Source organism: Solanum verrucosum, unplaced genomic scaffold (assembly GCF_900185275.1).
Source record: "Solanum verrucosum unplaced genomic scaffold, falcon-dt-bn FXZP01000009.1, whole genome shotgun sequence".
In the NCBI taxonomy this organism is placed as follows: Eukaryota; Viridiplantae; Streptophyta; class Magnoliopsida; order Solanales; family Solanaceae; genus Solanum; species Solanum verrucosum.
The window spans coordinates 3,393,927-3,460,360 of NW_026020231.1; the positions used below are offsets into that span (position 1 = coordinate 3,393,927).

General features: G+C 33.4%; 8 protein-coding genes across 14 annotated transcripts; 3 read left to right on the forward strand and 5 right to left on the reverse strand.

Moving 5' to 3' along the window:
• Positions 1-1,128: 1,128 nt before the first annotated feature.
• Positions 1,129-5,246, forward strand: LOC125832362 (AP2-like ethylene-responsive transcription factor At1g16060). Its single transcript, XM_049511504.1, has 8 exons — positions 1,129-1,527; positions 1,607-1,689; positions 1,844-1,852; positions 2,011-2,099; positions 2,190-2,263; positions 2,348-2,398; positions 3,241-3,317; positions 4,722-5,246. The coding sequence occupies exons 1-8, from the start codon at positions 1,343-1,345 to the stop codon at positions 5,234-5,236; spliced, it is 1,083 nt and encodes a 360-aa protein (XP_049367461.1). The 5' UTR covers positions 1,129-1,342; the 3' UTR covers positions 5,237-5,246.
• Positions 5,247-7,000: 1,754 nt separating this feature from the next.
• On the reverse strand, positions 7,001-11,719 carry LOC125832374 (tubby-like protein 8). The gene is made up of 9 exons (XM_049511517.1): positions 11,175-11,719; positions 10,977-11,091; positions 8,171-8,347; positions 8,007-8,056; positions 7,836-7,932; positions 7,661-7,744; positions 7,484-7,576; positions 7,281-7,348; positions 7,001-7,137 (listed from the first exon to the last, which is right to left on the reverse strand). The coding sequence occupies exons 1-9, from the start codon at positions 11,663-11,665 to the stop codon at positions 7,062-7,064; spliced, it is 1,251 nt and encodes a 416-aa protein (XP_049367474.1). The 5' UTR covers positions 11,666-11,719; the 3' UTR covers positions 7,001-7,061.
• A 1,262-nt stretch (positions 11,720-12,981) lies between these two features.
• On the forward strand, positions 12,982-16,069 carry LOC125832570 (uncharacterized). The gene is made up of 5 exons (XM_049511751.1): positions 12,982-13,362; positions 14,008-14,225; positions 14,804-14,932; positions 15,612-15,743; positions 15,826-16,069. Exons 1-5 carry the CDS (start codon positions 13,041-13,043, stop codon positions 15,937-15,939), a joined length of 915 nt encoding a protein of 304 aa, XP_049367708.1. The 5' UTR covers positions 12,982-13,040; the 3' UTR covers positions 15,940-16,069.
• A 730-nt stretch (positions 16,070-16,799) lies between these two features.
• On the reverse strand, positions 16,800-20,972 carry LOC125832616 (probable polygalacturonase). The gene is made up of 5 exons (XM_049511808.1): positions 20,403-20,972; positions 19,360-19,480; positions 18,555-18,803; positions 17,616-17,769; positions 16,800-17,348 (listed from the first exon to the last, which is right to left on the reverse strand). Exons 1-5 carry the CDS (start codon positions 20,814-20,816, stop codon positions 16,823-16,825), a joined length of 1,464 nt encoding a protein of 487 aa, XP_049367765.1. The 5' UTR covers positions 20,817-20,972; the 3' UTR covers positions 16,800-16,822.
• A 1,039-nt stretch (positions 20,973-22,011) lies between these two features.
• Positions 22,012-24,299, reverse strand: LOC125832567 (uncharacterized). Its single transcript, XM_049511747.1, has 2 exons — positions 24,117-24,299; positions 22,012-22,611 (listed from the first exon to the last, which is right to left on the reverse strand). Exon 2 carries the CDS (start codon positions 22,564-22,566, stop codon positions 22,252-22,254), a length of 315 nt encoding a protein of 104 aa, XP_049367704.1. The 5' UTR covers positions 22,567-22,611; positions 24,117-24,299; the 3' UTR covers positions 22,012-22,251.
• Positions 24,300-26,498: 2,199 nt separating this feature from the next.
• On the forward strand, positions 26,499-31,711 carry LOC125832121 (uncharacterized). Of its 2 annotated transcripts, none has more exons than XM_049511258.1 (7): positions 26,499-26,648; positions 26,892-27,122; positions 28,313-28,552; positions 28,677-28,788; positions 28,891-29,065; positions 30,553-30,793; positions 31,206-31,711. In XM_049511258.1, exons 2-7 carry the CDS (start codon positions 26,939-26,941, stop codon positions 31,493-31,495), a joined length of 1,242 nt encoding a protein of 413 aa, XP_049367215.1. In that variant the 5' UTR covers positions 26,499-26,648; positions 26,892-26,938; the 3' UTR covers positions 31,496-31,711. The 2 variants fall into 2 exon arrangements, with proteins under 2 accessions (XP_049367215.1, XP_049367216.1); XM_049511259.1 differs by having other exon boundaries at positions 31,212-31,711.
• A 687-nt stretch (positions 31,712-32,398) lies between these two features.
• Positions 32,399-37,004, reverse strand: LOC125832437 (ubiquitin receptor RAD23b). 2 transcript variants are annotated; one of them, XM_049511590.1, is made up of 12 exons: positions 36,811-37,004; positions 34,781-34,942; positions 34,577-34,615; positions 34,355-34,407; positions 34,239-34,283; positions 33,948-34,125; positions 33,722-33,856; positions 33,578-33,643; positions 33,332-33,379; positions 33,138-33,247; positions 32,769-32,847; positions 32,399-32,671 (listed from the first exon to the last, which is right to left on the reverse strand). In XM_049511590.1, exons 1-12 carry the CDS (start codon positions 36,874-36,876, stop codon positions 32,555-32,557), a joined length of 1,098 nt encoding a protein of 365 aa, XP_049367547.1. In that variant the 5' UTR covers positions 36,877-37,004; the 3' UTR covers positions 32,399-32,554. The 2 variants fall into 2 exon arrangements, with proteins under 2 accessions (XP_049367547.1, XP_049367546.1); XM_049511589.1 differs by having other exon boundaries at positions 34,355-34,410.
• An 8,820-nt stretch (positions 37,005-45,824) lies between these two features.
• Positions 45,825-52,754, reverse strand: LOC125832555 (uncharacterized). Of its 5 annotated transcripts, XM_049511732.1 has the most exons (21): positions 52,710-52,754; positions 52,320-52,610; positions 51,715-51,969; positions 51,177-51,301; positions 50,891-50,935; positions 50,713-50,794; positions 50,567-50,635; positions 50,322-50,492; positions 50,135-50,200; positions 49,200-49,268; positions 48,779-48,922; positions 48,641-48,699; positions 48,318-48,497; positions 47,563-47,669; positions 47,314-47,411; positions 46,970-47,011; positions 46,612-46,734; positions 46,484-46,532; positions 46,348-46,397; positions 46,171-46,232; positions 45,825-46,085 (listed from the first exon to the last, which is right to left on the reverse strand). In XM_049511732.1, exons 2-21 carry the CDS (start codon positions 52,476-52,478, stop codon positions 46,022-46,024), a joined length of 2,019 nt encoding a protein of 672 aa, XP_049367689.1. In that variant the 5' UTR covers positions 52,479-52,610; positions 52,710-52,754; the 3' UTR covers positions 45,825-46,021. The 5 variants fall into 5 exon arrangements, with proteins under 5 accessions (XP_049367689.1, XP_049367690.1, XP_049367688.1 ...); XM_049511733.1 differs by lacking the exon at positions 52,710-52,754 and having other exon boundaries at positions 47,314-47,408; positions 52,320-52,633; XM_049511731.1 differs by lacking the exon at positions 52,710-52,754 and having other exon boundaries at positions 52,320-52,633.
• Positions 52,755-66,434: the final 13,680 nt, after the last annotated feature.

The following is a 66,434-nucleotide window of genomic DNA, read 5'->3' on the forward strand; positions in this document are numbered from 1 at the left end:
TATAATTAATTCTTTAATATCCATTCAACTTCAAAAATCATGATAAGATTTTTTAACGTCTATTCATCTTCAAAAAATAATTCATAACTTAAAAATGAAAAGTGAAATGGATTTAAAATGATGCAAAGAGATAAAAAATGACAACACCCTTGCAAATCCATGATTGAGTGTATACATCATGGGCAATTTTAAAATAAAAAATAAATAATAAAAATGAGCATGGACAATTATCAATTTTTTAATCAAAAAAGAAACAATGTCCAATATTTTAATTATTGGAGTTGCAGTATTACAGATTTGAATCTAATCGCTAGAGTTGTGTATTTTATTTTTTTTTGGATTAAATCAAGAAATCAAACTGAATCAAATCATTTGTTGTTATTTGACTTGGTTTCGTATTTAAGATTCATAATTTTTTTTATTTGATTCAAATTTCAAAACATAAAAATAGAAAACAATAACAAATCATTTATTATACATTACGTTTTTATAACACATTCATTCTTCGATAAAGAAATCAATTAACATTAAATAATACCCACATTTTATTTTAGTTATAACATTAGGCATGTAAATGCAATCTTATTGACTTATTCTATCCTGCTTCAACATAGATTAAGAGTATTTGACTATTTCATCAAATATATATTGCTATCTTTTTAGTGGTGTGCACTATTTCAATAATATGATTTCAATTTCTTAAAAAATATTTAAGAGATTTGATGTAATCACTGCTCTTTTTTTATATAGTTATCCTTTTTCAACATTCAAATATAACTATTCTAAGATAACAAATCAAAGCAAAAAAAGAGAAAAATCAAATCAAACTAAAATAGATAAATAAATTCTTTTCAAAATCGAATAATATAAAACTAAATCGAGAAATCATACACACCCTTGAAAACGGTATAAATTTGGTAGAACTAAAAATACTGCACCTAATTTTAAACCTAAAATTAAAGAGGGGTATGAAAAAAAGAAAAAAAAAAGAATTAAATCTGATTGAGTAAAAGCATATTATATAAATCAAGGCAGAAAAAACGGAAAGGCCAAATCTAATCTAAAGAATATATATACATACACACAAAAATAGATTAGAGCGAAACAACAAATAAAACAGAGAGAGAGAAAAAAAAAGTGAAGACAAGCACAAAGTAGCTAACACACAAAAGAGGGCCAGCGCCAGGGCCTGCTGCCACTGCTTATAAACAGAAACGGCCATCACCATTTCCTCCGCCGGCTTTTCGTCATCTTCCTTATTTCGTATATATATCTCCTTTCTTATTGGAGAAAGGAAAATTTCTAATTTACACTACTATTATTTTCTTCCCATTTTAATTTGATGGCGAAAACATCAAAATCAAATACTACTGCAACTTCATCTTCTTCTAGCAACAAATGTGATAGTAAAGCGAAACGTAGCAACAAAATTGATAGCAATGCTATTGGTAAAGTGAAACGAACGCGAAAGAGCGTTCCTAGAGACTCTCCTCCTCAACGTAGCTCAATTTACAGAGGAGTTACTCGGTATTTTTTCTTTCACTACAATTATTTTTTCCTTCTTCTTTAATGGAGAGTTAGTTAATTTCAGAGTAATAATTGATAGGCACCGATGGACTGGCCGATACGAAGCTCATCTATGGGATAAAAATTGCTGGAATGAAACACAGAACAAAAAAGGAAGACAAGGTTCATAATTTTTTTAAAAAAATTAATTTTTTGTTTAGTGATGTATTTCAGTTAATATTAGATATGATGTTGTTGAACTACATTACTAATTGAAATTTTCTATTGGTTTCGCCGGCGCAAATCATGCTTATAACAAAATCCGATTAAAATGCAGTTTATTTGGGTAAGTTTCTATCTTTATCATTCTAATTTTTTATTTTTTTCAATATTATTATAAACTTTTCATTTTCAATTATTTGGCCCACCAATTTATTAACAAACATAATGTTGCCATTTGTAAAATGAAATTTTATCCATAGAACTGAGATTTTTTTTTTTCAGGAGCCTATGATGATGAAGAAGCAGCTGCACATGCATATGACTTAGCGGCGTTAAAGTATTGGGGTCAAGACACCGTCCTTAATTTCCCTGTAATTTTGACGAACTTATTTATCATTATATATTAATTTGAGATCATTTTAAATATTTATAAATTTTAAATTTTGAATTCGCTAATATAGGTAGCTACGTATGAAAATGAGCTAAAGGAAATGGAAGGTCAATCAAAAGAAGAGTATATTGGTTCTTTGAGAAGGTACATGTATGGTTTATTTTCATTTTCATTTTTTTACTTAGTTAATTAATGTATTTTAATATTATTTTTGTGATATGTTTGCAGAAAAAGTAGTGGGTTTTCAAGGGGAGTATCAAAATATAGAGGCGTAGCAAGGTAATTATTTAACTCTTCATTTTCATAGCACACCATTAAAAAATGAGCTAAGAGTATCCTTGAGAAATGTTTGACCTTAAGACTTGCCGCAAAAATGTTGGTGATCTAAAAGTGTTGCTCTTCATTAAAGCGACAACTAGCCCAAATAAACCCTTGGTTCCCTCCCCCCCCTCAAAAAAAGGTTATATTTGGCATGCATTGAATAGCAATTTGTACATTTTTACTTATTCTTTTTAAATTTTGCACGATTAAAAAATATTTTAAAAGTAATAAACAAGTACAAGAGAACCGAAAAAAGTATTTATAAATGAAGCTTGTAAATGTTATAAGTTGTAGTAAGATGCCCATCATTGCTGCTCAACTGTGAAGTGTTTATGAGTCTTCATCTATTCCCATCCTTCATGCTACTATGCCATCTAACTATGTCGTATATTCTTGATATTGACATTGAACTCCTCTTATTAAATGCTTCACGTTTCTTCCATTCATGCACTTGTACGGCTCTTCAAGATTTATATCTAACGTAACGGTGGTGTCTAAATTAACTTGTTTTGCATTTATACGTACAATTTTATCTAGTATTTGTTTATTAATTTTATCAACATGTTTTTACGTAACTTTGCACAACATAGAGGTAGAGTTAGGATTTGAAGTATATGATTCTTAAATTTTAATCTTTTTAAGTCATTGAGTTCTAAACTAATAATATGTACATTAATCAAAGTTACTAACATGAACACTTTCACTCCACCCTACACTCAGGCAGATCAGAAGAAATCACCTACTAATATTTTTGTTTCGGCTAGAATCTAAACTTGTCATTATTTACTTTGGATTTGTAGACACCATCACAATGGAAGATGGGAGGCTCGAATTGGAAGGGTATTTGGCAATAAATATCTCTACCTTGGAACATATGGTACGTATGAGATTACTCTTACTAGTTACTAACACGTCTTTTTAGTTGAAAATTTGTAGTATACAATATTCATCCAACCCCTTCTTCATAATTAATTTGGTGGGAAAATTAAAAAAGTAACAAAATTAGAAAATTAATTAATTAGTCTTTCATCCTAAATTTGATGTTTTGGATAGGAAAGGTAGACAAAGTTTAATTAAGTTTGACAAGTTGAGATTAATTCTCCACAATTAGTGTAGTATATTTTGGTCGCTTACCTAAAAGAACCTCACAAAAAAACATCATTTTCAAAAGCATTGCCCCTAAATCAATCCAAGTGTCGTCATATTTATTCTTAAATGCACTTAAGAAATACTCCCTTCCCGTCTCAATAAGAATGACCGTTTTCCCTTTTTAACAAATCTTTAGTTCCAATTATCCACGTGACGTATTTTTAAAATTGTGTGTCAAATTAAAATAAGTCAAATAAATTAAAACGGAGAGAGTGAGGATGATTGTTTGACATGTAGTTGATTGTTGCCACATGTCACTATGTGTAGTGTAGAGCAAGCACTTCTTTGTCGATATTAATATTGTTGAGTTTAGTTGCACATTGAGTGCCTATTTAGCATTACTATAGCCATGAAAATCATGGAAGCAGAAAAACAAGTCAAATAAGTGAGGCAAAAAGCCAAAAGTTAGATTAGGAAGGAGGGAAAATTAAATATTAGTTGGTGGTTGGGTATATATAGATCACCAACTTTCAACTGCTAGGTCTGCTATTTAAGATTTCACAACCCTGCCCCATCTCTTCATTTTTCAACTGCTCACCCAATTTGTCATGCAAATTAGTTTCTTCAATTTATTACATATATTATAATCCACTCATTTCCCACAATACCCCTCAACATCTCTTAATTTTTTCCATTTTACCTATCCTAATTAAGGTAACATTCTTCTGTTTTTAGTTCGTCTAAAAATGAATGTCGTCTTTTCTTATTTGGTAACTATTTAATGACACCATCCAAAAGTTTATTCTTATTAGATACCGTCTTACATTTTATGTGAAACAAAGTCAACTAAAAATAAGCATTAAAGTGACTTTAATAAAAATAATTTGATAAACATAACAAATACTTAATTACCTAATTTCTTTAACTCTGTGTCCAGTCAAACAATGTCACATATATTGGAATAGAGAAAGTATTCAAGATAAAATCACATGTTGGGTCACAGCTATGCGTAAAGAGGTTCATCTAAATCCTGTTCATCGAAAATATACGATTTAAAATTAAAATTTTATTTTTTTACGCATAAGTAAAAAACTAGATTATCGTACATATAAGCTTGACTATCTTACAAAATTAGATATATAGCGGTGTTTTTATTTATATATATATAATTTTTTGTACCAATCACATGCAGCTACTCAAGAGGAAGCAGCAACAGCATATGATATGGCAGCTATTGAATACCGTGGACTAAACGCCGTTACAAATTTTGACCTTAGCCGTTACATTAAATGGCTACGTCCCTCTGACCAAACAAATGAAAATACCATTAATAACCCTGAACCAAACCCTAACCCTATTGACATTCATCTCATGCCAACAAATTTAAACCAACAACAAAGCTCAGGCTGCGATGTAACTGTCGCGGCTCTGCCACATCCAGGTGGCGGAGCCGCGACTTCATCAGCAGCACTAGAACTTTTGATGCAGTCTACAAAGTTCAAGGAAATGCTCGAAAGAACATCGGAGGTAATTGAATGCCCGGAAACTCCACCGGAGCCAGACCGACCACGGAGGAGCTTCCCTGATGATATACAAACCTATTTTGATTGCCAAGAATCAAGTAGCTTCATTGAGGAGCATGATATTATTTTTGGTGACTTGGATTCTTTAACATTGCCAATGTTTCAGTGTGAGTTTATTAATTAATTAATAACTATGGAGGTGAGATATAAAAATTATTTGTGTATATTACTATTTTTAAGTTAAGGAGAGAGTATAATTTGGGGAGGCAACAAAAACAAAAAAGGAAAATGGAAACAGATAATTTCCTTTAAAATGATTTTATCTTTCTAGAGAATGAGGGTTATATTATATTTTTTAAGTATTTATTTAATGACTATTAATATTATTATTATTTTTTTCTCAATATTGTATTTGTTTATGTAGATAGAGAAATTGATAAACATTCTTTGGTATGTTATGAGTTCTACAATAATAGAGTAATACAAAGACTGTTACTTACCTTTATCAATATATTGCTGTATGTTATGTCGCAGGGGTTTATCTTGCTTTTAATTATTAGTTTTTGTATCATTCGAAATGTGGAGTTAATATTTTAAAAGGTCACTCAACTTTGAAAATTTATCTAATAAAGTCATTAAACTTTATTTTGTATCAATAAAATCACTCAACTTCAACATTTGTATCAATAAAATCATTTAACTAAATTTAGCCTTAATTATTAATTTAATAGGATTAACACACTAAACCAATATTTTACCCGTGATGTATCCCACCCAGGAGCCCTTATTTATTGGTTATAATTTAAAGTTTTAAACCTAACCTAGCAGTGAATGTTGAGAAGTTTGATAAACAAATTAGTTAGCGCTTTACACAGGATTTTTTTTTCCTTTTCGTAGTTATTTTTTATGCTATGTATACATTTATTAATGAAGTTTAATTACAAAATTTCCACTGCAAATGAGACGTGACAGCCATAATTATTAATGTATTCGCTTAATTTAATAGGATTACCACACTAAATCAACACTTTACCCGTGATATATATCCAACCCAGGAGACCTTTATTTGTTGCTTAATTAAATGCATAAGAATTAAACTCCATTAATGTATACTTGGCATAAAAAAAACTATTTTGTGATATCAAAAAAAAATTCAATGATAAATTTAGTTAAGTGATTTTATTTATACAAAAGTTTAAGTTGAATGATTTTTTTGATACAAAAGTGTAAGTTGAGTGATTTTATTGATACAAAACAAAGTTCAATGACTTTGCTAGATAAATTCTCAAAATTGAGTGACCTTTTGAGATATTAACTCCGAAATGTGGGATTCAGTTAGACATTGTTATTTGAATAGTTTTTTCATGTGCGCAAGTTGACTCTGAGTTATATATATAAAAGACTACTCTATGGTAAAAATAGATAATTTCTCTGCAGTTGGCAGAATCATTGAATTCATTTTACTAGTCGAATGGTGAAACCACATGTTTATGAAACACAAACAATTTTGAAATAGTCATAGTTTAAGGTCATACCTGTTACAAATACACGATCTAAGATCGTACGAGATAATCGTTTCAAATATTCATAGAAAATAAGAAGTTTATTCTGTTTTTCTTTTTGACAGATCCTAATAGGTCGAGTTGATCCACGTGGGTGGGTGACACGGTCCAATTTCCCTCGTTTGCTAAAACACACTATTTTAAAAGTCAAACACAAGGCTCACATGCCCACGTTTTCCAAATTTTTTTTTGTGTGTGGGGTTTTTCTGGTTTCTTTCATTTCAAGACAAACAATCATAGTGCACAATGCTGTATTTTCATTAACCAGAACATGTCTAAATTGCTTGTACAAAATCTTCCACCAAGTTGCATGAATAAATTACAACAACAAGGACAAAATACGCGTGATGCCTTGGCGAAAAAACTGCAAAATTGCACTTAAGTCAGATAAGTGACTTTGCTGTTCAGAGGTTGAACAACAAAATTAAGGCGCTGGAGATTCCCCGTTTACAGTGTGCAACACAACTTTGAATCAATAGAAGCCAAACATATGCAAAACGCTTGATAACCTGTCAACGGGTACCTGTTTTCAACACGAAAATTCAAGTTATTAATGTTACTTGATCGAATTGCTCTGCTCATTGGGATAAATATATTTCTAGCTGTCAAATTATCTAAACAATTCTGCTTGAATTAGTACTAAAAACCAGGATATATATGTTATACCTGTAGTCCATCACATACTTAGCTTTCCCCACTCTACCAAGTTGTAGAATTGTTTGCCTTCCATTTTTCTATTAACAAATAATAACAAGCATGAATACAGGACGATCGAATAGGATCAAGCCTAATAGGTTCATTTGTCTGGATAAATTTTGGTTGTTGTAGTAGTGAAAATGTTGTTACAGGATGACGGTTAATGTACATACCTCCATAGTCAGCTGAAAATTCTTAACTGAGCTCTGGATTCGGAGTCCTGCCCTTCCTCTATCTCTAAAATCTAACTCATACTGTCTTGAGACCTACATGTACCAAATAATTGCATATTAGATGTGAGGAATATTCAAAAACAAACTCAAACGGTTATTCAAAACAAATATTTATACCTTATTGTAATGAGGAATTTTCGAAAACAACTGATTTACTTTGTCCATATGCTCCTCCCAGTCCGCGGGTAGTCCATTGATGTGCTGCTATATCCAGAGCAGAAAACTTAGTTCACTGTGAACATACTAACGAATTTTTTAAGTGCACTGTTATAGTTTTGGCAACAGTGCTCACCTGAGCTGTACATTTTAACTGCATGGACTGGTGTTTTGGTATGCATGCTTTTATCCTTCTGTAGCTTCCAGTCCAGGTCGCGATGGTAGGCATGAACCTGTAGACAATATACTTTTATTACAATGGTCTAAGAGCCATCTTTCGGATGAGAATCAGAGAGACAAAGCTTACGTTACAGCGCCCAACAATTTTGATTGTTTGGTTGTGGAATTAGGACGGGCCTGAAATAAATCGGTTATGCAGAAGCAGGAGTTAGTTAGACTAGCACACCTCACAGGAAGGATGGCATTTAACCATATGTGTGTCTTATCTCATAGTGTCAAAAGAAAATTTACCTGATCCCATATCTGGTATTTTGATCCCAGAAGATTAGCTGTTACATGTCCAATCAAACTGTCATCAGATTTTCCCCATATTCCCTTTGTATTTTGAGCAACTACAAACTCAGATTTCCCATTACGCCTTCTGTGATGGGCTATGGCAAGTTTCCGATTCTGACGCCCCTGCCCCTCCTTCAGTTTAAATAAGACACAAAAATAGATATCAGTACATGTGTCAGTCAATGTTTCTGCCATAGCATAGCTCTCAACCATGAATCCTATCAAATGATAAAATTCCTCGTGAAATTTGGAGATAAGAGTACTAATGGCGGGTGAAATGAACACCTTAGCTCCTCTTTGATCAAAACAAGGATAAGATTAACTGAATATTGTTGGAGTTGGTTCCTTAGGTGTATACTGTATTGTCCATGAGAGTTAACAAACAATTGTTTGATGACTCCATAAAGAAGCAGTACAAATCACAAATGTTGGAACAAATGAATTACAACCAGCTTTTGGCATTATAAGAATTTTCAAGAAGATGATAAGAAAAAACATTGTCAAATAAGTAGTACCTAAAAAGATGTAAGTTCGCACATAGTCACATACCAAGATCATCTCATCATAATAGAACTATCACATAAGCAACCTTAAGCTCTACTTGTGCAATGCATAGCTAGGATCCCATAATCCTATCTACACTAAGTATCACTTCTAGGCCACCATGATCATGCATAACATACCTTGACCTAATCCATAGTCAACACTCATAGACAAGGAGACCTTACATGTTCATATCTTGTAATAAGTAAAGTCACTCATAGCCACAATCCATATCATGCATACATAAGTTCATATATCTTCATAGCATAAGGAAACCACACTATATCCCCTTCATGAGTCTACTTGTGCAATGTATAAGTGAAGTCCCATATCCCCACTCACACTAAGTAAAGCTCATTAAGAAGTCACAAGTATAGTCCATGTTCATATTCATGTTCATGTTCATAATTCATAATAAAGCATACATTAACTCATAATCATCATGTCATGAGGGAAACCTACTATGCCCACTCTCAAAGCCTACTTGTGCAATGTATGAATGAAGTCCCATTCCCCATTCACACTAAGTAGAACCTCTTAAGGAACCATAGTAAATACCCCATGTTCTTGTTCTTGTTCATGTCATGGTTCATGTTACTTGTCATGTAGGGAAGTAGCCTTAACCGACATAGACCATGCGAGCTACATGGAATCTGGTGTCATAAACCCACACCGAAAAGAGGTGTTCTACTTGCCTAAGGTAGAACTAACATGTTTAGCTTATAGATGGATCCACTAGCTAAGAACCTATGTGGGCACATAGTTATGGGATAAGGAGATTGCTACTAGAAACTCGGACTCACTGACATAGAAGGTTTCCATCTCATGAGATAACATGTTTTGGGAACCTGGACTAACTGGCGTAAAAGCTTCCCCATCTTATTTTCATATCCGCTCGGTGCTAAGCATAATTCCCTTTAAGTTCATGTTAAGTCTTTACTTAAGTTCATGTTTATGGAAGGGTGACTCAACACTCAATCCAATACAACATCATGATATAGCTCATAGATTCATTAGGTGAGAATAGCCTTTCAACCTTAGAATCCTTAATATATGAGTAAACCTTACACATCATGTTCATAGTGTTAATGAGAATAGCCTTTCAATCAACACAACAACCTTATCATAGTCCTAGACAATTCATGCATAGTCATGTGTAAGGGTAAGGGGAGAATGACCTTTCAACAACTATCACAATTACACAATAGTCATAGGATCTTCACTTTCTAAGTGAATCATGAGTTCATACACAATTTGCCCTTCAAGGGCTATGAATCAACTCATCCCAAACATCTAGAATTAGCACATTAGACAAGGGGAATATCAAGATTCAATAATACAACAACATCTTAGTAATATCATAGTCATGTTCATGCATGTGTGTGTGCGCGATTGTCCTTCCAATGACACAACAACAACAACATTATCATAATAGACACTTTATTCTCAAAGTATTCATAGCCATGCACAAATAAGAATTTTCAAGTCAATCACAATGCATGGGACGCTATAAGCAAAGAGTTCCTTGCTTCAAATGACTTGTAGAAAGCTCAACTTTTGCCTGATGCTCAGGGATGCAAGGAGCAGTGTATCATCAATTTAGTACCAAGTGACTTCTGTATTCTTAGGAATCTCTCAGTTAACATCATCAATTCTGTGACAAATGACTAGATACCTTGATGGAATTCGGAAGCTATATTTGAAATCACACGCCTATTTGCAATGTCATACATAATTTGGTGCTGATTTATACTATAGTTCATAAGTAAATCTTTTATAGAAATTTTACAGTATGATGATAGAAACATCTATGTTGTTTCATAATATTCATATTTCTCTGGTCACTAATTGTCTTCTTCTAGGTAAATGGTAGTGAAAAGTGTCTCTCATTAATTTTCTTTCTATCTTGCCTTTTAAACTAAAGGAACTCCCTCTTCATCATTACGAGTTTATCATGAACAAAGAAGTATGACCAGGGGGAGCTAGAAGCCGATGTACAGGTTCAGCTGAACCCATTAGTTTTAGTTCAAACCCTCTATTTGTATTAAGAAATCAGCACTCAGTTACTAATCCTGATATTGCTATCCTAGAGTTCAGAACCCATAAAGTTCAAATCTTTGGCTTCGCCTCTTACTACAACCAAAGCATTGAACAGCAGAAAATGCTTATTGCTGCTGGTTTTCAACAAGCTTAAAGGAAGTAGTGAAAGAAGCCTTACATTTGTATACAGTGAGTAAAAACTCCCTCCATCCCTGCTTTCTGGAGATGCTTCTTTCACTATCACACAAGTACATCTTCCAATGTCTATAGGCAAAGGCCTATACAACAATGACCTGCAAAAAAAATAAAAATACTATCATCAATAATCATAAGCAAAGAACTGATTTTTATCTCTAAATCAAAGACAAATACAGACCTATTAGGAAGTGTAGACCAAGAAGAAGCTGGAGCAGCTTCAGAATCCGAATAATCCCAAATATTAGCAGAATTCGGCGTCTCAGTATCCGCATGCTCCCAAATTTTCAACCCAATTTTAGAATCTGGTTCATGTTTTTGTATACATAGCTGAAGCGAAGATGGCCTCAGCACAGAGTCTTTCACATCAGCCCCAACCCTCGGAGCTGATGTAAACTCATTATTCACAACCTTACTAGTCCAATCATACCGTAAAACATTTTCTTTATCACAAAGATTGGATTTTTCAGCTTTATCTGGTGCAGCATTCTCTTTATTATCAGATATAACAAGTTGGTTCTGAAGCAAATGAACACCCAATGCTTCTCCAACCGTACTGCTGCCATTGCTACTACTCCGGTTTTGTCCGAGCTCATTTAAAGGATTATCATAAAGGGAATTATATGAACTCGAAGAACGAAGAGGGTTTGTAGTTTTCTTGAAACCAGACATTTTTTTAACACCCAATTTGGGTAAAAGAACAGAACAACAGGTTATATAAATAGGATTCTTGATTTCTTGTTTGTTGGGGCACTTTATTTTTGCTTTAAAGTAAGGGCAGGGTAGTGGTTAGATATGCTTTATCTTGTGTTTGCAGCCCATAAGGCCATTGATGGTAACAAACAGAAATTTGAATTTGAAATTTTTTTGGGGCTTTCAAAATGTTTGGAATTGGGTTATATTTAAGATTAAAATTCTTCAACGGTAAAATAAGGAACTTGATTGGGTCATGTCTCTGTCAATATATGGCATGTGTCTTTTCCATAATCGACGGCGGGATTGTGGGGCCCGTCGCCGGAGTTTTGTCGGCTGATGATTTGGACAGTGCCGCGAAGTAGATTTGAATATACTACTGCCGTACGGTTTGTCTGAAACAAAATTTATGAAGCAAATAAACTCTGCTTGCAGATGTTGTAAATATAGCAATTATATTCCCTTCCTACTATTTTTAGACCTTTTGGTAAAGGTAATTTAATGAATTTATAGATAAAAATCAAGGAATTTGTATCAAAGATTAAAAGTGCAATAATTTCAAACCGTTTAAAAAAGAATGATATAATTTTTTTAGTAATCTATTTTTTTGGAAAAAATAATATACTTTTTAAACTGAGAAAGAATTTTAACTTTGAGCAAACTTTTTATAACAACACAAATAATCAAATATTATGTCATTTTATGATAACCACACAAATGAGTATTTAAGATCACAAGTTTTTAAAATTTCTTTTTTTCTTAAACTACTTTTCTAATCAAATTCGGGTCATATAAATTGAAACAATGAAAGTAATTTAACATGTATCCAGCTTTTAACTTTTTTTTTGCATATCTACCTACTTCGTAATAACTTTATCTATAAAGTTTTTGAAGTTCAAATAAAATATCTTAAGTTTTATATGATTAAAGTTGAAGCATTTTTTCGTAAAATTCAAACAAGAATGGTTGATTTTTTGACAAATAAGTTCATGATAAATAGTTTAACTTTATATGTTCCATCTGACTTTACATATCTGAAATTGTTTCGAACTAGATAAATTTATAATTTTTTTAGGCGGTATAAATATGACTTAAATAGTTGATCTCAAAATGGGATACAACTTTATACGAGTCCAAACTTTACAGTTGATTTGGGCCTTAAAGCTCACTACCAAGCCCAACAACCAGCGACCCGATTAGAATTTTCATCAAACCGGATCCCAATTTCTACGACCTAGGCCACTGCCACTGCCACTGATAAAGCGATAATTTTTTGTGGATCATAAGTGAAAACGAGTGGCTACCCATTAATAGTAAGTATCACAAGAAACCATGGCCCCAGATATTGCCCACCATGAAGGCAGCAGCAGCAATGATGAACACTGTCACTCTCTCTAGTGGGAGCTCAACATTTTGGCACAAACCCATTTCAAGAATCAACCAGAATTTCAAAATTAGAGCATCAATTTCCACCTCAGACAACATGGTTGCTCCTGCTATCATAGTTGGAGGTGGACGTGTGGGAAGAGCTTTACAAGATTTAGGTAAAGGAGACGATGTTTTGGTTAAAAGGGGTGAACCAGTACCTATTGATTTTGTAGGTCCAATATTGGTTTGCACTAGGAATGATGATCTTGAAGCTGTACTTGAAGCTACTCCTAAATCTCGTTGGAGCGGTATGCTGGAATTCCCATCAATTACACTGTGTTATTTACTTCTTAGTGTTAAAAAAAATGATCTTTTTCTAAATTATTGCATACTTAAAGACCACAAGATTCAAAAGTCTGAAATTGGTGGGTATTCTTTCTGGCCTTAGTAAAATAGTGGGTGGGTTTGGCTCTAACTTATCACTGAGTATATAAGAGCTGTAATGTCATGTCAAGTTTAGCAACCGTGTATCCACCTGATATATTATACGAAAGGGATAATGTGCAGATTTGAATAGTCAATTATATGCTTTAGGTAAATGGCAAACCAAATCAAGGTAGTAGTCATACAAATGTTATGGGCATGTTTAAAACAACAGAAATTTTCTGCCGTCAGACGTTGGACTTGAATTTGGTCTTTAGGAAGAAACAAACGGCAAAGAATATTTGCAGTCTACTGTTAAGATTGTATATGAAATGACATTCCAGTTTGAAATTTTAGCAGTCATGTGTCACTACTGTTTTCTCATGTATAGACAGTATTGTTTCCTTTTTTTTTTTGCATGAATAGAGAATGCATTAGTTCCTGTTAGTTTTGTTTCCCCTAGAGTGTAGTTTGAGCATACTTATGTCTTAATGGATGATGTGACCCTGTAATAAATCTTGATGTAGCAGATTTGGTATTTTTCCAGAATGGGATGCTAGAGCCTTGGTTCCAAAGTAAAGGCCTTGGTGATGCAGACCAAGTTTTGGCATATTTTGCTGTATCAAAGCTTGGTGAACCACCAACTGATGGGAAAACTGATACAAATCCAGAAGGATTGACTGCGGCTTATGGGAAATGGGCATCTGCAGTGGCTGCAAGATTGCAGAATGGAGGACTCTCTTGCAAGGTAAAGAATGAACTTCACATGGTATTATTTGCTCGTTATGATATTAAAAACCATGCAGTGAAAAGCTTCGGTTTGAGCTTTTGAAGGTTGGCTAGAAGATTATGTTTGAGTTCATGTTTATCATAAATAGGGATGTCTTGTCTAAGTTTAGTGTGCTATATTTTGAAGACTTCAACATACATGTCTAACATTAGCCTCAATGTTCGTTTCCTCCTTAATGAACTAGACTCGTTTCCTCCATTGGAGGCTTCTTATTCAACAGTTCTATACGAAATACTACTGATAGTATACCTCTTTCCTTGTATTTTAATTTTCATAAAGATAAAGGATAAATTGTGTGACCCAAAAGGAGACACAGTTTTGCCAATTCAAATTGAAAGGTGAGGTAAAATCATTTCAATTGACTGTTACCTTACCAACTGTAATCTTCAGAGATGGGATATCTTTCTCAATTTTTCTCGTACAAGTTTAGGAGGCCCAGGAAGTCCATTATTCATCTTTCAGCACTGCGCCTTATAGTAGCTTGCAATAGACTGCTACTAAGATCTATAATGCATTTTGCTTTTTGTGAATACCAGGTACTTGATAAGGAGCCTTTTCAGAAGCAAATGCTGGAGAAGCTTATATGGATATGTGCTTTCATGCTTGTTGGAGCTCGCCATCCTGGAGCAACAGTAGGAGCTGTTGAAAAAGAGTACCGCTCTGAGGTGAGTGATCCATCGATGAAACCCTTTGAAAAGTATCCACTTTTAATTGCCTTTTGAAAGGTTAGAATCAATAACCCTCACACCATAACTCCAATGAGACTACTGTTAGTTTTAAAAAAAAAAAAAAAAAAAAAAAAGATCAAAAGAAGCTACCTTGTTTCAAGTGAGAGAGCAGAGAACACGCACTGATTTATATTGCTTTTGTTGCTATAGCCTAAGTAGAGACTCCTTTTATGAAGTAGTAGAATGGGTCAAGAACTACTGATACTTTAATTCACTTTTCAGCTTATTTTCCTTCATAGGATTATAAACAGTAATTCTTGGACCTTCTAATTGATGTTGTGTCACTGTTTAGACCAACTATATATGGTAGATGATGGGGGCTAAATGCACTCGTGAAAGTTCTTGTTCCAGTTTTACCAAATTGACTCACCCTTGTCCACGCGAAAAGGCAAAATGCTACCTAATCTGGGCGGGGTGTCAGAATCACTCATTTCTTTGCTTTCCTCTTCTTTTTCCCCCTAAATTAACGTGGCTTTTGGTCGTACTCAAGGATACTATTACATATTAATAGGAGGAACTGAAAGTTGGATGCTTCACTTGCTTCCTAAATGTTTGCAGCTAGTTCAGATGATAATGTAGATGCCAGGACGTTATTAACTAGGCTTGCTGCTTTCAGGTGTCAAAACTGATTGCTGAGCTTGCGGCTGCAGCAGCTGCAGAGAAAAGTCTAGTTTTTGAGGATGCCATGGAGGATAGGCTCTGCGCTTACTCACGAGCAGTTGCACACTTTCCAACGGCTGTCAAGGAGGTAAGAAATTTAGATTTCATAATTGACATTACATTTTGAATCCTGTGCTCTAACCATCCCATTCGTTTAATCCCTTGTATAGTTCAAATGGAGAAACGGATGGTTCTATTCACTCTCTGAGAAGGCAATCGCACAAGGGAAACCAGATCCATGCCCATTACATACTGCATGGCTTAAAGAACTAAAAATAGTCTAAGATATAACCGTTATTTGATATTATTATGATTGTTGAGGTCCTCTGTTTTTCTTTTGGAGGATGCATGCATATGATAAGAGCTGATGTATCAATTCAATTTAATTAAAAATCGTCCTCCTATTTCATATCACAACTGCTGCTAAATTGTTTGATAAAATTAAAGTGTGCTATGAATAAATCAGCATATAAGGTAGACTTAGACTGACAACTTACTAAGACAAAGTGTCGGGTCGGGTCGGGTCATGACATGTCGGTATGGAGAATTCAATGCCTATGGGAAACACATGAAATAACCACCCAACCGAACTAAAATATGAGATGCAGAATATTTTCCATTAGTACAAAGTAAAATATTACACCTATACTATGTTCTCTCATATTTTTATGGAACTGAAGTTCATATACATACAAAGACTACCTATACTATGTTTTCCACAATCCAACATTAACAAATTTACCAGAGGATTAAACAGACAAAATAGAAAAAAATATGATTTGAGATGGGGAGCATTCATATCCCCACTCTCCAAGAATTGACATCCACCTTCATCTTTTGCAATAAACCATGATGAATTTTGGCATGGGCCCAACCAGCCTGGGTATTACTGTAGGCGCTGGAGCTTTGTACACTGGTAGCAGCCTCGAAAACCAAACTATAACCTCCCCGGTGAGATTGAGGCAAAGTTTGCCTCTTAAAAGCTCCATGGGTGGGTACTCTGTCCATGTATTCTTTCATTCTCGCAAATTTAGTGTAACAACTGCAAATATATGCTCTAGTCTCCCAGCATTTGACTGTGGACTGCAAGAAGATCAAATGTCGCTGGCAACAACCGATCAGCTGTTGTACCAACATTTTTCATTTAAGGAATAAAGCACCTTTGTCTCAACCATCGTAATCCAAGTCCTTTGTATTCTTTTTTGTTGATTGCCTAATTAGTTTTCCTCCATCATCATACCAATCAAGATTCTCACATGGAGCAGGGAAGATTTTTCCAATAACACGTCCTTGAACAAAAGAACATTGGAAGATACGCTTCTTCTTGTATGTTATTCCTACAGACATGTCCTGAAAAGTAATATTCTGAACAGGAATCTCAGCGCTCCCATAAATACGTGCTGGAATTCGAACTCCTTCCCCACGAATACCAGTAAAGCTTATATCCTCAATAACGGGAAGAGCATTTGGATCATAGCCTTCATCAGGATGCTCATTGTAGTCGGTCTTAATTACAATGCCCACACGAACATTCTGTAGTGTCAGGTTGCGGTAGATAACATGTCGGATATGACCACCCCTGCCAGGGCTAGTTTTAATTCTTATTCCTCTTTTTGAGTTCCATATAAGGAGGTTCTCCACTATTATATTTGACACTCCACCAGACATTTCACTTCCAATTGATACTCCAGCACTGTTGATAATGAGCAAGTCAGTCGATGTTAAAAACCGAAAAAGACGCACACACTCAAACGAACACTTCTCTTTAGCAATTAAATTGAGAAAACTAAGAAGAAGTTGTAACCTTAATGAGGACAAAGTTGTAGATAATTTTATTGAAATGTGGATTATGCATCTTTTTATGTGGGCAGATCCAGAGAGGTAATACAAACATGTAATTGGAAAAAAAAAAAAAGTATATACTTGACGTAATTTAGTATGATATGGAAACAATTATTACCTAATCATTGAGCGCACTATGAGGTTACGGATAGTGATATTGGAAGACGGACGGGAATATGCAATTCCATACTGATCCCAGCCACTCTTGATTGCGACTCCATCATCCCCAACACTTATATAACTATCTTCTATCACCATATCCACGCATGAATCTGCCAACATTAGATCCATCCGCTCAATATTTTTGTATTAAATATATCAAGTGATCCAGTTCACAACCCCACAAGTCTCTCTTTCCCAAAAATGATGACCCATTTCAGACTTAGGATTCTGTATCTTTTTTTGATGAAGTAGATTCATTTCAAGGCATCAAGAAGATGCAAGCTTTACAAACTTAGGATTCTGTATCTAGAGTGAGATGACACATTACTTAACCCATTTCATTGTTGTGGTGGTGGTGGCGGTCAATGAAACATTTGTGTGGAGAGTCAACAGGTGAGGGGTAAAATCTGCTGTACACGCACATGAATCATGACCTAGGCATGTTGAGACACTTTCCCCGAATGCATTACTTATATTAGGAAAATAAGTTGTGGATGAGATTTATAGAGCAGATCTATGCTATTTACCGCTATTCTTGATATTGCATGAGTGAACTTGTTGAGGAAAATTCAATTTCTATAGAGCAATTTCTATAAGCATTAAAAGTATTCCTATACACTTGCTGTAGAACTCTTGACAACTATTCTTGATATTACACGACTGAACTTTTTGAAGAAAAAGCAATTTATAGAGCATATGTAAGCATTTGAAAGTATTCCTGTACATCACTTCCTATAGAATGCCTACAGAGCAGGTCAACGTGAGCATTTAAATGAGAATTGATGATGCGGGGAAAAAAAAGCCAACATCCAACTTACAGTTGCAACAAAAGTGATCAAGAAAGGCATGAAGAATGAATTCAAGTACGGTTGAATAGTAAATAAGGAGAACTCACCAGGGTCTATTCCATCAGTGTTTGGGGCCTCAGTCAATGGAGCCAGAATTGTTACATTTCTTATAACAACATTTTGGCAGTCGTAAGGGTGAAGAGTCCAGAATGGAGAATCCCGAAATGTAACATCAGAAATGTAAATGTCTCTTGACCACATGAGTTGAAGAAGTGGCCCCCTTGTGTGATTCAAAAGTTTTTTGCGGTATTTCTCCCACCATGATCGGCCTTGTCCATTAATGGTACCATTATGCCCTGTTGCACAATTGTTTATAAACAATCAAAGAGAGGTTTGCACTATTCTCAATCACCTTTTCAGAATCACATTTGAATATGTACTTCACTACTTCGTTTGGGGAATTTGTCGATAACTTGCTATAAGAGAAAACATGTGCAGAGGCAACTTGCAAGTATCGGAAAACAAGACATATAACTAATTAATTCAATAACAGATGCTAAAAGCAGAGATAGACCTAAAGAACATGTGGTGGAACAGCATGCCTGAAAGAGGAATGTACATACTTTTTTGGAGAAGTTCTACTAGTTTAAGCTTTTGAACCCTGTTTGTACACAAGAAACATTGGAAACCTTTGACAAACTTAATAACTTAGCATGTGTACAAATCATGAAGAGGAGTGGGTCCTCCTTACCAGCATTAACAGTCACACGGATAATTTGGGAAATAATCAATCATATAGTGATTTATTGTAATTCCTAAGAAGTGACAAAAGGTAGCACCTATTCAAAACTGAAGGGATGATAAAATACCACTCGTACATTACTGCTTTTTTATAAGATATTACTACTTTACCTGTTATGACAACATCCTTAAGATTTTGCCCATGGATTAAACTTCCATAACGTGGCCCACGACGTTCTCTTCCATACCCATATGATGGCAAAGGAGGCAGTAGTGGCCAATAGCTCTCATCCTGTGCATGCATTTAAACCTCTATAAGTTAGCAGCAGCATATGTATCACTCTCAACCAAGCACACTTTCCTATATTGTTGTATCATGATAGATATAATAGTTGTTAGGATGTGACAAAGCAACATACTTGGAAGTTACTTTCAAAGGAAAGAAATTTATGAACCCATTCTTAAGAGCTTCTAAAAGTAATCAATTCAAAACTCATCAAAAGCAAATTAACTTTGAGACATGAATAGAAACAAGATCTCACGTCTTAGTGTTGCCGAAAGTGCAATGGCAGTTGCGTTTCTATTGCCAGACAACCATTATAGACATTTAGTATAGGAATGGCAGTAAGCAACAAGAACGTATGCCAACAAAATGCTTGTTTTATATGCATGTGCGGGAGAAAATTATGTATCTGGGAAAAAAAACAAATGCAGTTTCACCTGCCACAAATTGCCAGAACTATGCCCCTATGCTATAATAAGAAGATGGTACAGGAATGGCAGTAAGCTTGTGCTTGTGAATTAGTATAGGAATGGAAAGGGTAGGTCATTCCCTAATTACACATACTGAAGGGGAAATAACTATTATGATCTGTTTTAAACCCTATACTATATCTTAACATTTACTAGATTCCTCCTATTACAGTTCCCCTATCCTTGAGTTACACAATTTTCTTTTCTTTTTTCGTGACCGTGGTGTCTAAGCAAGCTTTCACGCCATTCATAACTCCTAAGACCACGGAAAGATCTGTTTGTTTGCTAGAATTAGTAAGTAAATTTTCAATAATCATACTATTAAAGGATGAATTTGAAGTTTGAACACGCAATGCATCTGACAAAATAAAAAAGGGAACGTTTTCAAACAGTTTAGCTGAAGTTCTTTTCCTACATCTTCTATGGAACTAAACAAAATCTACTACGTATAGACTACTTACATCAATTCCAAGAATAACTGCATTTTCAGCGAGGAAGAGCGTCATGTGGCTCGTGAGATTAAACGGCGCAGTAAGCCAATGACCAGGCTCAACATTGAGCTGGCCACCACCTTGCTTCCGAATTTCCGAAATTGCCTTCTCAAATGCCTTTGTGTTTATCGTAACGCCATCGCCAACAGCACCGAAATCGGAGAGATTGAAGACTAGAGGCCGTAGCTTAGGGATAGGTCTGGTAGGTGATGCCATACCTCGATATATCAGAAGCCGTTCCACTGCAGTCCTTTGCCAAACAACGATCAGAATAAATCCGACGATCCAGAGAACAGTAAGAAGAGTGCGATGAGACAACAGAAATGACGGAATCAAACGCTTGTATTCAAGTTTTCGGTGTTGGAGTTTGAAGGGATCCGCCATGGATTATAACAAAAGTATACAAATATTGATGAAGAATTTATGTAGTAGTACAGTTGTATATGGAAATGGAAAAATGAGATCAGTAGCAGATCACAGCTTCCATTAGTAGAGTGGAGAAGAAAGATCCCTTGTTTGATTTACATAAATGGAAAGGACAGGGAACGGTTGCCCGAAAACTGACAATTTATGGGCTCAAGCTTGATGGGCTTATCTTTTTAAGTTTAGTTGGGCTCAATTGGGCTTTTTCCATCTTGTACGGTATTTGAAGTTAGGCTTGACAAAACTTAATTACACTAAAATTCGGTCATTTCTGTCTAAGTTCATGAGTACAAAAAAGATTGAATTTCTGTCATATATCCGAACTTCAACTATATGAAACTTCATGTACAATGTTTGTAGTTAGATTATGTTAAAGACTAAGTTCAAACACCATACATATGTTTGAAGTTGTCCAGAAGTGGTACACGTGTAAAAAGCTTTTATAAGTGGACATAAAAGAAATGGCTACATAGATACCGAGTATCGTGCATTTTGCATGTTAAGTGGGACACCTGCCAAGTAAAATTAGAAATGAATTAGTTAAGTTGCTCTTTCACATGTACTTATTAAAGATAGGTAGTTATTGGCCCAATTTAACTTGGCCTTGAATTAGTGAATAGCCATCAAGATAGATTACCAGTGGAGATAAATAGTTTTATGCTAAGGAATTTTTCAAGGTAACGCATGTCCCAAAGGTGTCCAGGAGGAGTCTTTTATTGCTTGTTTCGAATTGGCTTTCATACAAGAGAAACTTTCCATGCATTATTGTGGACTTTCAGTATATCCTTAGGAGAAAGTCCTGGATGAGTAAAGGCTTTTATAGCAAACATCATAAGAGAGTCAACTTCATAGTCCCAACCTCCCCTAGAAAATACAACACACTAGTCACATGTAAGAGTCGGTGAACCGCGGATTATGACGTTCTGACAAAGACAAAAAGGCACAACACATTACATTACAAAGAACTTTTGGCCTAACGAAAAAGTCGCTGCAAGTATTTATAAAAGCCCAACCCACACCGGTCACACGCAAAGGATGGAGTGATGTCAAGAAGTCTCAAAAGGTGATATTTTTTCTATTATTTTTTTTCATTTGCACCTAATAATGTCATCTTTACCATACATTCATAATCACATTGTCCACAAGATATGCCATTTAACAGTCACCCGAGCCTCACCAACATCCCTCAGTTGAGTTCATCCCAATAGATAGACCTATTTACGGATGTCAAACAGTTTCCCATAACCAAATTATACATCTTTAAGAATACAATCAAACTAATGATCACCCAATAGACCCAAAGAACCTAAGTAAACACTTTGGATAGGCATTCCTGCCTCTCAGAAGAAAAAGAAATTATCATATACTAAGATATTAGCCTGCAGCCATCAATTTGCTAAAAGAACTTAAGTTTTCCTTTGCCCATGTGTGCTTTCCCGCGCTCCACATAACATGCTGCTTTTTGAGTCCCTGTCAAGTCAGAACAGGAGTCACCAGCCCCTAAAGTGACAGCAAAGTAAAGATAGACAGTGCAGAGAAAAGCTAGGAGGCCAAGCGCAGTTAGAAGGAACCGGTGGCGCTGAAGTACTGTTGAACAGCTCCCAAGCTCATTACTTCGGGAGTATTGATTCTTCTTTGGATCAGTAGATGAAAATGCTGTTTGTGTCTGTGACCTCCTATGAGGAGAAGTTATTACGCTGTCAAGAGCCATAACCTTAAACAGTTAATCTTTGGCAGCCGGTCACGATTATTGCACCTACCAATTCGACATAATAAATATCATGAGTGTCAAAAGTATAATTCATGCAGAAGTGTTCACCGACTTGCAGACACGAGTGAAAAATATATATGCAATTGACACTCATCCAAAGTAACAACATGAGGTAAAGAAAAGAAAGAACGGGGGACGAGCATAGGGTGAAAACAACATACATAGTAGATGCAATTATACAACTAGCCTGGTCGGGTTCATCTCAAGCAACCCCAACGTATGCAGACAATACAGATGCTGTAATATAATAACTAAAACAGATGAATAATTGATGACAAAGTAAGAAACATCAGAAATGGCGATGGTGGAAATATTGTAAATGGGAAATAAAAGGGCTGACAATGAGGCATGCTGATGTCTTTCATCATTCTTACACCAAAACTGCTTACATGTGCCAATTTATTGTACATGGAGTGAGAAATGGGAAGAAGACAGAAATCAGGATAAAAGATCATTTTGCTCTACTAGCTTTTGATCACTCTTAACATTAACATGTTCTATATGAGATTCATTAGTATTTTACATTTTTACTTGGTTCAATATCTATTCTACCAAGTGTGGTTCCAAGTACTACCTACCTTCTGAAGGAAGGAAGAGATAATTAAATGTCAAAATACATCAAATGAAGGAACATCATCAGACTGATCAACATAAAATATAAGAATGTGTTGGCCAAAAATAAAATAACACTGTAGTAGCTGAAAGTTTGTAAATGTATTCAATAGCACACATAAAAACAAAAACAAAGATACAGCAGATGTCAATGCAAGACTGCCTTTGAATTGTTCATATAGGCTAAACAGGATCAATCACTCCCTTTTAAGAAACTTTAACAACTTCTCTCTCTGAGCTTGAGAGTGATAACACAATCGCAGAAATTCAAACTTGCTTATGGAATGTGCTTCAGCAATAACTTCACAAGTTCGTTTTATGAGACATGAAAGTCCACAGGACCTGCAGCTAAAGCTAAAATGCATTGTATGTAATGTATCATTCACTGAAACTTCAAATATGTATGCAATTTACCACTTTGCTTGTGCAATCTGTGAAGCGATTACTCCTAGGCATCTCATCTTCATAACTTCCTTACTCATCAACAGCGAACAGTCTCATTAGGAGTTCACTTATTAATCTCCAAACACAGGACAAAGATTTCCGTATGTCCTATAATCTTAATTCAACAGAATCACTATAATCACACGGATCTTAATTTAATAGACTATACTTATAATGGTGCTAGTTAATCGAACAACTCAAAACCTAAAATCAATTGTTCCCGAAATTGCCAATAACGACTAAGCATATAATCAAATTAATGGAGAGCTCAAAAAACATTCCGACGAAAGAAAATTAAAACAACAAAGGCACATCAGATCTGAAAAAAAATCCAGCTGCTCATACAAACAGGCAGACACATACATCAATGCAGATTAACAGAAACACATACATACAGATGCGAGAGATCTAAATACGAAAAGGACGATACTTACAATAGAAGAGAAATGAACGACAGCAGCCGTCGAATCGATCGGAGCAAATTCGCGTCAATCGCCGGCAATGTAAAAGTCGAGCTCCCTCAATGAGAGGAGAGGTGCCGGCGACAACACGGAGAGTACTCGCACTTTCTGGATGTAAAGAGCATGAGATGGAGAGAGATGAAAATACTATTTTCGCCTAGGAGAGAGGGGCACTTTATAATTGTAATAATCAGTTTAGGGATTTTTTGGGTGCAGGTGGGAATGTAATTGTCGTTGAACTATTTTGTATTCTATTTTGACGCTTGGGATGATCCAAGGGTCGGATCTTCGTTTGAGCATCCTGTATGACTCCCGTGGTGCGCTCCATGTATAAGTAAGTAGTACATTATATTTTTTCCATCTCAAAATATTTATTGTATTTTTTGTTCGTAAGTTTATTAAGAATAAGTTTATTTATGTTCCAAAATAAAAAAATATATAAAATATTTATTCAATTTATGTGTGTTATATTTAAGATGTTTGTAGTTTTAAAAATAATGTAAATTAATTTGATTTTTCTTTCTTTCTTACTAGTTTCAATTTTGAGAAGATATTGGCCTTTTCGAGATTTATTATTTGATTGACCATCTTAGACCTTCTAGACAGAGGTGGAGCTAGGTGGGGTTCATGGGTTCGAACGAATTCAGTAGCTTTTTCATAGACCTTATATTTGTACAAGAAAATTAATTATATATTATATGTATATTAATTTGTGAACCCTGACAAAATTGATTAACGGTTATTAACGAAATTTAGAACCCCAAATTCTTAATTCTGACTTCGCCTCTGCTTCTAGATTTATAATAAATATTGAGTTCAATGAGCATTGATGCTTCTCATTATATTCTATTTGTTCCATTTAAAATGTGTTTTAAGTTTAAAAAAAACGTCAGAATCAAACTATGTTAAAAGGGATTGCTACTTTAGTGTCAAGCATATAAATAAAAATAATTATCAATTTTGATCTTGAATTCTTAAAGTAACACTTATTTTGTTTAAAGCTAAAGCAACAATTTAAAATGCATTATTTATAAGCAAATAAAATTACAAGTAGAGAACTACTCTATCTATCAAGCATCGTGTGTAAACATATATTCATGCATGACTAATTCCGTTTAATTTATCAATAAATTTAAATCTTCAAGTTTCCGAGAAACTAATTTATCTTTGAGAAGGTATTATAATTATTGTCTAGTAGAGTAAAGAGTGACTTGTTGCAAAATCATGTTAGATATTAAAGTACACGCATTTATATTCTTGGATAACTTTAACAGCATAAACTTATTGTTGTTCCCCATTTTTGGAGAAAAATAATGGTATACCAGAAACATAAGAAAACCAAATAAAAAAACTTGTCTGATCATTTTATGTTTAGTACGTAAATGAAGTTGACAGCGATTTATGCATATTTGCAGGCATAATTTTAGCTAGCCAATATCTAATTGACCAAACGTTGAGAAAAATAGGGATGACATGGCAAAATGTCAAAGGCAGATACCTAACTAACAATCTTATCAAATGTGATTATTGAACGACCCAACGAATAATGAAAATATAGGTTGCGTTATAGGTGCAATCACAATATTTTTTAACAAATAAATAAACAACTGTACTATATATAGACTATAGGTTACCTTTAATTTGTAAATGCAGTAAATTAGCATAGCTATAAATGCGAGTTCACAATTAAATTTAATGAGTTTAATACGGTATATCCCCCCCCCTCCCCCTCCCCCTCCCCCTCCCCCTATTAGATCAATTAATTAGATTCGTGCTATATATATATATATATAAGAAGTACTCACTTATGATAAGTTTTTCGTCTTAAAAGTTGAAATCTAGGTAATTACATTAATATAGTAAAAATGACATTATATATACGGAAAAGGGCCAAAAACACCTTGGATTATTCAAAAAGGGTATTTTCAGCCCTTTTCCGTTATATATATACTAGTAGCATCGTAATTTACCTCATTATATTACAAGCTTCTTTCCTCCAATTCCTTATATTCTTCTTCTTCATTGTATGATTAAATTTGTATATCTAAATTCACAAATCAAAAGTAGATAATAAATCGATCAAATTTTAAATAAAACAAGCCAATATTTAAAGTGTTCGAACCTAAAAGTAACGTGTGTACAATTTAATTCTAGTAAACCAAATATCTGAAGGGTGAAATTATGTCTTTCATAAGCCAAATTTCACGCGTCTAATATAAAGGGGCTAAATTTATAGTACATTTTATTTGGTTATGCCTTTAAACGGGTACGCAAATCGGTTATTTGTGCACTTACCCCGCGTGGACCCCCTCCCCACCCGACCCGACCCCACCCCACCCCACCACAAAGAACATTCGTCATCCAACACAACAAGACGCATCGTCTTTGTTCTTTTCTTTTTTCTCTTTTGGTATTTGTTTGGTGTACAGAAGAGCGTAGAAAGTTCCCGTATTAATCGTTTTGCGAATCGCGATCATCGTTGTCTCCTTTCTCCGGCGTAACTAGGTAAACCGTCCGATGAACTTTCTCTTTCATACTATTAATCACAAATCGCATATTGATTAGTAGTTACTTTGCCGCTTTTCTTCGTTCTTGTACTTAGGGTTTACTAGAAAGATAATCTCCCTGGTTAATTTTACCTGTTGCTATATTAATTATTACTACATGAATTGTAGTTCATTTAATTTATTGATCGATTGAAATTTTGGGGAAAAATGAATGACAAAGGAATAATTTTGGGATTTTCAGGGTTTGTTATCGGACAATCGTTGAAGAGAAGCTAGAATTTGGTGAAGATGTGGGCGGCTTCTTGTCTTGCGTCATGCTGTGCGGCGTGCGCCTGTGATGCTTGCCGTACGGTAGTGTCTGGGATCAGCCGACGTTCTGCAAGGATTGCCTATTGTGGTCTTTTTTCTTTGTCCCTAATTGTCTCGTGGATTCTTAGGGAGGTTGCTGCCCCTCTAATGGAGAAAATACCATGTAAGGTTTTTATTTTTTTCAATTATGATAAAATGAGATAAAAAGGCATAATCTTAGCTCACAAAATAGTGCTCAATATCCAAAACTAGCTAACCCTAATTTGAAAGACTTCAAGACTATTTATACTAGTCTAGCAAAAATAATCAAATAATTTGAATGACCAAATCATAAAAAAAATAGTCTCTTGAGCATATTAGTGGCCTTGAAGTCTTCCTTCCATGCTTTCTTTTAAGTCCTCCAAGCTCATGATAGTTGGAAGAATGGTCCAATGCCCTTGATGACCTCCTTGATTGTCACCACTTCCCTCATAAATCCGTTTGAGCATGTTGTGGACTTTATAAGTTTTTTTGATAACTCTTTCATGACATTTTAAGCTCTTTGTTATTGATTGAAAGCTTCCATATCCAAGATTGCCCACATTCCGACTCCTGATACTGACCTTGTTACTTCGGTTTGCATCAGTTAACCTATGGTGAAACTCTTTTCTTTTTGAAAATATATGAAGGGTAAAGGAAATTACATATTTAGTCTATGTAAATGGACAGAAACTCTTCTGGCTTGATGGCTTTGCTTTCCTGGAGTCGAGCTTGTGAGTTGTGAGTCTTCAATTATTTGCTTAGCTACAGTGAATCTTTCTCTATCGATAACTTCTCTACTTGCACAAGGTAGGTAAGACTGCGCACTCACCACTCTGCCCAGACTGCACTTGTGGTCACTGGGTATGCTGTTGTTGCTGTAGTGATGCTTTGGCAAGCTGTTTTTTGTTTGCTAATGTCTGATCATTGGAAGACCTTCCAGTGGTAATTTTAGAGGACTTAGAATTGAACACTTTGCCTAAGCCTTAAAATTATTTTCCGAAATAGATAAGGAAGATATGGCACGATAGCTCATGTGCAACACGATTAGAAACAAATAAAATCTAGAGTTGCTTCTCTGAAGTTGATGAAAGCAGCATGGATGAGTAAGCAATGTTGAGCTTTACCCAAGGTTGAAATAATTTTGTGTGTGTGTGTCTCATTCTCTATTGTCCCTTCCAGCCCCAGTCAACTTGTTGAGGTGATATTGTGAGCTTATTTGTGGCGCCTTAAGTCTACAACCTTGATTTTGGTATAGGCTGGATGATATTGTAGTTTTACTCTTTGTGGCTTGTATAATCTTCCAAGAATCTTTACCCATTGATTATATTGCAGGGATTAATAGCTTTCACACGACACCAAACAGAGAGTGGTTTGAAACAGATGCTGTGCTTCGGGTTAGCTTGGGGAACTTCCTATTTTTCACTATTTTAGCAATCTTAATGATTGGTGTAAAGAACCAGAAAGACCCACGTGACAGTATGCACCATGGTGGTTGGATGATGAAAATCATTTGCTGGTGCCTCATGGTAATATTCATGTTTTTCCTTCCAAATGGAATCATCAGCTTCTATGGTAAGATGAGCTATTTTTCTTGAAGAGTCCTTTTGTAATTGATGTGTTAAACTATTGTACAAAGTTTCAAACTCTATTTCCCATACACATGGATTTGCACCTGAGTATTTATTTGTGAATACAGAGACAATTTCCAAGTTTGGTTCTGGACTATTTCTCCTTGTGCAAGTTGTGCTCTTGTTGGATTTTGTGCACAGTTGGAATGACAAATGGGTTGGATACGATGAGCAGTTCTGGTTAGTTTTGTTATATGTATTGCATAGTTATTTTTGCTGTTTTCGCTAGCCTCCTCACTCTAATCTCTCTTCCTACTCTTGGTTGGTTGTGTTGTTTTACAGGTATGTGGCATTGCTTGTCGTTTCACTTGTATGTTATGTGGCTACCCTTGCATTCAACGGACTGCTCTTCCACTTTTTCACTCCATCTGGACAGGATTGTGGGCTTAACACTTTCTTTATAGTGATGACCCTTATATTGATCTTCGGCTTTGCTGTTGTTACGCTGCATCCATCGGTAGGTTTTGTATATTTATTTCCTTTATTGCACAGTACTTCCTTATTCTTAAAACTTTTGTTAGCCCTTAATTTTGCTGGCAAACATGCCACCTTCTTATACATTCATTTGCTTTTTTCATCTGATACCTCCATTTGTGCTGATTGCAATACTAAAAATGTGGCTTTACTAGACAAAGCAGATCAGTAAGTTTTGGTAGTTGAGCTTACTGCAGATCATGGAAGCTAGAAAGCTTTGCTTTGATGTTAACATATGCTGCATTATCTCTCTTCATGTTAGCATTTTCTTTATCATATCTTCAAGTACTATCTTCAAGTACTCTCATGATTTTTTTAATGCTTTCTTTCAATCTTGAGGAAATGTTTATTCTTAGTAATTTGAAGAAAATAGTTAGGTTTGTTGGTAGTTTCAATGATAAGGGATGCTAAATTTCAAATATAGTGGTGCCTCGTGTGTTTCTGTTAAGATCTCAGGTGGGATGGGATGGGGTGTGGAGTAGGGGTTATGGTTGGGCTGGTGGAGAGGAGACAGTGAACTTGGAATTTCACTTATGGAACTTGTTTTCCCTAGTTTCAATAGGAAAGTCATTTTTAAGGAAATTGTTTTCTAGAGACGATATTTTTCAAAGCATTTTTGACTAATCAAACATGAGAAAATTCAAAAATATATTTTCCTCCATACCAAACACACCCTTCATGTTCATGTGACATTGTTTTGCAAGGAAACCACTTTATATTTGAAGAATCACGCAAAATGTATGGTCTAAGTGGAATTGCTTAAACCAAGACATTTAGCTGCTAACTAGCATATTGGGTTCATCCTCAACTTGGTCCTTCATAATCCTTAAGCAGTAATCATTAATGAAAACATAACGTCTTTAACTAGTCAAGATGATCTAGGTAACAGCAGGAGCAAGTAGATAGATGCAACACAATTCCTTTGGAGAGTGGGGAGTAGGATGATCAGAGTTGGAGCTACCTCTTGCCAATACTTCTCTCTTGAATGACTCATAGCTGGGGATATTTCTAAATCTTTGTGTTGAAATGATGCAACCTTTCCAGGCAGCTCCCATAGAAACATCTCTGTTATTAAGTCTCCTTCCACCCAACTCGCCCACCCCAATAAATAAAATAAACTCCTCCTAAAGGTTGTAATTAGTTTGGTTTGATATTAAAAGGTTCCTTCTGGAGGTGCAACCTTTTGCCATTATTTGATGCATGAGAAAAGAATACATGTTCGACTGTTAAATCATTCACATACACTATGTCGGCGTTTCTACTGAAAGAGAAGAATAGGTTATGCGATCTGTTCTCAGGATCTGTTTATTTTGAGGTATTTAAGCTTACCAGTTACCTCTGAATGACCAGCTGTTGTAAATGAAATATCTGTCTCACTTTGAAACTTACTGCTATGTTTTATGTCAGAATAATGAGTTCAATATTCTGGATCTTTTTCCTTTTCTCAGAGATCAAATTTTCCAAATGTAGGTAGGTGGAAGTATTTTACCTGCATCAGTTTTATCTCTGTACTGTACATACCTTTGCTACAGTGCACTTGCAAGTGAACCTAGGGATTATGAGTGCAACGGTCTACATAAGCACTCCAAGGCTGTTTCCAGTGGCACACTTGCATTAGGGCTGCTAACAACAGTTCTATCTGTTGTCTACTCTGCTGTTCGTGCTGGCTCTTCTACAACTCTGCTTTCTCCTCCAAGCTCACCACGTGCAGGTTAGTTACCACTATTTCGGAGGGCTTTACTGTATTAAGATGTTACAGCTCTTTCATTCTCACTGGTAGTAACTTGTATGTCATGTTCCTCAAACTCTGTCCTTAAAACCTGATAGAGTCCTGAATCTTTATATGATCAATTAAATTTGCTGACATTTGATAGAGCTCTGGACTGCATTGATAGTTCAATATAACTTTTCATTTTGTTGGACTCTAATTTTACATTTCATTATCCATTTGGTGTGCTTGTGTTATCTGGTGGCTTATACTTGTTCAAGGCTTGGTTGTGTTAGTAAAGTAAGTTCATATTAGTCTTTGAAAGTTACTCTAAACCTATTCTACTAGTTTAGCAGTTGGTGCCAATAGATCGGGAAGATGATTTTTTTCTAAAGAACTGTTTCTTCTGTTTAAGGTTCAGGGAAGCCCTTGCTACCATTGGACAAGGTCGATGAGGAGGAAGAAAAAGAGAGATCTAAGCCAGTCTCATACTCCTATTCTTTCTTCCACCTTATCTTTTCTCTCGCTAGTATGTACTCTGCAATGCTTCTTACAGGTTGGTCAACCTCTGTGGGGGAGAGCGGAAATTTAGTGGACGTTGGGTGGCCATCTGTCTGGGTCAGGATTGTGACCGGGTGGGCAACTGCAGCTCTGTTCATCTGGTCTCAGGTTGCTCCAATTCTGTTTCCGGACAGAGAGTTCTGAGTAATCGAAGGAATGAATGTTACAGTTACTACACTAATATGATAAACTTAAGTTTGAACAATGTTTTAAAAGGAACAGGACTACCTTAATGCAAGGATTTCGATGCTCCTTTTCTGTCATGTGGATAGTGTGTAAGACGATGCCACAGTGATTTTATTCAACTGTATATTTCATATGCGTATTGTGTGGTAATAAATATGGGCTTGCTTTTATAAATGTAGTACTAGTTTTTTTTAAAATCATTTATTAGAGAAATTTATATATGTTACCTATCCAAGAAATATAAAATAATTCTTTTTATACTAAGAGGTGCTAGCGTTGTTTCATATGGAGGTGCATGGCAGAACATCCTATATACCAATGAATGCCGTTTAAGAGCAAGCAACCACGCCGTGTAAATTCCATGATTTTTCACAAGTAAAAAATGAAACAAAATGTAAGTTGAAAATGCCTTTAGTTATTTAACCATGATAATTCATTTTTCTGTAAAATCTTGATTGTGTAATAAAGTAGTCACACTGGAAGCTTTTGATAGAAATGTCTTCTACCGTACAATTAAACAACGTGAGACGCAAAGGTTCTTGCAACGTACTGAATATCAGATGGTTAAGCATGTTGAAATGCACGCTTCACCTACTGATAGATTGGCCATCTTTAATGATGACCAAAGATTGCAGGGGTTGTTTCATCAAAGATGAACTTCAAAGGAAGTCCTAAAGCCTAATATATATTTTTTGAGTACTGACTATGAGTATATATATATATATATATTAAGAAGGGCTAAAGTCCTCATTAGCTAAGATGCTTTAAGAACTGACAAAGTTAATCAAACTTGCATAGAAATGCACCGAGTTGCGTCTAAACACATGGGATTTTGATCTTGCAAGCAGAGTGTGTATGAGAAGAAGAAGAAAAGCTAACAAATTAAGCTTCCCAATTGGGAAGATCAATTGGATCCAATAATTTTAAGTAAAACCTCCTTTACAAACAATCTCGAGTACTAAAAACAGTTCAAGACCTGTTTGTGTACCAAAGAATATTGCTAGCATATTTTGCCACTTAATCTTCGTAATCTCCTGCATGCTCCAACAGATAATTGGCGGCCAGTTCCTCGTTGCGATCACAAGCCAAAAAAGCTTCAATGACAAGAGCTCTATCAAAACCCATTGCTTCCAGCTGCAAATGAGCAAACAAATTAGTTAATGAACATTACAAAATGTCTATGAACAGCTGCAATTCTTAGAGATACTAAGGTTAAAGTGATGTCTCATACCCGCTCAATCACCTCCTGTTCTTCTGGAGTGACACTAACTGTGTGGGGAATCTCTTGCTCAGCCTGATCAAACATGTCCCTAAAACATAGAAATTGAAAAGCACTCAATAATTCATATGTAGCAGATTTGTATCTTAAATCTCAAAGCCAAAAACAGCTTTTCTCTCTTTCCTTGTTCCCTAAGATTTTAAATACAAACATGATTTAGGACGGCAAAATGATAAAAATCCTTTTATACTTGACCACAATATAATTGAAAATAAAACATATTTCAGTCTGGAGAGGAGAAACACTAGGAGGATCATGACAATATATAAAAATGATGCTTCTAACTCTAGGTTGGCAAATAGCACACAGTAAGCAACTAACCCATCAGAACCATCCACAGGTTCATTGATTAATTGAAGAAACTCTTGATCATGCTCTTGTATAGATCTTAAAAGTTGAGGATTTTGCTTTCCTAGTTCCTGAAGCATAGGCTACAATAAAACATCCAACTTGTACATTCAGACAGAGACAACACAAGAAACAAAGCAAAGAAAATACTGAAGAACAGTAACTACCTGTAAAATTTGTGGGTTAGCTTGAACCATGGAACGTAAAGCTTGGAACTGAAACAAATAACAAAAGAACCATGAGTTGCAGAGGATTACGGGTGTAGAGCAACTTAGACACGAGAAATATCCAGAATAAACTTATGAATTGGAATGATGAAAGAGTCAGAGGTAATCTCATTAATTCAAATCAGGAGTCCAAAAGCAAGAACTAAAGACAAAAGTGAAAACGAAAATCTAATGATCAGAACCCACCTGTTGGTTGTTCCTGAGGAAATCAAGGGATCCAAGACCAGCACCGCCAGCACCAGCAACGTTCTCCTGTAATGGCTCTAGCTTAGATAACCACATAAGGAGAAGGAGGACAAAATACTATTATTAAGGGAAGCTATGGAAGACCTGAGGAAACAAATTTAAAGGAGCAGAATTAGGTGCGCCAGAAGAAGGTGCAGTAGGCACAGCAGTAGGCGCAGCAGCAGAATTAACTCCACCCCGGGCTACCGGTACAGCAACTTCTGCCGTTTCAGGAATTCCCTGTAAAAAAAAGTCCCTGTCAAAGCACAAAAGACAAACAAACTTGTGCATCCCTTCCACCTTTTTGAAGTGAAGTAGACCCGGAACATACTGAATATAAGTAATCAACAGCTCTTTCAGGATTGTTATAAGCAGCTCGAAGAGCACGAGTAACTGTCTCTTTGTCCCAGCTGCCACCACCCATATCCATAAGTTGTTGTATAGTTTGCTCGAGACTATTGCCAGCAACTAGATTTGATGCAGCTTGACTATAATCATCAGCTGGAAGACTGCAGCAATGTAAAAGATGTATTAATTTCTTTATTTTCTTATACTTTGTGCTGCGTCAAACTAAGACAAACAAAATGCAACAGATTTCTAATATACAGGAATAAATTTTTACCTAGCAGCCGCAGCATCCGAAGCTGACACAACATCTTTTGGGGCCCTACACATCATTTACATCATCAGGGGAAGATCCAACATAAGCAATAGTAAATAGTGAAAGTTGCAACTCACTGTGATGGCGGAATCACTTCAGGTGTTGTAGTAGGATTTGCGGCAGTAGCTGGCTGCTGAAAGAAAGAATCCAGAAGGTAATTATCAGAAACCAGACGAACAAAAGAATTAAGATGGTAATTATCAGAAACCAGACAAAACAAAAATTAAGATGGTAATTCTCAGAAACCAGACAACCAGCCCGTTGAATGAAATCCTGAATGGTTAATTTGAACACAATACCTGAGCAGATGTTGTCCCACTTGAGCTAGCAGTTTTGCTCTGCAAAGAACACATAAATAGATATAAGATCAAGGAACACATCCTGTTGGAGTCACAGGTTTAGCATTGGAGATATCAAAACTCAATCAATTAGGGGAAATAAAAGTGCAAAGTAATAGGCTGAAAATTTACAAGTAAAGGGAATCTGAAGATCTATAGACATACCTTGCTAAGCATGACAACAAGAAAACCATCCTCAGAGACATTGTTTTCCAATAGTGTACTTTCATCCTTCAGCACTTTACCATTGTGAATCAGCAACTGCTGCCCACATGGGTAATTATCTTTTCCTTGTACATCTTCAATGTTCTTCTTGACTGCCATAATCTACAATCACAAGATATCCCATTACATAACATAGAAAACAATTTTTAATGACTAACCAATTAGGAGTAGGCCCCAACATTTATAGCTCAAAGCAATTAAATGATCTGAGATCTGGAAACTAGACTTGTAAGGTTTTGATAAATATGATGCATTCTGAAGTTATACGAACGAGATAAAACTAAAAATTCGCCCCAAGTTTAGGCTTTGAATCAAAATAGTCCCTTATATATTTGTGGAGCACTAATAGTCCTCCAAGTATACAACACATTCAGTCATTGGTAACCTTTTCTGTCTAAGACTAGTGGAGAGGACATGTTTGGCTCATATGTCTTACTCCCAATCTTTTAAAAACAAGAAAGAACCGATCAGGAGTACTAGCCACAAGAAAGGGAAGATTTACAGATTTCAATAAATAAAAAAGCTAGTCACAGTTTCTCCAATTCATCAGATTAACTTCTTTTTATTGCTGCAAAGAAACAACATGAACCATTCGAAGAGTTGGAGTTGTCTTACTATTCCTGACATTACTTTTTTTCTTTTTTTGGATTCCCGACATTACTAAATGAATAAAATCACGGGTATTGAATTCTCGTAGCCCTGTTAGTTCTCGGTATTGGAAGATGGTTGCTTATTTGTCACAAATGAACCCAAGAATACCAAGTAATCACGCCTGGTCATGCTACAACGTCTATACTCTTCTACAGCTGAATTAATTTGCTCCTCCTCCAGTATCCTAATAAGCAGTAAAGTATAATAACACTTTGAATCTAGAAAACAGAACCCAAATCCAAATGATTCAGATCTAGTAAAACGCATTGATAGAGACATTTATGAGGTATCACCAAAACAAAATTTCCTAAGATACGGCCATTTTCACCCATTTTTCCCTTCATTAATCCCAAGTTATCATTCCATCCATGGTTAAATCCACCATCCCTTCCGCCGGAAAACCATCCCACTGGCCACTGCTAGAAGCAATGGTGTGGTTAAATAAATCCACCATCCCTTCCGCCGGAAAGACCATCCCACTGGCCACTGCTAGAAACAATGGCGGATATAGGATTTTCACTACAGAAAAAAACGTAGAGCTTGGGATTTGAACTAGAAACCTCAAGGTGATTTTGAATCCCCTAAACCACTGAACCAACCTCTAGTCGTGTATTCAGGGGAATCAAAATATATACATATATATACATACATACCTAAAAAATAAAAATATTACCTTATATAAGGTGTAATTTTTTGCCGAGGGGGTTCGAGTGAACACCCTCGCCCCCTTAGATACGCCCCTGGCTAGAAGATGGATTGTTTCTTTTTAAGTTTTGGGGCTGGGCACGTGATTGGTTTCACGTTAGTCTTTGACGGAAAAAGTTAGTAAAGACTAAAACTGGACCACTTATATATACGACAATTAGTGCGCCAATTATTATTTAACGGGTAATTTTGATTCAAATTCCAAACATAAAGGACAAATTTAGGACCTTCTACAAACCAATTAGCTTTAACTAACCTAGAGATATAAAAATTTAAAATAAAAGGGTGACACATGACATCTAAACAACCAGGATTCTATAAAATTCTCACGAACTTGTCGTATTTACAGGTATCAGATAAGGCACAACCACAACACCATCAACAGCTCCAATCAAATAACCAATGTAGTAAGTATTAAACCAGAACAAAATTGTGAAAGACGCACGCAATAACTAAAGTTGTTCTTTTTTGTTCATCAATGTTGTAATTATGTACATAAACACACACAAAAAGGAAAAACGACTGCAAAATCATATAACATAGAATAAGTTACCAGTTTCAAAAAAAAAATCATATAACATAGAATGAACGCAAAACAAAAACAAAAAACTAACCGTATCAGATGGCTGAACCCTAATTTCGAAGTGACTTCCCTTGAGAGTCTTCACAGTGAGCTTCATCCTGCGAATTAGGAGTAAAAAAGAGAGCTTTACAACAAGAAAGAAAAACCAAACCCTAGAAACTCCCAATGCTGGATCGGCTCTTACTCCTTTGCTTTACAAGTTTTTGGAATTTAAGAAATCGAGAATTTTTGCACTTGTCAAACAAATATATACAGCGCGTGGCTTTCACGTGACCAATTCGTAAGCTTCCCTCAAGTTGCAAGTTAACTCACTGATCGGCCCACTAACGAGCCCATTTATAGTTGGGCTTCTTACGTAATTGTCCAGGTGATAAAAACCATTTTCGACAAAAAATTATACAAAGCACATAGTATAATAAACAAACTACTTCCTATTCCTACTCTTTCATAAATTACAAAATTCCCTTTATTTTATTGTCTTGCGGATACTTTAATATGCGGGCTGATACTTTAATTTAGAAGCTGTAATTATCAGTTCAGTGCGTTAAAAAAGGGATTTTATCAGTTTAGTGCGTTAAATAAGGGATTTAAAACAGAAATAATAATTGACTGCCACAATTCACGCATACGTTTCTTTCATCTATAAATCAGTCATTCATAAAACAATTACTGAACCAAAATTTCAAATTTCAAATTTTGAAATTCTCTCTTCCTGTTTTGCGAAAAGTTCTGGAAGGCTGATTCAAAACAAATTGCAGCGGATTTTTTGGTGAAGATTTGTAATGAATATTTTGATCTTGGTAAGGCATTCAGGAATATGGGAAAGTGATGTTAGATACGAGCGATACAGAAGTGGTGGCATAGTGGTTGGCGAAAATATTTCATTCGTTAATCTTAATTCAGCAATTGCAACAGAATTGAGTGTTGATGAATAAAAAAAAATGGAGATTAGATACGTCATAGAAGGTAATTCATCTCCATTGAGTATTCGGAATGATATAGGGTGAAATTGTACATAGAAGTGAAGAAACATGAGGTAGGATTTGATATGTATCCACTATGCATTGATACATCGGATAAAAGTGATGAAGAGATACAAAATTTTGATGCAACAACAGGTGCAATTGTGTGTGTTGAAGGTGAAAAAAGGGACACAAAGGCACTAAGCATTGTTGAATCGAAAATTTGTGATTCCTATTACATACCAGAAATGAACGTGGAAAATTATATATCAAATACAAATGTTTCTAATGTGGAAGTGAAACAATTGTACAAGGATAAGGAAACTTTAATGGATGTAATGGCAAAATACAAAATAAAGCATAGCTTCAATTTTAGAGTTAAAAGATCTTATAGCAAAAGGTATGTGATACTTCAATCTTATAACATTCTTCATTTTTTATAATTTATTTGCTATTATGTTGATCATGATACATAAATAAAATGTGTTACGTGCAATTGTAGGTGTTAGGTATCATGTTCATTTTGAGTTACTTTGCCATACTTCTGGTTGTTAATGTATTAATTAAGAAGGATAGATGTGTGTATTGTGTTCATTGGATACAATCAAGTATCATGTGCATTTTGAGTTACCTCTGTTTATTAAAGTATCAATTAAGAATGATAAGTGAAATCAGGTTAATAAGTGAATTTTGAATTTGTTATCTGATTTGTATATCAACAATATAAATTGAGTCATCATCAAACTGTGTGATATATTAATATGTGTGCACATTACAATTTAACTAAAAGTATTTGTAATAATGTATGTTGTACTGTTATTTTATTTTTAATATTATGAATTGATACATTAAACCTGATCAAATAACAAATATATATGGTATAATTGTAGCTACGTATTAGTATGTTATTCAGATGATTGTTGTTGGAATTTGAAGGCGTTTGTTAGGAAAAATACGAACATATTCAAAGTGAGATACTTTAATAGTGAACATACCTGTCCATTGAGGGATAGGGTATTAAGTAAGGTACATGCTACTGTTGGGTTTGTTAATGGCGTGACAACTCCAAAATTAGTGAATCATAAAAGAAAACATACTACAAACGATATAATTGATGATGTTAGGTCACTATATGGAGTTGAAATTTCTTACCAATAAGCATGGCGTGCTAAAGAACGTGCATTGGAGATGATAAGGGGTAAACCTGCAGATGGATATAAACAGATGCCAAAATACATATATATGTTGAAAACTGTGTATCCAAATTCATATATACGAATGCACAAGTCGGAAAAAAATGAGTTTATGTATCTCTTCATATCATTAATGCCAATGATGAGAAGGTTTGAGTTATGTAGGCCTGTTGTTGTTGATGATGCTTCACATCTTAGCGGAGCTTATCGAGGGACATTTATATCGGCAAGTACACTCGATTGGGCAGGTATGTCATGTTGTTTATTAATTTAATTTTTTAAGCTAGTAATATAACATCCTGCAACAATTATGTATAAAGAATCATAATGTTGTGTGTTTTAATGTTAAGGTTGTATATTATAAATTGAATGAAATGTGTAAGTAAAGTTGGGTGGATACAATACTGACAGGCTATCACTCTCTTGTTTCATAATGTCTCGAGCAAATTTCACCTCAAATGGACAATGTGGACCCAACAATTCACCAGTTTCGTTGTCTTTATATGCATTCAATGCTGCCCAATCAATTCTGTCAGTTTTATCAAAGAATCCACTATCTTGAACATATTTCATATTCTGCAATTCCATAAACATAAATGATGTTGATCAATCACTAAATCGATAAATGATGCATACAGAACTAAAAGGGAAAGGCCAGATATTGATTCAAAATATTATGTTTCAGATCATTTTATACTACATAATAACAATACATGACTGATACACAAAATCATATAGCTTTTGTATATACACCGACTTATATTTAAAGGGAAATTCACGCCATATACACATTTAAGAGTAAATTTTACGGGTTTTAAACATATTTTTAAATAATTTTTACTTATAACAGTTTATTTACGGGTTATGACATATCAATTAAATTTAATTTAATTTAAAAATCAATTTCAATTTATTTAATAAATGATTAATCTGTTTATATTTTTATATTATTAATTAATAATATTTAATTAATTTGATTTCAGTTCCTTTTTTAAAACTGAAATCATCAGTTACACATATTAAGGGATTTACATAGATTAGACTTCCTTGTTTACTGTTACACTCCAAATCTCCCATATCTCAATCCCACCACCCTTCACATATGCCTATTCAAATCTACACGCCATCACCCCCACTTTCACCTTGTCTCTCCCATTTTTCTCACCAGCCAACTACACCATTTTCACAATCGTCCGTTCAATTAAATTTTTCAACAAAATCATGTCTAAGAAATCCATTGAAACGCCTCGAAAGAGTCCCAGATTGGTTGAAGGAACTTCTACTTATGAAGTTCATGCTCCAACTTTCAATATATTAACTCAAATACCCCCGTCTAAAATTGTTGAAAATCAGGCGACGGGTGATTCATCTCAGTTGAAGGATCAGAAAGAGAAAAAAAATGAAGCAAAGAAAAGGGCAACCCAGACAAATTAAAAGGGAAAGAAGATTATTGAATGAATTTTGGCTTAAAAATAAACGTTCATGAACAATGCATTAAACAAATTGATAGAATGAAATTTCTAAACATTTTGTATATATTAAAAACATTTTTAATGGCTTTTCATTTGGTAACAGCATGTTAATACCATTATGTATTATTTGCAAAAGAAGGCAAAGTACTCTCCAATATCACTATCATACAGTACGGTTGGTTTATGATGTGGGTCGATAACATTGAGAAACAATGGAGAGACTCAAATTGCGACATGAGATCCATTTCTCCCGACCACGATGTTGGACAGTGCATTAGAGGCTTCAAACTGCTTGCCAACATTCCTTGGGACAGTGTTGACGATGTCATTATTCCTGTCAGTATTAGTGAGAAATTTCATTGATTTTTTGTTGTATTCCGAATCAAGCTTAGATGTCTACATGTATATGATTCGATGAGGGGAGGATCTGTTCACACCAAGTTAGTCAATGAAGTTGTTGGTAAATTTGCAACAATGATACCACTACAAGAAATTTGAAATAGTTGATTGCACCTTCTACTTTTGTAGAATTACATGCTATTTTTTTCCACTTTTGGACAACTTTTTTGTGTTTAAGTATTTCATGATATATAATACCATATGTTTTCTTCCAATCAGATATCATCTACATATGAATTACTGTTTGACTATTATAATTTCAGGATACTAGTAATATACAGACTTCATACCATTTGGATTCACTATTTTAAAATATCAGTGTGTATCCAAATTGTACAATTAATGGATGAAATGTGTGTGAAATTTGATTAATATGTGTATGACACTGAATTTAATGTTTGATGGTTGGATATTGTATTAATTGTGATATAATATTGGTATACAAATGATATGCATTGTGTGATTATATGAAATTGATTTATTGTTGGTATAATATGTGTGATATAAGCTGAAGTTCATGTTGGAATGAAACTTGAATAAAATTGGTATAAAGTTTGTTATATATTTACACTATCTTATATATTAATCTGGAACACATTTTATTTCCAAGTATATTAGATCTATATGAATAATTAATGAATCGCGTATATGAAATTTGAAATCTGAAATCTGTACAAATATTTACACTATCTTATATATTAATCTGGAATAAATTTTATGTCCAAGTATATGAAATCTGTATGAATAATTAATGAATCACGTCTATGAAATGTGGAATCTGAAATCGGAAACCTGTACAAATATTTACACTATCTTATATATTACTCCCTCTGTCCCATTTTATGTGGCAACATTTCCTTTTTGGTCAGTCCCAAAAAGAATGTCACATTTCCTTATAAGGAAAGTATTTAAAGGTACAATTCATTTTTTATCCTTGTTGATCCCACTTAATCTTAAAATAATACTCCAATACATTTATGAGGAGAGAGAAATTGAGTCTACTTTTTAAAAGGGCAATTTGGTAAATATTTCAAAGTCTTCATTTATTTCTTAAACTCCGTGCCCGGTCAAATGTTGCCACATAAAATGGGACGGAGGGAGTAATTTGGAATAAATTTTATTTCCAAGTATATGAAATCGTAAAGAAATCTACATTAGCTTTCTTTTGATCTAAAAAAATCCGCACACCAACATCATTGTGGATACTAACAGGGGGACATTTATCACTAACTATATATTTTATCTCTATATTGTGAATATTAGCATCTATCATTAGCTGCGATGTTATCGCACTTACTAGACCACTATAAAGACTGGAATACTCATATATAATTCCCTCCATCTGAAAATCAACATATTTCTCTGTTTCATTAAAAAAAAAATAACAATTAGTCTTACATAATACAAAAAATAAAAAAAAAATTATACACACTTATCATTATTTTTTCATACAAAAATCATTCAAACAGTAAACTACAAACAGATTTCATTAAAAAATAACTTTTCAGATTTCATACCCACTTAAATACAAATTTCATACCCACTTAAACACAAATTTCATACATACAATCATCATTTATACCAAATTTATACATTTCTCATACCAAATAGTTCATTCCTTTCACACAAATTTATACATAATTGACAAAACTTATATAAACAATAACATTTCAAATTTCATACCAACTTAAAACATTTTCCATACAATTATTCAAAATTCTAAATAACTTTTTTTACTAACTAGTTAACACACTTTCATACCAACTTAAAACAACTGTCATACAATTCTTCAAAATTCTAAATAACCTTTTTTTCACATTAGTGAATACACTTTCATACCAAATTCATTACACTTATACTAACAAATTCATTCAAAACTATACATTTTAATTTATTTTTTCAGGAAAAAAAAACAGTAATCAATATTATAATTTTCATCTACGTACCCAATCTACAACGATAAAAATATTTATATGTTATACATTTATACTCAAATCTTTCATATATTGCGGCAGCTTCTCACGAAATCATTGTATTGCCAGTATAAAAAATAACCAAAAAACAAAAAATATAGTGACATTAAACCCCTACCAAAAAACAGAAACTTACCAAGAAAATGACTAATATTACAGTTTCACAACAACTAATACGTATTATGAACAAAACGTATTGTTTATACAAAAAAACATATCACATTCAATATAGTGACGATGTACAAAAACAAAATCACAAAATGTGATTTACAGTTTCATTTTTTTTTTCATTTCACTGAAATCCAAATAGTAAACAATTAAAAATACTAACCTGAAGGGTCCCATCTTCCGCCATGTTTAATTAATATTGATATGTAGTTGTCCATCACAAAAAAATAGGATTTTTCAAACAAAAAAAAAAAATCAATTAGTCGCCAGTGACAAAATTTCTGGAAGAAAATTGAAGAGAGAGAAACGTGGAAGAAAAATGGATAAAATCAGATTTTTGAATTAATTTTAACAAATTAGAGTGAATTAAGGAAACTGAATATTCTTAATTAGTTTGAGATTCCTTAATTCATGCTAATTAATAATTATCTTAAATTAATTCAAATTTAATTGACACCCCTATTCCGTTTTTTTTTCCATTTTTTCCTTATTAATTACGTATTATTAATTAATAATAAAAAACCATAAATAGATTAATCATTTATTAAATAAATGGAAATTGATTTTTAAAATCAGATTTTTGAATTAATTTTAACAAATTAGAGTGAATTAAGGAAACTAAATATTCTTAATTAGTTTGGATCCCTTATTTCATGCTAATCATTAATTATCTACAATAAATTCAAATTAAATTATAACCCACAAATTCAGTTTTTTACTTTATTATTTCTAATTCCATTTTTTTTATAATTTTTGTTTATCTTTTTATTTATTTTTTAAGTTTTTTCCAATTAATAAAAATATTTTTTTTTTTAACTTGTTATAACCTGAAATTTTTAATGCTATAACTTGAAAGTCTAAATCTACTGTTATAGCTTGAAAATAGTACTATAATATATGTCATATATGAAATTTACACATATTTAAATATGATTCAAAATGCTAACTACCAGATCTATTATATTTTGTTTACGTATCATTCATTATTACAATTTATGAATATGATACATTGTACAACAAACAACCTACATATCATACTGTGAATTGAACGCCTATCTTAGATATAGTTCTCAACACAAAAAATTTGACAAAAAATAGTCTTTCATCTACAAATGTAAAAGGTATACTCAATACCAATATTTGACAAAACAATCAGTGTTTCTGGGTAACAACTCCAAATTTCAATATATACAATAAAACTTTATTTTTTAACAATGTCTAAATTAAAAGCAAAAGAAATGCATACCATGGGTAGTGTTGGTCAAGAAATGGGAGGGGCAACCTTTCTACCCCTTTTCTTTTGAGTTTTTGCATCCTTTGCTTTAGATGATGCCCCCACTTCCTTTTTCGATTTTCTCTTCGTAGAAGTTTGATTTGCCATTAATGCCGGTGCATGCAAACTTTTAGACCTCTGTTCTGCACAGTTGGGGTCATCTGAATCAAAAATTTGATCATTGTTAGGTGTTATTATTTGGGAAATCCCAATATTAAAAGACGGATGATCCATTTTGACAACTGATCCAAAATCAATTGAAACACAAAAATTGATTTTGAAAGAAAAATGAAGAAGATGATATACCTATTTTGAACTTTGGACGGTTGAATTGAGATAGAATCGTTTGAAAATCAAATTGCTTTGAATTCGGTAACTGATTTGGTAGTGGGGAAAAATAAGAGGCGAGATTTTGGGGATGAGAAAGGTGGGTTTTGGGTTCTTTCAGAATAAAGTATCCGAGATAGAGGATTTGGGGAAAAATAGGAATTTTTAAATTTTTATGAAAGAGTAGGGATTAACGATAGTATGTAAACATATGTAGTATAGTTTAGTAATTTTGCCTTATATAAATAGTTATGTCATGTATTGTATATATATTATGTTGATATTAGCAGTATATATCAGATATGGTATGTATGTAAATTGTATATTTGAAATAATATTGCAAATGTAAATGGCATAGTAGTGATTTATATCACGTATAATGTAATATCTTAATTTATATTATTACCAATCTTAGTGAACATTTTATTTTGTATGAATGGAAATTTCATTTTTTTCTTAATAACCATTAATTTTTAAATATACACCGTCTGACCGTCGTGTAATAACATACAAAGTAGACTAAAGAAATAAGCAACTATTTCTTCAGAAAAAGGAATAACTATGAAATCCCTGATTTTAGTAGACGTCATTTAATTATTTTATCTGTAGAATTTTATATTATGTTAAAATTGATTATAAACTCTGCTATTTATGAAGAAAAATGCAAAAGCTATGACAATTATGTAGCCAACTCTTAATTATTCCGAAATTTGACAAAACAACAATTTTTTTTACTCATTTTAAGAATGAAGCTGAAGGGAAATAGTATAACATCTTCACAAAATCGAACCAAAAGACAAGATTTAGAGTTCGTTTGAATTGACTTACTGTAGATGATTCTATGCCGTTTTCTAGTGTTTGAGTAAAATAAAAGAATATTTATGCATTTGTTTTTAAGCCAAAATAAGTTTAAAATCTCAAGTTATGTCTTTTGACTTATAAGTCATAAGTTATAAGCCCGTCCAAACAGACTATTTAAGATTCAAACACAATCAAGAATATACCAAACATGAGAGTGGATAACTTCAACAGTTCAGCTGACAGAAAAGACTATTCCGTGTTGGATTCCGCATCCGTGTTGGATTCTCCAAAAATACACTAATCCGACACACACCCATTGACTTTTTTGAAGAATTTGAGCAACAGGCCACAAATTTTCTCAGGCTGTAAGTAAATAAAATGGACTAACATCTTCAGGAATTCATTCAAATACAACAGTTGGTATTATTATCAAGGACTGGGTTCTCTACAGTTTGGACTAACATATACAAGAACGGGTCGAGTAAATGCAGTAAAATAATAAATAGAGATAATAAAACCAGCATCTCACTGCCTACTATAAACTTAATGTACAAATCAAAATTATAACCTGCTGCTACTAATCATTTCTCCTTTACAGTTTTTTAATAACATCAATGTATGCCACTTGAGTCCGAACTATAAAGATTGTGATATCCCCTATGCAGTTTCCTATTTCAAGAGTTATTTTGAGCGTTTTCTGCTTTGTATTTTTGAAGTTCTTCTTGAGCACGTATCAACCTGTATATCAAGGAAATACTAGTTTCAATGGCAGAAGATACAATCTTCAATATAGGCATATGGCATTACTGAGTAACGATGATACCTCCACTGCAATTCAGTGTTTTCACTAATTAATTCCTTCTCTTTGTCATGAGCAACCTCCAACTACAAGAAATAGAGGAAGGAGATATACTTTATATTGATACGAAAAAGGTGCAAAAGTCACTTAAATGGTTTTTATTGCAAATGGATGTTGAAAGACTATAATGCAAGCTCATACCAGCGATTTCTCCACACCAAGCGAATTTAATGGCATGCATCCGGCATCCACTGCAATGTTGGTAGAAAAGGATAAAAATGTGACCAACACAAAGGGATACAATAGATGAATTTCAATAGGCATTGATTGTTCATACCCGTAGTGTCTCCAAGGGCCACTTGCCTCATCAATCTAAGAATACTTTCCTGTTTAGGAAGGGGGAAAAGACGTTGGATAAACAAAAACTGAAAAACTAATGTGTCATAATGGTAGATCCATTCTTACCCTTTGAAGAATATTTGCCTCTAAAATACTCTGCAACGCTGGAAAATGGGATGGTGTAAGAAGATTTGGTGGTGTAGCATCAAGTGGTAATGGTTGAGCAGCAGCAAGAGTTTGTGGCATCACCTACATGATCCATGACATTTGTTTAGGAAACTGCGATAGAAAATAAAAAAAGAGAAAAGCCGAACAGATACAACAGTGACATAGCAATGTCTACTTAGCCAATATTATAGTATTTGTATGAGCTAAGCGTTATTGAAAGGAAATAAGGAATTAGCTTTCAAACTAAGCACTTAGTGAGCAAAAGAAATATGTCCATCCGTTAGAAAAGGTATTTAGAAAAAATAGGGAAACCAACCAGCAAGCTCTGACTCTTGTGTAGCATTGGAGATGCACCTACCTGTAGGAAGAAATTATTTCTTGTGAGGAAGGATATCAATGTGTGTGCATATAATATATGATATATTAATCAACTACATCGCAATTCAAAAAAGCTAGTTGTGGTTGGTCATATAAAACCTCTGTATCTATTTCATTCAGTATCTAAAACATTACTGAAGACTGTTTTTTATGTTAGCAACAGACTTGCTCATAATTGTCCTCCTTTATCTGTGTTTAGAACTGTGGTTGTGCTTTGCAAAACTCACATAGGTGGAGTTCCTAAATTTATTGCAAAATGAAAACTTAAATCTATGCATTCACCTTTTCCAAGTCGACATTCTCTGACGTAACTTTGAAACGTCCTCTTTGCTGAACAACATGACCCTTAGTCTTCTCATCAAAATCTTCACTGTTAGCTGCTAAATACAGTCTTGATTTAGCAAGAAAATATTAAAACAAAGCAAAACAAAACAACAAAAAGAATATGCTGAAAAATTATTTCGTACAGAAACTAATATACTGAAAAATTATTTGTTAAGATCAAAAGCTATTAACAATCACGATACTTACCTGAGGTTCTACAATGTTTACTGATTACTTCAGTTGGTACATCATCTATTGTTTGAAGAACAGAAGTCCCATTGCAACTGGATACATTTTGGAATTGACTTTTATCACTAATCACAAAGAGTAAACAAGCAAATTTAGGAACTTGGAAAAAACATGGCTCTGCTTAAATCGTGGATGTTAAACAAGCTAGCTAAGAATGTTGGCTATTAGTAGGTAAAGGAAAGTCAGAAGTCAATTATGCGATTTAATTACTGATACAATGCCCTAAAATTCTTTGTGTTAGTAAAGAACAAGCTTTAATCAAATGAATCAAACCACAAGGCAGACAGAGCTCCAGTTGAACAAGAGTACATTTCAATGTAAAAGTTCTTTGATTAGGTTCCTCTTTCCTCATTCAGTTTACGGATTGCCTTTTGCTTTCTTAGAACTTCCTGGCAGAAACCTTCTTCATCGACAATATTATTCATGGTTGTTTCTAAGTCTCACTTTTCAAATGAATAATGACACATACTAACAACTTCTTAATACAAGATTGATAATGTCAAAGAACTAGCTCCTTATCCAAACAAATCAATTAGCTAACAGCATAAATCCAAGTTAAAGAATTTGCTTGGAGCAAGAAAGGCTAAATTTAACAAGTTAAAAAAATGCTAAAACATTGGATATGGACATCGTGCAGTAATGTTTCACGAGGCTAAAAATCTATACAAATACCTCAAAATATATCTCAAGTCGTTGAGCAAATTGTGTCATACCTCTGGCGAGAATTTACAGGCATGCCCTCGAATAACTTTGCATCAGCCACTTGTTCACCTTTTCCCACCAAATTCAATTCCATGCGATTGTCATAGCATGGTGAAGAATTTTGTGAAAGTTGAGGATCATGAAATGAACCAGCAATGCTTAAATCATCATCAGATTTCTCACATTTAGTTCTGAAATGTTCAAAAAGAAAAGGATTGTTTAGCTACAGATACTAGCAAACTTAATGATGTGCTCTTATTCTTGATATTTAGCATTAAAAATACATGATAAAAGAGTAATGGTAATAACTCTCAACATTGGATGGATGACATACATGTTATAAGCCACATTCTGGGTGGCAGGTGAAGGAGGGGCAGATGGATTGTTACTGTCCTGTTGAGAGATGTATCATATTAGAGGAAAGACCCCAAATTGCAACATATCATATCGAATAAAGGAGATAACAATATACAAATTCAGTAGCATCTGAATATTGACTTGAGAAGGAGAACTGATGCTGAAACTTATTTAGCTGTTTCCCTGGAATGTCAAGCCCAGACAGCGAATTCGAACTCCCACCTAGGTCCTTGTCACCAAGGATCTCCTCATCTGGAATCTAAAAGCGAAAACAATTGGAAAAAAAAGAAATAGTAAACACAATGCTCCTGAACTTGCTTTTGTTATGCTGATTAAGAAAAGATTTCCAATGTGGACAATCTACACGGAAATTCTTCATTTCATAGCAAATTTCACAATTTTCATTTGAAGAGGCCAATAAAATTGAGCTTGAGAAACTACCCATTAACCAAGAATCTCAATTTGTATACATTAAGAAACTAGCATATAGTTGAAAATACTGTGGTACATGTGCATCAGAGAATAGATTTATGTACCAAGGTAGCCTGTGCCTTCAAATCTTCAAGGTTAAAATTCCAGCTGCTAATCCCCCGTTTATATTCATTCTGCATATAGCATTGAGGCACAGTAAGATCTAATTTTCAAAGATAAAAATGAATTTTGCAATGATGTACCAAAATTAAGGTCTGCAAAAAGAATTTGAAGCGAAAATAGTAACGAAAAAAGTAAGGGAAACATGGCATGGAACAACTTCTAAAACAAGTGTCAATGCTTTAAGAAAAAATTCTTGCATTGCTATCCTGCTAGATGAAGAATAATTTCTTTTCTTTCTCTTATAAACTTGGGAGTAGGTATTCCCAAAAAAATTAAAGATACTTGTATCGGGGTTTAATAATCAATGTTATCAAACAATCACCTCGGAGTTCAGAAATTTCCTATAAGGTGGCGATCCTAAAAAATATAGGGAGTTTAAGTTCGCAGCATTAACTTAACACAAAGGGTAAATTTCTTAGGATCTAAAAAGTCCGTCTTTCGAAACTATGTTAACCTTGATCAAAAAACATTTTAAGATATTATCTGGTTAACTAAATAAAATTCCTCTAAAAACACTTCTCCCCTTGCAACCTGCTAGTACCCTGTTTGTGGCTAAGCTCTTGAAAAAAATTTCCTACTTCCATTTTGTATATCAAATTTTAAAAGCAGTTGACATATGAAAAATCGACTGGGATGAACCAGTGAGTCTAGTCGTATGAATTACTTACCTCTGGAAAATACTACCTATCCTTTCTTGTTTGTTCCATTTATTTTCCATATATAAGCAATTTTAAGAAGAAAAACATCTCATTTCCTAATGCACGCTTAATGTAAACATGTAAGGTATTCATTATGCATAAGGCAATAAATAAAAGACATTATGTTATACAGATATCAAAATCTCAGTTTTCTCGTGAAATTGGTTATGACAGCAAACCTGTGATATTTCTTCTTTCTGCCCATCTGGTATCTTCTTTTGTGCTAGCATGTCTTCTTCTTTCCTCTACAATTAGGTTAGGAAAAAACTATTATTAGCATAGAAATGCTGATACAATATTATCATCTGGATGAAATATCATGTGGCTCTAAAGTGGGGAAACTCAGATTGAGGCACAACTAATCACCTTCAATGCCTTCATGCGATCTCCAAGTGCTGGCAAACCCTCCAACAGTGTTCTACCTATATAATCATTGGACCTTGCTTGCTTAAAGAACGGATGCTTCAGCAATTTTTTGGCTGAAGGTCGTTTTGAAGGATCTTTCACCAAGCAACTAGCAATCATTTGCTTAAAAGACTACAGAAGGAAAAAAGGAGTATAAGCAACGTGCAAATAACATTATCATTAAACAATCAATACTATTGAGTTACCTTTGAAAACTTCTTATCTCTCTCGTAATCAAGGCCAGGGGGTGCATTTTGCAATGTCATTAGTAAGACCTGATAAGTATAGAATATTGAATGCATTTTTATTTTATATTTAGGACTTCAAGAAACGAATCACTAACAATATTCACCTTCATTGGAGGATATTTTGAGAAAGGAGCATGGCCGTGAGCAAGCTCCAATGCAGTTATGCCAAAGGACCAAATATCAGCTCTGTGAATGAAAATGGATAAAAAGAAAAAAGGATTTCCTTCAAATAGAAGTACACATTTAGGATGAAAACAGAAAATAATTAACCAGAAGCATTACTTGAAATCATAACCATGCAACTGCTCCATGACCTCCGGTGCCATCCTGTAAAAGAAATCTAAATTATGGAAAACATTAAGGTGAAATATGAGCGAAATCTTCATCAATATTTTTAACATCTTAGTTTTTAGATGTACACTTTATGCATGCACTTATTCTCAGCTTCTCGCCTGTCCACAGTAATTAGTACCAGAATAGATCAAAAGTTCGAAGGTTATCAACCATTGAATAAATCATGAAAGCTTAGATAAAAATTCCAGAAGCATTCTCTTGGGTTAGAGCATACCAACAAGGAGTTCCAACAAATGTGTTCCGCATACGTTGCCTATCACCTGAATCAAATAAATAAGCAGAGACACCAAAATCTCCCAACTTTATTCCACCTCGTGAATCAATGAGAATATTTCCAGCCTGCAATAATCACACAAGTGCGTGATATCAACCTCGGCATGGTAATGGAAAGAATGTTTTTTTAAGAGACATTTGGGTGTTCACATAGGTGATTCCAACCATGAATTAGATTTATCCTTTATCATATTTCCATGGGATCTTAAGTGGAACAGGTATGCTAAAGTTTCTACAAAGGAATCAGTTTCCATGTTCAAATTCGAGTAACATTTACTGAAACTGTCAAACACCTGTATGTACAGATCATGTCTAGTGAAGCAAGTTTCAAATGGAAGTGCCAACACAAAATTCTTATTAATCGTCAAATAAGACTTGTAAAGTGAAACCTCATGAATTTATATGGTCTATCGTCTAATACATAAAAGAAAATCAGCCTATGCATTAGTAATGGATATACGCAAAGAAAATGGACTTACTTTAACATCACGATGGATGAAGCCATGATGATGAAGATATTCTAAACCCTTTAGAACTTCCCGTAATACTGTTGCAATGACGGTCTCTTCGAAGCCATCTGGATGAGTAGCCTTCAGTATGTGGAGACAGGAACCTCCAGCCATGTAAGGCATGATAACCCATAGGTTGTGATCACTAACAAATGAGCAATGTGATTTAAGAACATTGGGATGATCAACTAGGACCATTGTTTGTGCTTCACGCGAGATGTTATTCTGGATATGAGTTGCAAAAAAAGGAATCAGAAATTTAATTGATCCTATAATCAGCTTATCATCAACCAAAATGCCAGAGCAGCTAATTACTCGATTCTGGTATATATCTAGTTTTAATCTTTTCATTTTCAGAAGCTACTGATATAACCTAAGCTTCTAAGTATCAGCTAATACCAGCAAGAACTGAGGCAAAAATGTCGAGTTTCATTTTTTTTTTCATATACAATTTACCAGAAATGTAGAATTTTCATTTCATTTTTTTTTTCTTATAAGCAACAAAACATGAGAATTTTGTGGCCGTCAAGCTAGAGATATACAGAATAGCTGGAAATATAATAGAGGAATCGTACCAAATCGGAATTATCGCGTTCGAAATCGAGGATTTTGATGGCAACAACTTCGTTGAGAGAAATACATAAGGCACGATGAACCGAAGCACTGACTCCTTGCCCTACCTCCTCGAAAAGCGTGTAATGCTCCGGTCCAATTGGATACTTCTTCTTGTCCATGATCTCAAAATCCCCTGCTCTATTACGAAGAAATATCCACACAACAAAATCGACTTCCAACTACTGAACGTCAAACAACACACAAATGCAACTAGCTGGCGATCTACAAGTCCGAATTCTACACAAATTCCTCTATCACAATCACAAAAAAAAAAAAAACATTCAATGTTCATCAAAAAGGCATAACAAACAGAAACAGAGCCTTTAGAAAGAAGAGAAAAAAAAACTCACGGGTATCAATTTCAGATCCATGGACAGAATTAATCAAATAAATAAATATACCAAAAAGCAAAATATGGTAACCAAAGCAACCAAAATTAATTATTTTTTTAAAAAGGAAAGTTTATAAATATCATATATTATAAAGTATAAGTATTATAATGGTTGAAAAAGAGTGAGAAGAAAGAAAAGTTGATGAGGAAGACGATGATTGTCTTCTCCGTTTTCTCGTGAGTGAGAGAAAGCGCGCTTAACGGATCGCCGAGAAAAACTTTTCTTTATTTTTTGTATTGCAGAAATCCCGCCACTTGTCTTTTCTCCGCATAATTGAATTTTTTCTTCTCCGATTTCATGTGCCGTAAACGGTACCAATGGATCTTCTAATGGTACAACTACCTTAAGCAACTAATTTACGAAGCAAATATATGGAAGTAAATAACTATGGTTAGGATTTTACTTTAATCAATTTGATCTCAACCATTAATTTTAAACTATGACATGTGTCTCCAATCCAAACTAGAACTTGGGAAAAAAGGAGAGAAGAGAAATGGAGAGGAGCCGGATCCGATAAAGAATACTCCCTCCCTCCCATATTAGATGGCCATATTACTAAAAATGTTTGTCCTATATTACTTGAGCACTTATTAAATTAGGATATAATTAATTATTTTTTTCTCATTTTATCCTACAATTAATATGACCTTAAGTTTAAACAATTACTATGGCCTTTGGAAGTTTAAACAAAGGGCAAAATGGTAAAGTCTTCTAATGTATTAATAATTTCTTAATTACCGTGTAAAGTTGGAAGTGCCCATCTAATATGGATGGAGGGAGTACTTTATTTCGTAATTATTTGTAGGATTGTGAAATAATTTATTTCTAAATTAGTTAGTGGGTAAAATTTACCCGCACCGGGTGTATACATCAATTCAATAGATGCATGTCATGTGTTTAAATTTATAGATCATTTTACTTAACCTTAATCAATTGACATGTGTTTTACTTCATTAAATCACATAATAATGGAAATTGCATTAATTTGGTGTATACACCCAATGCAGGTAAGTTTTTTCCTTAGTTACTCCCCCCGTTTCACAACGAATGACCTAGTTTGACTTGACATGGAGTTTAAAAAAATAAAGAAGACTTAATCTTGTGGTCCTATATTAAAGTTATGTCAAATGTATAAAATTACATTTTAATATTGTGGCCTTAAACATGCCACGTGAAAAACTGAAATTAAATTATTACCAAAAAAAAAATCATTCTTTTTGAAATAGACTAAAATTGAAAGGAGATCATTTTTTTTGAAATAGAGTGAATATTTCGTACTACTTTTATCCATGTTGAGTGTGAGATAATTGATTGAGGAATAATTTGTTTTTCAACCTAAAAAAAGTCTTTAGTACATTCTCTATTTGATATACAGCTCAGTGATGAACGTGTCCAAAACGATAAACGGTCCAATAGTTGGACTCTGGTGCCTGTTGCATAAGCCCATGGGCCTGCTAGGATTTTGGAAAGAAAAAGTAGAGGAGATATTTCATAAATACTATACTCCTTATTTATGATCCTAATAACAAATTCGGAGAAGGGCCTAAAATATCCTTCAAGTAAAGGGAATGGAATAAAAATATCTTCTTTTCATCTTTGAGCTCTAAAATACTCTTCCATGAGTTCCATCCACTTATATGGACCTATATTACTTTTTTAGTTCACTCATGAATTTCTCATTGTAGGGATTGACTCATCATCCGTCAACATTCAAGCCGAGAATAGATCTAAATATAGGAACAATCCAATCAAGATGGAAGAATTACGCCAAACTTTAATTAACAGAACAAATATATCATTAGATACACATCAAGTGCAACAATGTTGAATACATATCGGGTGTATATTTATCTAATTAAGACTTCATGTATTTGAGTTAAAATTATATGTATCTATGAGAAAAAAATCCATATGCTAAAAAAAGGGAAGAATTTTGAATTTTTTTACTTTTTCGGATTAATGATAAGACAAATACTACACACTCGTGATTTATCCCTAAATTCGTGTGTTTCAATTACATTCCATATTTAGACACACATAATTATATGTATATGCTTACTATGTATCCAAGATACATGTTTTTGAATATAATGTATGAAATTGATACTTGATACATCAAATTAATACTAGATACATATAAAAGATACATGAAATTAAAATTAGATCATATAAATAGATATATGAAATTCTATTAGGTCATATAAATAGATACATGAAATTAATACTAGACACATATAATAAATAACGAAATTAATACTAGATACTTCTATGATACACATGAATGTACTTGTATGATACTCATGTATCTAAGTGTTTAGTTTGTTGGATACATGATATATTGATAATAGATACATCAAATTAATGAATTTATAATTATTTTAAGAGTAATAAAATGAATTTAATCAAATTAAATGACCAAGATATAAATATTTTTGTCTTTTATTAATAATATTAATGAATTTATTATTTCAAAGAATAATAAAATAAAATTAATTAAACATATATACCTTCCTTGATTTTCGCCTTATATTAGGGATTTTATTAATTTAAATTTCTAGATATAATTGTCCATGTATTTTGAAATTCCTCAATTACTCCTCTAATTAAGGAAATCAGTTACAACCAATTAATTTAAACAGATAAAATGTGTATGTCGATTTTAAAATTATGCAGATACACGTATCTCGCGAATTTAAACTCATGTATCTTAAGCATGAAATATGGTAGATGAAGTAATATTTGAAACTATCGGAAATCTTAGTAATTAGGACCTAAACTAGTGAGATTTACGTAGTTTGCCCAAAAAAAATCTAGCAATTTCTCAGGATTTTTCCACTGAGAAATCACGATAACGCGTTGCTAAGATAAGTCTTGATCAATATCACATAAGAAATCCTGGGAATCACCAAGATTTTGCTTAAGAACAACCATGAGTTGCCCTAAGTTTTCTAAGAGAGTAGTTTCAATTTCTGACGTAGAAATTATTTTTTCCAAAATATTTTTAATAAGGTCAAAATTTAAAAGAAATGTCAGCCAATTAATTTACCAATATGGTCAAAATACATTTTGTGTATATGTCTCTATATTTAGTATAAAGTATATACAATCTATACGCATAATTTAAAAATTGAAATGGTGAAACCATTAAGGAGTTCAAATCTGAAATGGGCATGGCTATTGCTTAGGTCTTAGCCAACCTCATTGGCTAGTAATTCAATTCACCTCTCCCTACTATATCTAAATTTTGGGAATTCCTATAATAATATGCTGCAAAACGTTTATAAATTATAATAATTCATTGCAAAGGACAGAATTTAACTTAAGGGGATAAGTTAATAGACTTCGCGCCACAATAATTAGGAGAATGAATTTAAGGAGATTTGATTTTGTAGTTCTTTAGAAATTTTATTTTAGTTACATATTCTCTTTTCTTCTTTTTTACAAGAGGTCAATAGGAAATAATATAACGGATCGGTAAATAAAATACATGAGAAGATATCATTATATTGTCAAAAAAAATAAATTCTATTCAAATGGTAAATAGGATTGGAATAAATATGTAGCAGAATTCAAGTTCAACAAGTTTTCTCTATAAGAAGAAAAACATGTTATATTATTATATTAATGAAATTACTAAATGCTCCAACATTTATATGAATTTAATTAATGACAATAAAGAGAAAGAAACAAAGACAATAAAAAAGGGGTTTTTATTAGTAACTCCCTCTATTCTAATTTTGTTTTACTTTTCATTTTTTAAAAGTCAAATAATTTAAGTTTGATCAGAAATGTGCATATGAAATCTTCAATTTTTTGAAGTGAAATTCATATATTTGTAAACTACGTAAAAAGTACTATAAATCAAAATAATTCATAATTCAAAATGTTTGAAAAATTTATAAAAAACTTACAATCAAAGATAAATTTATTTGAATCTCGAAATTCGAAAAGTGCCACAAACGGAGGGAGTACTAATGTGTCAAAAGGTCATCTCATTAACTACCCATTCAATAATAATCACTTGAACTCAAAAGTCAAATTTCTAATGAAAAGAATTAAATGGCTATTGAATAAAAGTATCAATACTATGCTGTACCTTTTAAATAACAAAAATATTTTGCAACTTGGAAGATTAGAAGAAACAAAATAAAGGAGGGCACAAGTGCTGGACCAGTGGGGAACTGCCAAGTGTTACTCAATTATTTAAGGGAAAGTCAGATAGATTAAGAAGTTTTGTGTAGCTTCAAATAATAGTACGTGTGATTCATGGACCACTAAGAAATTAATTATATATCGTGGAATTATTGAGATCATTCGAAATTTAAGTCTAAAAATATATTTATTTTAGTTATGAGCCTTTTATTAATTTTCTTATGTTAAACTTATTCGTTATAAGTTCAGATTAATATAGTCAGTAAATTTTAGATATCGAATACTTCAATGATAAAATTTGATATTGTTAAATTAGGTCTTAGGTCTAACTCACACCTCAAAAGCTAGTTCAAAGGGAGGAGGATTACCCAAGCCTTATAAGGAGTCCACCCATCTCATTAACCATCGATGTGGGACTTTTGTCATTCTTTAACACCCCCACCTCACGCCCAGTGCTTAGCATCTGGTGCGTGGACAATTTTTTATTTTTGGGGGACCCAACATCGGGTGAGACGGGCCCTGCTCTGATACCATGTTAAATTAGGTCTTAGGCCTAACTCACACCTCAAAAGCTAGCTCAAAGGGAGGAGGATTGCCCAAGCCTTATAAGGAGTCCACCCATCTCATTAACCATCGATGTGGGACTTTTGTCATTCTTTAACAGACATACGATACCCATGAATAATAATGAGTCAATTCCCTAAATGGTCACCCAAGTTTGGAGAATTGCCTTGAAATATCATTTATGTTTCACTTAGGACCAAAATATCACCTAACTATCACTATTTTCCTCCAAATATACTTAAAACTTTAAAAACTTTACTCTCTCCTAATTGGCATGCCATGTTATTAAAGTCTTTTTTAAAATAATAGACTTATTCAATTCATCAAACTCATTTAACTAAATAATAATCTTATTATTTTTAATATATATATATATATATTTGTTTATTAAGAAGAAAACTTCATACGGAAGAATCTTTTATCATAATTAAACTTTTTTATTTTTTTATGCTATGAAAAAATAGGGTTTTAAAATATATTATACTGTCATCAATTTTAAATACTTATAAACACATATATTCGAAAAAAAATATCGATATGCAAATCACTCATGAATGTTAACTTACATCAATTAATTATAAACTGTATAATTAATCAATAATATTAAATGCCAACAATATAATTAATTGTGTACTTTGAAATTCATGCTTACAATATTATTTAAAAAAAATAATAGGAAAGTGACTAATATTATTACTAATTTATTTCCCCTCCCTCCCCCCAAAAAAAATATACTAATACCTCAAAAGTCTCCTTCTATTCTAGTTGATATGTCATGTCATTAAATCATCATTTTAAAATAAAAGAATAATAGACCTATTTAATTCATTAAACTTATGCCTCTACAAAACAAATATATAAATTACGTGAGAATTTACGAAGATTATAAAAAAAATACTTTTAAAATATCTAATTCCTTCATATTTTTCTACCAAATAAAATTCAATGAATTTTTTTTGTGTGCAATTGTTACCTGAGAATTTTTGAAATCTCTAAGTAAATTATTTGAAAATTTTAAGTAATTTTTTTCATAAAAATTTCTATTATATAGAAGAGCCAAGTTGAGGACGACCAAGGGCAAATTTGTCATTTCATAAAAATTCTAGAATGTTTGTTTCTATGTTATGGCATCAAAAAAGTGGTAATAGATTTATAATGATAGTACAACCAAATATATTTTTCTAAATGTCATGTGTATCCTAATGATATGACATAATATGGACCCATATTTTCAATCACATTTTTATATTAAGATATTATAATTTATTTTAAGTAATATTCTTCTATATCATAAAATAAAGAACTTCATACTATGAGGTCACATAAAAATATTCATATCAATTTTTCATAAAACATCAAATTTGTAAATTTTCATAATAAAATAAATTACATATTATAATAAGTAAATAAATTTATAGAGTGAAATTTCTTTACACTAATATGTCTATGACATAACTTATTTAAATGTATAGTTTGTACTCCATTTTTTTCATAAGTAATTTTCAACTATAAGTAAATTATATCTTATAATTTTCATGTTGTTTCATTATGACAATTAACATTTTTATTATATAGAAGAGCCATGAGAAGGACAATCAATGGCATTTTAATAATTTTAACATCACTTAAGAGTAAAATAATAATTGTGTAATTAGTGATCAAAATGAAAATCTAGAAGAATTCATATATTGTATGTCTTTACTTTTGTTATGAGCCCATAAAGATATTTTTGTAATTTTGTTAAAATGAAGAATTTCCATTAGTTAACTTCTTACAAACAATAATAAATGCTAAGCTTATTTTGACATATTTTAGAAAGAAAATTTTGAACTAATTTAAAATAAAGTGTGTTTGAATAGTTAATATTTTGTTCCTAAAAATACTTTAAAGGATATTGTGTAAACATATTTTTAATATAATAAACTATTTAACAGAGAAAATTTGACAAGGAGAAAGTTTAACATTCAAATTCTAAGGAATATTAAAATACAAACTAAAGAAAAATGAGTAGTTAAAAAATAAAGAAGAACGACAAAATACAAAGTCAATAGAAAAGGACTTTGTTGAGAAATATAGAGGAACAAAAAAACTAAATAAATAAATAAATTAGGGGAAAAAAACCTGAAAAAGAAAAACAAGTATATTGGTTATTTTGTGGGGGGTAAGATTTAAAGTTTTCTTTTACGGCATGATATTAAGAGTGTAGTATCAAAAAAATTTATTAATGTAATCTAGAATATAACATTATGATAATTGTTATTGCATATAGAAAAAAAATGCTTTCATGATTGTTTTTATTGGTGTGGAATTAGAAATAATTTTTTAATAAATAATTTCAATATTTAGAATATAACATTACGATAATTGTTATTGTATATAGAAATAAAGTTGCTTTCCTGCTTGTTTTTATTGTTGTGGAGTTAGAAATCCATTTTGATTAGTACTTTCAATATTAAAATCAAAATAAATAGAAGCATTTCTATTTATCGAAGACAATAATAAAATGTATCACAAAATTCATCGACAAAGCAAATTACAAACACAGTATACTAAAGTTGAACCAATAGAGATTTGAAAGACTTTGAATCGATCTTTACAAATTGGTTGATCAATGATTAGATACCACTTGTGAAATATATGTAGATCGATGAACTTTTTCAAAGACATCAACATTTTATATATTCCTCGAACACAATATGTTTTAACTCATAATCTAACACAATTCTCTATTTCCTTGCTGCATAGAATTTTTCAGAATTCAACTTTCTCAATTTGTGTTGTAAACGACGCATTTATGTCGTATGAACATTTGAAATAGATTATTAAGTAATATATTGAAGTTGTTTACTGAAGAAAAAAAATAGTATAAAGTACAAAAATCTCATATCTTTGGAGGCTAATTACATCCTATTCCGGAAGTTTTCTCAATTACAAAAATCTCAAATTTTTCATTATTTTCGAATACATTCCTTGATTTTTCGATACATTGTAAATGATATATTACTCTATGAGAGGGATGTATCCGAGAGGAAATAGGTATTGTAATGACCCTCTGGGTCATTTTTAAATTAAAGCATTCATTCCATCGTTTAGAGCGTTCCTGTAGCGACCCCAAGTCATTTATGACTTGTTGGCACTGACTGTTAGGTCGCCTGGTCGTTTGTTTGGGTTTTAGGCCCGTTTCCTTGTTTTGGAGATTTTATAACTTGAAAAGTTGACTTCGGTCATAAATTCAGGTAAAAGACCTCAGAATAAAATTCTGACGATTCCATCAGCTTCGGAATAGCCAAATTTGGCAAGTAGCATGGTCAACACGAGTATCGAGGCAATCGGTACGAGTTTAGGGCCATTTGGCCTATAGTTGACTTTGGTCAACCTTCTTGAAAGACGTGCTCAGATGAAAATTCAGACAACTAGGTTAGCTTCGGAATATCGATTTTGGTCTAGAACGACCCTTTGTTCACTTCTCGAGGCTTTAGATGCCCGTTGTGGAATCTGGCTCAAAACGATACTGGGTGTGGAACCCACTTTTCATCGAAGCGATCTCCAATGGAAATTCCAACTTCACCGTTGAGTTCGAAATATCATTTCCAATCAGATTCCATATATGGTTTGTGTTTTTCCGACTCCGAACGAGTCCGGAACATCGAAATTTAAATTTGAAGAGTTGTTGAATTATAACGCGGTGGTGACGTGGCAGAGCCACGCGACGCCACGTGGCAGCGTGTTGAAATCTGGAAATTTCCAGATTTAAGGACAATTTTCGTCCTTTTTTTTTCTTTTTTCTTGCTCATCTTCAAACATAAATATCTCCTCCATTTTAAGCTCAAATTAGGTGATTCAAAAGGCTAATTTCAAGAGAATTTCGTGGGGTATCTAGAGGTGAGCTCAGAAACGCGAGGGGAGGCTTCGTTTGAGGTAAGGAATCGAATTTAACTAATGCTAGAATGATTTTCGGAATGAATTTTTGTTGAACTTTGAAAGGTTAGATCTTGATCATCTTAGGTCTGTTTTGAGTCATTCTTGAGGCTAACTTGTAGAGTTTTTCGCAAGGATCGTCGTGGTATAATCTTTTTGGGTTGGAAGGGTCTCGTTTTTCCAGAATTTGGTGATCAAGGGGCTGCCAAGTCGTAAGTCAAGACTTATTAATGATTTTAATTTATGGGGCTGATTTGCTATGTTATAGGAATCTTTTTGTGCTAAATTTTGGGGTATTAGTTTAGTAAGGTATTTGGGACGTTTTCACGGATTTATTTTTGGAATTCCAATTGTGGGCCCACAATCCCATTTTAGACCCAATTTTGGGTCTGTCTCCAAAAAATATAATTTTAGTGTCAACATATTCGTAATGACGAGGTGATTAACCTTTTGATAGTGGGGAAGCATTTGGAGACCGTTCGGAGGAGAAAAGCTCTGGTACCGTGAGTTGGAGCACGCACAATCGACTTTCAGGTAGGCTATGGCTTTCCCCTCGTGAGATTGAGCATGTTTAGGCAATTGTTTATTGATTTGCTTGAGTACGGAAGGGTTCGGGTGTCGAGCATGCTAAATTTCTATAATTCCTGCCTTAGACCTTATTTCGGGAAATTGTTGGATTATGAAAGCATGACTCTTGATATTATTGAACATCCATACCTTGTGGTGTATATGATAATATTGATTTGAAGTATGTTTGGCCTTAGTCTAAGCTTAGACTAGTGTTACCATAGACTTGCGAGGTTTCGAATGTCGTTGGGCAGTGGAACTTTTTTCGACGTCGTTTCGGACGGTCAGCTCCTTGTAGACTGATATAGCAGACTTGAGTCTGATAGTCTGAGCCTTAGCTAGGCGGTAACTCAACTTATGACCTTGTATCCATAATGCCCTGTTTTTCTATCGGCTACAGATACCCGGTTAAAGTCTGTGATCTAGCTTACTCACTATTGGATACTTCTTCGGCGATTTGGGGTATATGAGGGTCGGACTGAAATGATTATTTACGGTAATCGGTTTGGTGATATTTCCCGCGACGTATGGTTGAAAATTGATTCTTAGCTACAGCACCCGGTTAGAGTCTGTGGTCCAGCTTACTTATGTCCAGACTTAGCTATAGTACCCGGTTAGAGTCCGTGGTCCAGCTTACCTGTGATCTGATTTTGGCTACAGTACCCGGTTCGAGTTCGTGGTCCAGCCCACCCGGGCCCGACCTTTGGCTACAACACCCGATTCGAGTTCGTGGTCCAGCCCATATAGGTTGACTCATTAGCTATAGTACCCGGTTTGAGTCCGTGGTCCAGCTTGCACGTGGTGCATTCCCAATTCCTTACTGAAGCTTCAGTTTAGTCTTTGATTACTCTCATCTGTAGGTTGAGGTTTTGGAGGTTGGAGATGTTCCGATAAAGTCCGGGACGTAATGAGATCTTGGAATATAATTGGGAATGGTTCAGTTAAAGTCCGGAAATTGGTAATATTGTGATAGACTTTCTAGCTCCATTCTTTTACTTCAACTGCCAGTGCATCTGCCGGGCTTATGGGGGTCTGTGCAAGTGGTTTCTTTTATTGTGCACGAGCGTACCCGTCGGGTTTATGGGAGCCCGACAGAGTTAGTTAGATTCCTTGTCTTTGTTGCCTGTACGTTCATGTACATACCCATATTTACTACTCTTTTACCCTTGATTGTGACCCTTTATTCGCATTTCAGTTTACTTTTGCTTATCTTGCTCAGTCGGCATGATGCCTACTGGGTACCTGTTGTTTTGGTACTCATACTACACTCTGCATCTATTTTCGTGATGCAGGTCCGAGTACTAGCTACTGATGTTGATTCGAGCCAGCTGAGGTCGTGATCGGAGGCAAGGGTGAGCACACAACGTCCTGGATTTGCTCGTCTCCTTTTGTACTTACTTTTGCTTGTCTTTTGCCTTTTTAGACAACTTGTTTCTGTAGTCCACTTTTAGGACTCCCGTTCATTGCATGTTCTTGTTATATTTATTACTATTTTAAGTTGATTGGTTGGTTTTCTACCCTAACATCCCATTACTTCGAGTTCCGGGATATGGGTCGGCTTGCCTACTGGTGGGTCATATAGTAGGCGCCATCATGACCTGAGAAATTGGGTCGTGACAGGTATGTATCCGAGAGGGGATTATGATATCTTAAGTTGTAAATTTTGTAATTTTCCAATAAAATATGCGAAATTATATTGGGCCCGTATTACAGGCCTTAAATTATCTAGTATTCAAATAAATTTGTAAGGTTGACAAAATAGTTGGTAAAAAGGAGAAATTTATTATTTAACTTTTGTTTTTAATTTAATTTTGATCAATGATTTATATATCAATATTTTTTGAATATATGTGTTTATAAGTATTCAAAATTGATGACATTATAGTAAGTTTAAAAAAAAAAAAACTATTCTTCATAGCATAAAAAAAATAAAGTTAATTATGATAAAAGATTTTTAAGTATGAAAATTTCTTCTCAATAAACTAATATATATATATAAAATTAAAAACAACAAGATCATTATTTTAGTTAATTGAGTTTGATTAATTAAATAAGTCTATTATTTTTTAAAAAAAGGCTTCAATGACATGACATGCCAACTTGGAGAGAGGGGACTTTTGAAGTGGTAAGTATATTTGGAGGAAAATAGTGATAGTTAAGTGATATTTTGGTCCTAAATGAAACATAAATGATATTTTAAGGCAATTCCATAAACTTGGGTGACCATTTAGGGAATTGACTCAATAATAATATATCCTCCATGCCCCTATTGCTTTCTCCTACATGTTTCAATTATGAAACATCATGCTACAAAAGTAGCATCCAACTTTTGTGAGGCTGTTAGGTAAGAAAATGCAGTTAGGCTTATGGTCCCCTCTCCAATTTTTTGGTCCTTACATTCGGACAGAGCCAGATAAGATTGAGGGGTTCAGATTTAACTGTTTATATATGATTAAAATTATTTTTTATGTATATAAATAATGTTGAACCACATTCAACCTCTTCGTGTGTTTGAATTTTCATATTTTGAACAACTTTAGTGAAAATCTTGGCTTCGTTACAGCTTACCTCTACACCAAATAAATTTTTAAAAAAGTGTCTTTCACTTCATTACTATAGCTGTTTAATTAAGATAATATGCTTTATTAGTCCACATAAATGCTGTTTACATAATTTTAAACAATCCACCTCCCAACTGCAATCCCCCACCTATTTCCTAACCATTTTTGTTCTCTTATTAATTTTTTCATATGTTGTGGCATATGCCCTATGGCTCTTTTCTATGTTTGTTCCAACTAAGTGTTCACAAATTTCAATCATCCTTGTGTGCCAATTAATTGCATAAAACAAATTAAGGAGTTTTTTTTTGGTATACTGCGATAATTAAGGGTAATATAATAAAATTATCATTTTATTTATTGCTTCTTAAAGGGTATGTCAAGCCCAATGCTTAGCCACATATAACTCAGAGCAGCCAGTCGGACACCCTTCGTAGAAAAATTATAATATATATATGTATAGAGAGAGAAAAAAATTATTATACAAAATATATAGGTTACAAATTATTTTTCATCTATATATATTATATCTTGAACATCTTTAACTAAATTTCTGGCTTCACCACGGATCAAGTTAAAGATGAACTGGTAAACATGGATGGAAGGAGATAATAAGCGCTTGATGAATTCGGTAAAAGAAAGGTTGATGAATTACTAAAAGTAAAAATTACTTAATTACACAATTTATATAACATATTCTCTAAAACTTCCTACTATTTGAAAAAACTACAAAAATCCCTACTCTCTCCTACATGTTGGATATATCACTATACACGATGGACGTAATACATTACTTTACGCTATGTATTGGGACGTAAGACATCACTTTATGCGATGTATCAATCAAATACATCACTACACACGATGTATCAGAAATACATCATTTTACTTGATGTATCAATTAGATACATCACTGTACGCGATGTATTGCAACGTTGAGTGATATATCCGAAACAAAGACGCGATGTATCCAAAACTGGAATGCGATGTATCGAGACGTTTTGAAATGTATTCAAATTCCATCAAATTTAAGGAATTTTTGTAATTCGGAAAAGAGTACGGATATGATGTAATTAGCTATTATCACTATGAGATTTGTGTAAAATTTTCTTCTTTAGAAGTATATTCATAAGAAAAAGATGAACAACAAATACTAAATTGAGGGGAAGCAGATGAGAGGGAATTGTTTAGATGGTAAGCACCCCTCACTTCCAATCAAAAATTGTTCCAATCCAAAAATTGTGGGTTCGAGTTAGCAAAGGAGCAAAAAGGTGAGAGGTCCTAAGGCTGGGCACCGGACCAGGTTGTACCGGTACCGTTTCGGTACCATTCCGGTCCGGTAGTCTTCCGGACGGAATGGAACACCGTGAATCGATACTCGGAACGGAACGATATCACCATTTGATACCGGTGTATTGGTAATTTGGTACCGGTTTATCTGCAAATTATTTTTTATTAATTAATTTATATATTATAATTTATATATAGGCATATTTTCAAACAAAATAATTGGATTGAATTGATATTTTTTTTAATTTGTGTCATTGTTTTATCCTTATTTTTATTTAATTTTTTAAAATTACAAACTTAAGTTATTTAAATTACAAGTTATAAGTATAACTTATAACATATTAATAAGTAATAACTTATAAACTTCAGAAGATTCAAAATTTCAATTCTTGAAAACTTTAAAACAAAAAAACTTTATTAAACTTAAACTTGTAAATTTAAAAAGTAAAATTTAAAAAAATATCTTTAAAATAAACTTAAGTAAAATTACATTATAAATTTCAAAACTTAAATTTCAAAACAATTAATTAAAACTTAGAAAAATAAATAAACATTCATATTTTCGTAATTCAAAAAATCAAAATAACTAAAACAAAATTATTATTTTTTGAAATAGCTATATGTGTTGTCCCAT

Bases quoted from the DNA above. Each gene is read 5' to 3' on its own strand.
- LOC125832362 (XM_049511504.1), top strand. From the start codon at position 1,343: ATGGCGAAAACATCAAAATCAAATACTACTGCAACTTCATCTTCTTCT. The intron at 1,528-1,606 runs GTATTTTTTCTT...AATAATTGATAG, and splicing joins ATTTACAGAGGAGTTACTCG to GCACCGATGGACTGGCCGAT. The intron at 3,318-4,721 runs GTACGTATGAGA...AATCACATGCAG, and splicing joins TCTCTACCTTGGAACATATG to CTACTCAAGAGGAAGCAGCA.
- LOC125832567 (XM_049511747.1), bottom strand. From the start codon at position 22,566: ATGGCTCTTGACAGCGTAATAACTTCTCCTCATAGGAGGTCACAGACA.
- LOC125832437 (XM_049511589.1), bottom strand. From the start codon at position 36,876: ATGAAGCTCACTGTGAAGACTCTCAAGGGAAGTCACTTCGAAATTAGG. The intron at 34,616-34,780 runs GTATGTCTATAG...TGTTCTTTGCAG, and splicing joins TTGTTGTCATGCTTAGCAAG to AGCAAAACTGCTAGCTCAAG. The intron at 34,126-34,238 runs GTAAAAATTTAT...ACATTGCTGCAG, and splicing joins TCGGATGCTGCGGCTGCTAG to TCTTCCAGCTGATGATTATA.
- LOC125832121 (XM_049511258.1), top strand. From the start codon at position 26,939: ATGTGGGCGGCTTCTTGTCTTGCGTCATGCTGTGCGGCGTGCGCCTGT. The intron at 28,553-28,676 runs GTAAGATGAGCT...TTGTGAATACAG, and splicing joins TGGAATCATCAGCTTCTATG to AGACAATTTCCAAGTTTGGT. The intron at 28,789-28,890 runs GTTAGTTTTGTT...GTTGTTTTACAG, and splicing joins GGATACGATGAGCAGTTCTG to GTATGTGGCATTGCTTGTCG.
- LOC125832374 (XM_049511517.1), bottom strand. From the start codon at position 11,665: ATGTCTGGTTTCAAGAAAACTACAAACCCTCTTCGTTCTTCGAGTTCA. The intron at 7,745-7,835 runs GTGAGCACTGTT...TGGATATAGCAG, and splicing joins AGTTAAAATGTACAGCTCAG to CACATCAATGGACTACCCGC. The intron at 7,577-7,660 runs GTATAAATATTT...TGGTACATGTAG, and splicing joins AAATTCCTCATTACAATAAG to GTCTCAAGACAGTATGAGTT.
- LOC125832570 (XM_049511751.1), top strand. From the start codon at position 13,041: ATGAAGGCAGCAGCAGCAATGATGAACACTGTCACTCTCTCTAGTGGG. The intron at 14,933-15,611 runs GTGAGTGATCCA...TGCTGCTTTCAG, and splicing joins AAAAAGAGTACCGCTCTGAG to GTGTCAAAACTGATTGCTGA. The intron at 15,744-15,825 runs GTAAGAAATTTA...TCCCTTGTATAG, and splicing joins TTCCAACGGCTGTCAAGGAG to TTCAAATGGAGAAACGGATG.
- LOC125832616 (XM_049511808.1), bottom strand. From the start codon at position 20,816: ATGGCGGATCCCTTCAAACTCCAACACCGAAAACTTGAATACAAGCGT. The intron at 17,770-18,554 runs GTGAGTTCTCCT...TAATGTTGGCAG, and splicing joins CACTGATGGAATAGACCCTG to ATTCATGCGTGGATATGGTG. The intron at 17,349-17,615 runs GTAATAATTGTT...CATTATCAACAG, and splicing joins ATAGTGCGCTCAATGATTAG to TGCTGGAGTATCAATTGGAA.
- LOC125832555 (XM_049511732.1), bottom strand. From the start codon at position 52,478: ATGGACAAGAAGAAGTATCCAATTGGACCGGAGCATTACACGCTTTTC. The intron at 48,923-49,199 runs GTACATAAATCT...TTTCGCTTTTAG, and splicing joins TGAAGGCACAGGCTACCTTG to ATTCCAGATGAGGAGATCCT. The intron at 46,086-46,170 runs GTATCATCGTTA...CTTGATATACAG, and splicing joins AACACTGAATTGCAGTGGAG to GTTGATACGTGCTCAAGAAG.